At 18.6% G+C, this 72,089-nt stretch overlaps 3 protein-coding genes across 8 annotated transcripts in view; 1 reads left to right on the top strand and 2 right to left on the bottom strand.

The window, feature by feature from the left end:
* The window catches only part of 5-ht7 (serotonin receptor 7), a 398,906-nt gene extending 371,876 nt beyond the window's left edge, over positions 1-27,030 (top strand). For 3 of the 6 annotated variants that reach the window (XM_026441115.1, XM_026441116.1, XM_026441117.1), the window contains exons 6-7: positions 6,925-6,969; positions 24,769-25,894. In XM_026441115.1, coding sequence (XP_026296900.1) covers positions 6,925-6,969; positions 24,769-25,401 — 678 coding nt within the window. In that variant the 3' untranslated portion in view covers positions 25,402-25,894. 6 annotated transcript variants of the gene reach the window in all.
* A 25,314-nt stretch (positions 27,031-52,344) lies between these two features.
* Positions 52,345-55,245, bottom strand: LOC726620 (transcription factor BTF3 homolog 4). Its single transcript, XM_026441313.1, has 4 exons — positions 54,972-55,245; positions 53,991-54,362; positions 53,142-53,261; positions 52,345-53,059 (listed from the first exon to the last, which is right to left on the bottom strand). The coding sequence occupies exons 1-3, from the start codon at positions 55,047-55,049 to the stop codon at positions 53,151-53,153; spliced, it is 561 nt and encodes a 186-aa protein (XP_026297098.1). The 5' UTR covers positions 55,050-55,245; the 3' UTR covers positions 52,345-53,059; positions 53,142-53,150.
* A 2,525-nt stretch (positions 55,246-57,770) lies between these two features.
* On the bottom strand, positions 57,771-61,069 carry LOC413154 (uncharacterized protein C2orf42). The gene is made up of 7 exons (XM_006571763.3): positions 60,915-61,069; positions 60,030-60,418; positions 59,601-59,924; positions 59,308-59,527; positions 59,049-59,251; positions 58,059-58,977; positions 57,771-57,966 (listed from the first exon to the last, which is right to left on the bottom strand). The coding sequence occupies exons 2-7, from the start codon at positions 60,414-60,416 to the stop codon at positions 57,797-57,799; spliced, it is 2,223 nt and encodes a 740-aa protein (XP_006571826.2). The 5' UTR covers positions 60,417-60,418; positions 60,915-61,069; the 3' UTR covers positions 57,771-57,796.
* Positions 61,070-72,089: the final 11,020 nt, after the last annotated feature.

Below are 72,089 nucleotides of genomic sequence, written 5' to 3'. Positions count from 1 at the left end.
TATTTTATTTTTGCTTAAAGAATTATTCTTCAAATTTTTTGATATTTTTTAATTAAATATTTTAAAGTTAAATTATTTTTTTATACTAATATAATATACATAAATAAATACTTTATATAATATGATATAATTTGTAATATATTTAATATTTGCAATTATACAATATATTAATTTTTTTAATGTTAAATGAAAGTAATTTTAATAATAATAATAAATAGGTGGATGGAAAATGATGAAATATATAAAAATTTATATTGTTTTAAGCAATCAATTCTAACTTCAATGACAAATCATCATTTGAATTACATAGTGAGAAACGAACAATGACCGAACAATTTCACATTAATCCTTTGTTTCGACCCGCATTTCATGAATCGCCGCCTTTTGCCTTTGTTAGTCAAAGGATAGCCACGCAAACAGAAAGCTTCTGTTAGGTAATTATACACTTAATGATTGCGAATCGAGATTAAACGATATATCTCGACCGAATAACTGTTTGGGCTGTGGGTTAACTGAAACACGCATGTTACGTTTGTAAGATGATGAATTTCCAATAACAACGCAATCGTAATTATTCGAATAGCCTTATTGAAAATGAATATATTGAATATAACCGTTTAATGATTTAATTAATACATTTTTGAATTAAATTGTGAAATGAATTTTGATTATTTCGAATTTTATTGTAATTAAATTTATAATTTAAAATATTTAAATTTTGATTTTAAAATAATATAAAAAATTTAAGAAAAATAAAATAATAGAAAATAATATCAACTTAATATAAATTTCAATAAAATGGTACCTATTTACTAAATTTCAAAGAAAAACAAAAATTAATAAACAAAAAATAATCCTAAATATAAAATAAAAAAATAAAGAAATAACATTTGAAAATTTCAAATATATGAATAAAAATATTAATAAATAAAAATATTAAATAAAAAATGCGATTTATATATTTTTATTAACTTCTTTTCCAATATATTTTTTTATATATTTCTAGAATAAATATATCATAAATAATAGTCTATATATACTATAATTTGTCATTTGTTAAATAAAATAGAAAACAGAAATAATTATTTTAAAATAAAAAAAGCATCATTAATGCATCAAAAGCGCCTTTCCATACATTTTGGCCTGCTTCTATTTTACCATATTTTAATATTTTTTCATCATATTTCATGTTAAAGAATAAATTCATTAATATACAATTTTTCTTCTTCTAACTTCATTATTAAATAATCCATTAATATAAACATTAATTCTAATTAGTATCTAGCTAATTATACAATTTTAATAAATAAAAATAAAAATTAAATTAATAAGAAAATTAAAATTCTCTTATCTCAATTTTTTATTTCCTTAATTAATTCGGATAATAAAGATTGTTAAGCATGTTTAAAGATTAATGATTTATAATTTATATTAAAATTAATATTTAAAATTCTTTAAATAAATCTAAAAACTCGAAATCTCTAAAGATTCTTTTAAACTACTATATGATATATGTTTACTATGTATAAAAATATCTAATAATTGAAAGAATAAATTTGAAATTATAAATATTGTCAAATTGTCAAATATATAAATCAAGGATCAGATCTAATTGTCAATAGATAATAGAAAGTAGATAATAGTAGAAACGGAGAAAAATATGAATTTAGTCGAAAATTCAATGGTTATAATAAAAAAAAAATTTTAATTCTAATATAAACGATCATCTAATCAACGATAATTAGATTTTTATATACCCTAAATAAGAAAAAAATTAATATATTTTAATTTAGATTAGATTTTCTTGATTTATTATTGTTTAATATTAACAATATTCTTATGATTAAACTAATAAAACAAAATTAATGAGTTAATAAGTTAACATAGATTAAGAATTAATTTTCATCAATTTATAAGTTTTAATAGCAAACGTATTCCTATATTCCAATCTAAATAATAAAAGATAAAAATTAAAATGGATTATAGATTAAGTTATGTTTCATTGATTTATTAAAATTTATAATTCATCATGGCGTGAATTATTTTTTGTTTGATTAAAAATTATATATTATTCTAACTATTACATATATTTAAAAATTCATAATTTCATACTATTTTAACGATTTTATCATTTTTTTAATATATATGTATATCATTATTATTATTAATAAAATGTTATTTAGGAAGAATATCAAATATCTAAATAAATAATAATATATTTATTATAAAAAACGGTATATGATATATTAGCAATTATAAATCTAAAAATTTATCAAAAATTTTTTATAAATATTTTAAAAATTATATACACACATATACATATGTATTACTGTCGATCAGCTTTAATTTTTAAAATATTTACAAAAAATTTTTGATAAATTTTTTAGTAAATTTTTAGATTTATAATTGCTAATATATCATATTATTTATATATATATAGAAAAGTTGTTCGGAATCAATATCCCTAATAATATACATTAAGATCAAAGGAATATAAATAAGAAGAATATAAATAATTGCCTAAATTTTTATAATAATATTCAAAAATTTGATAATAACAAATTTCATTTGAACTAGATATAATATTCATGGCAACAAAAGATATGAATGTAAAAACTTATAAATTATAAATTCTTCATAGTTTGCAAATAAAAATATAAAAAGTTTATACACTATCATGTAAGTCAAATTCAATATGCAGCGACATAAAAAAAAAATCGAAAAAAATTTACATCAATTTTGTAACATTGTAACATTATACTATCCAATCTTATATATCAATATGAATTAATATAAATATATCCATATCAAAACACTCTAAAAGTACAATTACACACAGAATAACGATGTTAGTGTTTTACATAAGAATCCTCATGCTGCATAATTTCACTTTAATAAAAGAGGATGTGACGCGGCTAAGTAATTTGAATGAAAACGGATGTACTGTGGAAAAGTTGCACAGTTCACATAGTCAGAATTTGGTCTGTGTAAAAATGAGGGCGAGGCCAAGTTATAATGAATGTATTCCGTTTAAAGTAAAAAGGGAAATATAATTTCTCTTTCTTTTACCCTTTTCTACGAGATTTTAATTTCACGAGAACCTCTGGTGTTTGGAGTTAAACAATTGAAGTTAATGGTCCATGCATCCTTAAATATTGCAAGAAAGATTTTTTTAATAGAGTTTTACTCGCAAGATATTATTTAGAATTTGATTTATGAAAATTAAATTATTCTTACAATTAATATTTTTATTTAAAATTTAATATATCAAAATTTACAAATTCTAAAATTTTGTAAATTATTTAAAATATAAAATTTACAATTATATTCTTTTTTAAAATTTTACATCAAATTAAGATTAAAATAAATTAATGAATTTGTAAATTTTCTTATAAGAATTTGTTACTTTTATATAAATATATTATACAGTATCTATGAATATTAATAATTTGTAATTTTGAATTTGTAAAATTTTATAGTAATAATAGTGTAAAATAATATTATATTAACCATGTTCCACAATATTGAGATTTATCTATATTCAGTGCTCAGTTATTACTTTAAATTATTATTTAATTTATTATTTTCGATATTTATATTTTCACCTATACATAATATTTAAAATCAGAAATTTTAAGTTGTTTATAATAAATTTTATTATTATCAATTTTCACAAAGCATATTATTACATATAGATTCTAATTTTTGAATTAAAACTATTTAAAATATTCAATATTATTTTTTTAGATTCGATAATTGAAGCTTTAATAAATTTTAAAATTTAAATTTTAAGATTTATCAAATTTATTAATCTAGTAGCTTTTTAGAAGAAATGATGACGAATCTTCTTTTTTGATAAACAAAATTCTTTATTTTCTTATTTCTTTACTTTTCTTTTCTTATTTCTTCTCTACTTTCTTTATTTCTTTAATTTCAATTCCTCTTTTTTTTTTTTTCATTATTTTTAAAATATTTAAAATGTTAGAGTAATTAAAATTGTCAATAATAATTTATTAAACTTATCATTTTATAAACAATCACATATAAATTATTAAATAATTATCTAACCTTGTAAATCCTTAAAGAAACGATTAATTTATAATTTCATATATATAATCCTTCGACCGATTCTAATATATTTTAAGTAAAAAATTTTATAATCGATGTTTTTATAATTCAAATTATATTAAAAAGTCAAAATTATATAAATTTCAATCAGATTTCAAGTCTTATCTTCTTGCATCATGCATTATGATTCATATCAATGTAACATATTGTCTTGAAAGAATTTCCGATTGAAATCTTCCTGTTGCGCTGGAATCTTGCATTGGAATTCTTCCATAAGATATAAATTACATTCGAATTCTTATAACGATTCGTTGATAAGATTCTTAGACTAAACAGATAATTCAAAATTATAGTATAGTATTTTCGCACTATCGATAATCACAATCTTTTAGCTAGAAAAGCTACTTCAATTCACATCAAGATTTTGACCAGATAATTTTCAATGGCAAATGGATTTTGCGTGTAACGAGAGCTCTCTTTTATGAGTACTTTCTAAGAAACTCGTTGACCCTCATGGGAAATTTATATATCATTGGATTGTATGATATTTTTTTTTCTTTTCTTTTCTTTTCTTTTTTTTTTTTTTTTTGCTACTTTCATTTTTTCATAAAAGAGATTCTTTCTGGATATTTTTACTTTAATATAATATAGTATATAATTTTTATCATTATTATTTTTAAAATATTTATTAAAATGGAACGAAAAAATAAAATATATTTTTAATCATTTATTATTGCAATTTGTAATAGACAAACAAAGACTAAGTCGAAGGATTAGATTTACAATATGGATGGATTTTAGAATTTTAATAAATATAAAACATTCACAAATTCGAAGTAATATTTTAAAAATTTTTTAGTTTAATTAATTATTGACATAAATTGCCTCAGTAATAATAGATGTATCATAAACTTTATCATTAAAATTCGAACTTTTATAATCAAAATTCTTGCTAAAATCCTTATAGTATATTTTCTTCCTAATCATTTATTCATTTTTTTCCTTATCAGATAAAAAGATAAATTTTCAGAAAAGAATATCCAATTAGAAAGATTCAATGATTCAAAATGATGCTTATTTTAACAAAAAAGATTTTATAGATATTTTCAAAATGTAAACAAATTTAAAAAATATTCGTTATATAAAACATTAAACCACATGAATCATTATATCTATCTATGTATTGTATTTCACTTTATATTCTAATTATATCTATTTATTTATATCTATTTATCAAAAAAATCTTGAATCAATTTGTTAATCAATAATTCTATAATAATCTTTTTAAAATATAATCAATAATCAATCTTTCAATTTCTATTAAAAATTATATTATATATTATATAAAAAAATTATATAATTATTTTTTAATAAAAAATTTATATCTAATCTTCTTTTGATAATATCTAAATTAAAAATTAAAATTAATTTTTAAGATTTTATTGTAAGAATTTTAATGATCCAATTTTTATTTCTTTTTAGAATATATTTGTAAACATATTTGTAAAAATAATTTTTACAAATTTTACATATCTTTTAATTTTGGTATTATAATATTTTGTTCCTTAATTTTATATATTATAAATTTTTTATTTTCATATTCGTTATTATGTTTATAATAAATAAATAAAATTAAAAATTTTCTTAGAAATGATAATTTTTTTAAAATTTATTTTAAATCTAACTTAAATTTTCTCATTTAAAATTATTTTTATATAAAAAATATTATTTGCTAAAAATAAAAATAAAATTAGTTTAAATTGAATAAAAATTTATAACATTAATGAAAATAATATTTAATTTTACGATTTGAAATTGAGAATCAAATTTCAGCAATTTAAATATTAATTGTAAAAGGAAAATGTTTGATATTAGTTGTGAAAAGGAGTAGAAAAAATTTTAGTAGAAAAAAATTTTATCTATATATTTCATTTCTTTGATATATTTACGATAAAATGTTTCTACGTTCAAAAAAATAAAAATTGTAAAGATAACATAATTGTTATAATATATATACACGCAATCATCATTACATTACAAAAATTAATTATAAAAATATAATGGAATCATTTTTTTATTGATCTTCAAAAATTTCGCAAAAATTTATCATAAATCATACAAATATAAATTTTAATGAATATTAACAATATTTTAGAAAATTTTTTTCACTATTAAAAATCCATAAAATAGATTTTGATTTTTATAACATATAATAATAAGAAATCATTTTAATATTATAATTTATTTTGTTTATTTTATTTATTTTTACAACAATAAAAAAATAAAATAATCGGAAATATAATTAAATAATTTTAGATTCTATATATTTAACAATAAACTTAAAAATTTTATAAATTTATCTAATGTACTTATGTAATAGATTTATTGTAATCTTTTAATATATTTTTTGTAATCCAATATAACAATATGTGAATTATTCTACTTATGTTTCTTAATGTTGCTATTTTTGTTTAGTGCTTATTAAATTGAAATTGAAATTATTAAAATATAATATTTCTTTATAATATAAATAATTAATTAATGTCTATATCATACTATAATATATAATCTATTATATAACCTATAATCTTCATTTATCTACATGTTTAAATATTTTAATAATTTATGGATGGAAATATATGTTTAAATTCTTATTATTTTAAAAATTTTATTTTATAAAATAAATTTTTTTATTTTTTTTTTCATTGTTAATTTCTTAATTTTTTTTTAATTTTTAATGTTAAGCAAAAATTGTCAGAAATTTTCGTTCCATTTTGTCGCGAATTCACATTTTGTAACACGATGTTTTATTATACGGCTATAAGTCTGAAAGTATTCGTAAAACGTTTGTTGTAGATACGATCGAACCCTCGTGGCGATACGCAGGATAATATGAGATCGGTAAGACAATCCTTAATATCAATCATTCCTTAGTCGATTGTTAAACGATTTTTTATTGAATCATTTTCTTTGATATTTTCTTATTGGTGCAAAGGCATGAATTTTATATAAAAGAAATGCCTACATATATAAACATTAGAATATAATTTCTAAATTACTATAATAATCTATAATAATAAGTTAAGGAATATCTATAATAATAATAATTAATGAAATCAATGAAAAATATTAATAAATATTTGTAATTATTCTTCAAAATTAAACAAAATTACTTCAAAAATTAATTAACTCATTAAGATTAAACATAATATATTTACTAATATAATTTGCAATTTTTTCTTATTGAATTTAAATTATTAAATTGTATTTATACATATATATATATTTGTACATCTATTTTATTTAATATCTATTATTATAATATTCAATTTATTCATATAAAATATTTTTAAAAATTCTATTGTCCAAGTGAAATATCTTGAAAATTTAAAATAATAAATAATATAAATATATATTTATATTGTAATAAAATTATTAGAAATTATTTTATTATACATATTTATATTTTCTCTTATACATATACTAAATCAATTATGTTAAATCATTAATCAATAAACATAAAATAAACATAAGAAATGAATTTCAATATTGTAAATCCCTGTCTAATTAGAGATTTATAATTACAATTTCTGTCGATTACTTTTTAAACCTAACTAAACCTAAATAAATATATCATAAATTGAACCAAACGAAATCAACGATTGCTAAGTTGAATTTGTTCTGAATATACAATATATATGCACGTGTAATATCGATCGTTTATAGAAACTTCTTTGGTTTATGTTAAATATTTAACTAACTACGTACAATCCCTTTGCGCCCGGCTTCGACTTCTAAACAAGATTGCAACTGGTTTCATAATGACAATCCTTTTATCATGGAGTTCGACTTCTATGTTGAAGTTTCATTTAAGACTTGGAACTGAGTTTAAGGCGATTATGAAACTGATAAACAGGAATTTTGCAAGATAACGTAATAAAATAGTTAGCAACTGTTCCGTTTCATTAGAGGATTGATGACAGTCGGAATGATAAATAATTGAAAAATGTGAATATTTCTCATCATTTATTTTTCTTTATTTCTTAATTTATTAGAAAAAAGAAATTGTAATACTCAATCTCAGAAAAATGAAATTTTATAAAAAATATATATAACAAAATCTTAATTAAATCAAAATTAAATGTTTGAAAAAATTATTAGTAATAATCATTTCGTTCATATAGCAGTTTTCTTTTTGAGAATAATTCATATATAACTAATTATGAAATTCATTTATGAGGAAAATGATGTATAACTATATATTACAAACTTTTCTACGTATTCTTAGTATTTAATTAATTTATAATTTTGTTTAGTAACAAAGTTTAAGATTAATTAATTAATCAATATTTAAATTAATTTAAATAATTAATCATTCAATTTTTGTATCCAATATTAACTCCAATTATTTGTTTTCCAAATAATATTAAAAAAAAAATACATGAAAAATAATAAATTAATAATATTCTCAAATTAATTTCACAATTTTTGAATCATTTTATAATGATTTAGAAAATTTTAATAATTTTAATAATGAGTTAGAAAATTTTGTAATAAAAGAATTAATTACTTTTGCTCAATTTTTCAATTAATTTTTCATAGATTTTAATGAGCTATTTCTTGTATAATTTATAATTTAAAATAATCTTTTTTTTAATACATAATGCTAATATTTAATAATTATTTCTTATAGATTTAATAGTTGAATATGAATTTGCAAACTATTTTTTTTTAGAATTTATGATTTATGATTTTGGAAGAAATAAATTTAAAAAAAAAATTGCCATTTTCCAATTTTAAAATTATTTTATACTTTTATATTTCTATATATTATACTTTGCATATTATACTTTTTATACTTCCATTATAATTACTCTTTAATTATTTAATTACTCTTGATATGAAATGATTGTGGATTCTCCTAACAATATAATATAAATAGTTATTAGATTATAAATATCTAAATATTTTTTAAATAATAATCAAATAATAACTAAATAATAAAAACTCGCTCATTTTTCTTAATATTTTTCATCTTTATTTTAAAAACTAAAGGAAAAAAATCTAACCATATACAATAAAGTATCTTTCTATTAAATACCAAATATTATAAAATTTATTTATATATAAAAATATGAAACCATAAAATCATTTTTATTTTCAATATAGAAATGAAATAATTCAATAAAATGTGCAGCAATGACAATAGTATTCAATAACGGTATCCATTTTATCGCAATTTCGATTTTGTGTAACAGATCACACAATTGCTATTATTAAATATCATTATCAGTATCGTGTTTTGCCAAACTTCGCTTTTATATTAAAAATAAAAATGATTTATTTATTAATTTTTTTTGATGTTTTCCTTAGCAAAAAATTGCTAATATATAACATGGTTAGATTTTCTTTTAGATTTATTTTTTGAAATAAATTTAGAAATATCAGCAAAAATAACTATATTTTAAACATTCGTTTAAGATTGATTTACAAAATAAATCTTATTTAAATATTTATTTCATTATTTAAATTAATAATTGTTTATACAATTTTATTCGAGAAAGAGCATTAAAATAATTATTTTGTATTAAAAACAATATGAAAAAAATATTTACAAAATTGAAAAATTGTAATCTTTTTTTAAAATTGATTTTTTCAAAAAATTAATTTTGGCAAAAAAATTTGTAGATTTCTATATTATGCAATCTTTATAGACATATTGCTCTTATTCGAACAAATTAGAAAAACATTTGTAAAAAATATATGAATTATATTTGTGTTGCCAAATTTAACTTATTACTTATGATCGTCATCTTTATGCAAATATATAATTCTGGATAATATGACCAAACCAAATGATATTCTAATAATTTGCCAAATACGCTTAAAATCAATAATTTTACATATAAATAATTTTTGAAGAAGTAAATTTTTAAATTTAAAAGAGCTATTAAAAGAAATAAAAAATTAACAATTTTTGATACTTTAAAATAAAATTTAACTGAAATTATATTACGATTCATCAAGAGACAGATTGTAATATGCATTTGAATCAAAAGATGACTAATATAACAAATCTAAGATGCCCTATATTGAGTAACTGCTTATATAAGAACTATATAGAAAATATATAAAAAATATATTTATGAAAAATATATTTGTAAAAAATATATTTTGAATAATTTGAAAAGTAAAATCGATTACACTTCTGTATATATATATATACACTATATATATATAAACGAACAAATTATTTAAAACTTAATTAAATACGTTGCTTAAACAACGTATTTTTAATTCATAAAAATCGGATAGAATTTATCGGCAAATTTACAAGTAATACGTTAAGTTAAACTAGTTTTAAATATATTAAAAACAATATATAATGCAGAATTTAATAAATATATAAAAATTCTATTTTTCATCTTTTTGTGAATTGAAAATTTATTTATTATCATAATAAATATTGAAATATTGAAAGTATATTATATAACAAAATAATAATTTTATTTATATTGAAACTATACAAGGTTAACAAAAAAAAATTAAAATATCATTAAATAGAATCTATGAAAAAAATATAGAAGATATATACATAAATATATAAATATATAATATATAATATATGATATATACACATATATGTAATTAATATATATATATATATATATATATATATATATATATATAAATAATTATTAAATAAATAATTATATATATAGTAATTATATATAATATATATATATAATTACTATATATATAATTATTTATTTAATTATCCGCAATTATAATACAAATACTATATGATTTCTGCGAATTCAACTGAAAGAAAGAGAAAAAATAAATGTAAGTGAGATATTAATATTCATAGAATTCAAATCACAAGCATCAAAATTTTGATATACTCTTTTTGATATACTTTTGATTGTAAAATTTTAAATATTAATGGGGATATCAATGATTATTTAAATAGATAAAAATGTTTAAATATAAAACTTTACAGTTTGTCCCAAAAATGTAAAAATATTTAAATAGTTTAATTAAAGATTTTTTTTTAAATAATTTCAAATAGCTTTTTTTCTTAAAAAAAAATTTTTTTGTTTCAACTTTTTTCATAAAAATTTTTGTCTTAGCTTTGATAATGAGTTATTAACAAAAGATACTAATCAAACATATACATATAATGTCAATTGAGTTCGAATAAATATATTATGTATCGAAGCAAAGTCATTGAATATTTATTAAATAAAATTATATCGAATTACACTTTATTCACAAATAATAAATGAATGAATTAATTATTATTCGTGTAAAATTAATAAATTGAATTTATTTGTCATTTAAAATAAATAATATAAAATTATGATAGGAAATTTTTTTAACGATTTTTTAAATGAACACATAATACATATTTGAAATAAAAAAATGTATAATTAAATGTTACGATGAATTATTGAAATAAAAATATATATAATTTGTCGGAATAATCATTATATTATGTAAATATAATATACCATATTATATAGTATATAAATATAGTATATCATATATAGTATATCATACTATAAATATAATATATCATATCATAAATCACTTCTTTATAATTATATTGTTAGATGCAAGAATCTCAAAACATTCAGATCCTTTTTGAATTAAATTTTACATTCTTTTTTTACAGATAATATCTGTAAATTTTATTGTTATATTTTTAAAATTAACTAAGTTTATATATGTTTTGCAAATCAATATTGACTAACTATTTATTTTTTTAAAGATATAAAAACTAACAATTTCTCACATCTAATAATATAATTTATCTATCAATATCGAAAATATCGTTTGATATGGACATGAATTGCAATCTGTATTTAATTATGACGAATAGAATATAAACGATCAGACAAATGCAAGATGCAATAACGAAACATATGTAGAAAATCTTAGGATTATAAATATAATTATTTATTTAATAGTTTAATCGATTTTTTTATTAATATGACTTTTAATTCTGTGTCAACTTCTATTTGATAAAAAATTATTTATCATATAAAAATTTTTTTTTAAATAATGTCACATAATTTAATGTTAAGCTCATATTCTTTATATATCCTATATTCATAGTTAATTATATTTAAAAGCAAGATGATTCGAAAAAGTATTTGTAAAAATTGATTTATTAGGAATAGAAATTTTTATAATCTGAATATGTTGTGGGATTTTATTCTATAATTATATATTATAATAATGAGGATTCATTTACTCTTTTAAGATATTAAAATTTGGACGAAATTTTTTATTATTCTTAACAAAATCTATGTATGAGATCTTTTTTATGTTTATTTATTGAATCAGATATAATTAATCATAATCCAATTGAGATCTTATGAAATTTTTTTATGTATCTTGTAATATGTAATATTCTCGCAGTTATTCAGTTTTCTAATTATTTTTAAGAAATTTAAATATCAATTATATTCGTTCTTAAATTTAAAAATCATACTACATTAGTTTATAATCAAATTTCATGTTTAAATTTTTGATTGAGGCTTTTTTTATTTGAATATTGATTTATTTGAATCAATTAACAATTTAATTGTAAATGAAAAATATAATCAGGATATATATTTATGTCATTTTATATATTTATGTCATTTTTAATTTTAAAAATTTGAAGTCAATTTTATTTGTTTAATTTGATTGAAATTTATTAAAAATGATTTAAAATATATTTTATGTGATTTTAGCTTAATTCCTTTTGTGTAAAATGGTTAAATCATCTATAAAAAATTAACTATAAAAATTATCTATAAAAATTTAATTATTATATATTTAATTTTTACAAATTTTTTAATAAATGTAAAAATATTGATATAGAAATCCTATTTATTTAAAATATCTAATATTTTATTCTTGTATTATATTTTATTATATTATATTACTATATATTTATGTTTTATTATTATATATTTATGTGTTATTATGATTTTTTTAATATTTATAGAAATTAAAACTATAAATTTTTATTTAAAAAAGTCTTATATTTGAATATTAATGTTAATTAAATAGTTTATGGTTGAATGAAAATTTTAAAAGCCATTTTGGATTAAGATAATTATTTTGTTATTTTATAAATAATATTTAATATAATCGATTAATTTTTTTTTCAGTATTGGTGATTCATCGATAGTTTTACGGTAAAAGTTTAGAAAAAATCGGAAACGCGATTCGCTCCAATCAATCAAGAAATATATTTTCCATATAGCTATATGTATATATATTTGCTTATATATTTATATAAATATATAGCTTATATAGCTTTATATAGCTTTATATAGCTTATATATAGCTTATTTATATAGCTTATATATTTTTAATAAATAATTGAATTTAATCAATTAATTAGAAATTTATCATGGATATTATTTAACAGAATATTATATATTTTTTGTTTATTAGAATATATATTTTTATATTTATCAAAAAATCTGATTAATTTTTTAATTTTTTTAATCAAAAGATTTGAAATTCTTCATTGATTCTAGAAGAAAATTGAAGATTTTAATTTCAAATGTTAATTCTATTTCAAAATTAATTCAATTATCTTTATATATAAGAAATTTATAGTCGTAATTTAAATCAATATAATTCGAATATTTTTGAAAAAAATTAGTATGTTAACAATTTCTTAATAATTAATAATAGTAGAATTAAGAGAGAATCAGAATTAATATTAATATTAACATTGATATATTTTTTGAAAAAAAGTTAAATTGTTTTAAGTTTATTCTATATTGTTTTAATAAAAATAAATTTATTAATTGATGTCAATTTAACTATAATGAAACTTAATCATTTGCATTTTTCATTGCTTCATCATTTTTCTATGTTTTTTCAACTATATAAGTTTGTTTTATATTTCTCTTTTCTGTAAAAATATGTTTGAAATTTTTAATTGTTGTTTCATACTAATTATTTTATATTATATTGCTTTATATTTTATGGCATTTTGTTATATTTCCTATCTGATTTAGTTTTTAATTTTGGGAATAAAATACTTGCAACAATTATTATGATAATAAATTTTTTGATTACTTTGTTTATTTAGAGACTGGAATTAAGGTTGAAATACATATAGAAGTTTGAATTTCCATCGAGATATAAATTCAATAGGATGGAGACTGATTGGAATAGATTTATTATAATGAAAAACTGTTATAAAAATCCAAATTTAAAATGATCATCATACAATTTTTCAGGCTATATTGGATTATATAGACTTAAAGCTAAGTATATATTTCACGTATAGATTCCATTGATTGAGCTAAAGTAAATTAAATTAAAATCGCTTAAAATAAATATATTTAATGTTTTTATTATTTTTCATCTTGAGTCAGTTTTTTCTGAATTCCAAAATTTATTATGATTATTGAAATCTTTTAAATTGAATTGAAATAATTATGTAAGACTTCTGTATTGAAAAAATTATATAGCTCAATTTAATGTAATAATTGATTTTTAAATAAATAAATCTTATAAATATCGATGTTTGACATTAAATATATTTTAATGGATATTATTTTCAGATTTGATGAAATTTAGATTTTTTCATTAAAGGAATTTAATAAAAATTTCTAAATTACAGATATTAGTTATAGTATGTTTGAAATGTATGATTTATAATTAGGTAGTTTTGAATATATAATTTGATTTTCTTCATTCATAAACTTTTGAAACTCGTTTTTATTCATATAATGTCTATACTTGTTTATGTCTATATTAGAAAGCGTTTATTAAATCGATAAATCACTTATGAGATAAACGTACCAAGTATAAATAAATCGCTTTATTATCATTATCAAATAATTACTTTACATTAAATAGATAGATATGTCTATATCATAAATATATATATATCTATATCATAAAAAACGGATTAATAATTTTTCTTAGAAACACTTATTAAACATTTAAATGTATCTAAAGCTTTTTACAGATTACATGAATTGTTAAAATCATTTATTCAAAATATACTTATTTTGAGAACAATATGTTTTAAGCAATTAAATAAATAATAGGAATTAAGAACATTTTGATTATAATTAATTTATAATCCTTAAATAAAAAAATTAAAAATTATTATTTTTTTTCAATTCATTTTTATAAATAATAAATCATTATCTAGGCGCTTGTATCATGATTTCAGAAATATATTTAAATATAGATACTTATTTTTTATCTTTATCCTATAAAATAAAATCATCATGGAAATTTCTAAGAGAGAGAAAAAGAATTATTGATACTTATGTTTTCATTATTCATGTAACTATATTTCATCATCAAGATTTTAATTTGCATAAAAAGAGGATGCGCTTATCCGCGTGATACTGCATGATCCGGATTTAAACATCAGCAAAATTGAAATCTTTCGTAAAACTGAGATATGATAAAAAGTTAGAAAGGCGATAAAAATAATCAGATGAGAATAAGATAATTTTCTTAAAAGTTAACTAGAGATTACAAATTCAGTGAATTTCTTTTTTCTGAAGCTTCTGAGTCTTAAACCATCCAACTTTCTTGCTTTTCTCAATTATCCCAAATATCATCTGCATTCCTGATTTGCAATTTGGATCACATTTATCTTGATTTCTGTTCATTTGTTTAATAGTTTTCTTGATCAACTTATTTATAATTTTATGTCTTATTGGTGTTTATGCTCTTCTATGAATATATCATAAATGAGATTATTTCACAAATCGAAAAAAACATTAATAAAAATTCAATTATTTTTTTTTTTAATATTAATATTTTTTTAAATATTATTATATTACTAATTTAACATTTCTCTATTTGTTTTATATATCTATAAAAAATTATATATTTTTAATAAATTTCGTATTATAATTCGATAGAAAATTTCTTCCTAGAGATAATATAATTTTATTTGTTATATTATTAATAAATTAGTAATATAACATTATAATAAAGTTAATTATAATTTACAATTAGTAAAAAAGTTGAAAAAAGTAAAAAAAAGTTGGTTATTATACAAAAAGGATATCTAAACTAAATATCTTAAAAGACTATCCATTATGAAATTGTATAACTATTTATATTATGAATCTTTAGTAAATTTAGTGATTTCTAACTATTTTCTGCGATTGATTGATGATTAATTGAATTTTTTAACAACTGATTGTATTTTGATTTCTAACAGATTTCTAATTAGATTTTCAACAATTGATTGAATTCTAACTGATTTTGCGATTTCTAATTGTGATTTGAATGAATTCATTGATGACTGATTAAATTTTAATTGAATTTCAATTTCTCAATGAAATCTAAATTCTAACTTTTGGAAACTGTCGTGGACATTTTTTTCAGTAATTGTTAACGAAAAATATATCTAAGAGGCGATGAAAACTAATAATCGCATTAGGAGCATCCTTTCTAAAAAATATGGGAATCAAGATTCTTCGATTAATCACAAAGCACAAGGCATGTAAAGGTGACTTATGAAGTGGCTATTGTTATTTCAATTTTTTTAATAAATGCTACTAAAAATCTAAAACAATATATTTTTTCATAAATCACTATTAAAAAATTGGAAATTTAAACTGTTAAAAATGTTAAAGCTATTAAAAAAATGAAATTTAAGCTATTGTAGTCTCTTTTGTTCTTAATAAAAATAACAGATAAAAATTCTTGATGTAATGATGTTATGTTATGCATGCGACGAATATAAAGAAATGTAATAAAAAAGTAAGAGTGAAAATGCCAAAAGAATAAAAAATGTAGAAAAGACAAAAATATAGAAAAAGAGCTTATTATTTTAATTTTAAATGATGCAATTATTGCATTTCCTCTTGCTTATTTAGCGGAATTATTTTTTTTATTATTAGATAATTAATTGATTAATTAAATAATCAAAAATTAATTAATTATAATATTCTTTTATATTAGTTTAATAATTAAAGTAAAATAAATTTTTGTCGATATTTTTATAAATATATTAATTAGGTAAAATATTATAGTAATTATAGTAATTAGGTAAAATAATATAAAATAATAAATTTATAATAAATCTTTTTCATTATCAGAAAAATCTATAATAACACAGAATTCTCAAGAAATCTGATTTAACGAACTCCTTAATATCTTTTAATCTACTCTCCTGCATTTAAAATATCTCTAAGGCTTTATTAATGAGTTATTAATAGATCTCACTATTTCTTTCCTTCTTTTTTTCTTCCATAGAAATTTCATACTTTCATTTTTTTTTCCTTTTTTTTATCATATAGAAAAACTATTTTAACATATATCATTTTGAATAAAAGCTCAAACAAAATCATATTTAAGTAAGCATTAATTCTTTTAAGTGTTTTGCAAAAAAAAAATGATTTCATATTATATCTTTTTTTTTATTCAATATTTTATAAATTAAAAAAAATTAATGTTTCTATATACATATTTTTAATTTTTTTCTAAAAACCTTTTTTTTGCTATACAGAGTTTTATATATAAATTAATCAGTATAAATTAATTATTTTTGATCAATATATATATTATGGATATAAACACTATATTTTAATTATTTTTTTATTTTTTAAATAAAATTATTTTTTTAATTGAATATAATTTTTATTGTAATAAGCAATGAAATTTGTTATTTTTTACAAAACAAATACTACATTATATGTTCTGAAAAATTTTCTTATTTTAATTCGAAGTTTATAAAACTTACAAAATATTAGAAACAAAAAAAGCATGAGTACTAGAGATATTTCATGTGTTCCTTGTTTGTTCCTTTTTTCATATATATAATAAATTTTAAAATTCAAAATATGTTTTAAATTTATGATTTTTTAATATAAATCCTGTTTTTTTTAAATAATAAATTGCATCGATTGCGTTAAAAATTATATAGTTTAAAAAATGAAGATAAGCTTAATATGATCTTTATAGAATCAATTTATGAAAAAATTATTAATATCTCTAATGTATTTCTTTATATCAAAATTAAAATATTTTTTCATATTTACTATTATACAATGAAACTATTAATATTATATGATATATTTCTCAAGCTATTTTTACAAGTTTTTTTTTTATATATATTTCTTTTTTCATGATATTCTTTTCTTCAAAAATTTCACTATATTTAAATAAAACAGATATCTTGTATAATTATCTTTTAATTTAATTATAATTATCGTCTTATAATAATTTCTCACTAATTTCATACAATTTATTGAGACAATATTATTGATATCGTGAGTATTGATATACTTAATATTGGGGATCGCATTTATAGATGTAAAACCCAGATTATTCTGATAATCTCAATAATTATTCAATGGTCATTTTACCGTATGTCATAAATCCCACAGAACAGAATCCCTCTATGCAATTTATGATAATAGAGAGTTTTTTCAAACAAGCTATTTGAAATAAATACATTTAATACAATTTAAATACGATGGATTTGATCATTTCCATCCATTCTACCAAAATTCTTCTAATAGTATCATATGTATAATTTTCTTTTCCTAATAGAAAAAATATTTATATATATATTTATATATTTATATATATTATATAAAATATTATATACATATACATATGTATAATGTAAATATATATGTATAAAATTGCTATAAATGAAATTATAATTAATTTAAGACAAACAAAACATAATGACTTAATTAATTTAAGATGTCAAATTTATTAATCATCTAAGAATTTTCACTCGATAATTGTCAAGCGTAGAGTAAAATGACTTTGCAATCAAGCTCGTTGGAATTTTTTGGACTAATTCAATGGACTAATCTATTTATCTTCGTAAAGCAGAATAGATTTCTGTTTGTTCATGCGAATCGCGATTTAGCCAATTAAGTTTTTAGGCGAATGAACCGAGCTCAAATCAACTGAAAAGTCGAACTCTTCAAATCACAGAATTATGATACGATCTTATACTTTATTAAATCTGATCGCTGAAGTATTAAATTGATCGAAAATATTCATTGCTAGATTTTATGTTTACAATTTCATTTAAAGATTTTAGTTTTTAAAAGTAATTCAAGTATATGTACATTTTAATTATAAATCATGAAAAAAAGATAATAAGATGATTTTCTTAAAATTATACGCTTAATGAATATTTAATAAAAAATTCATAAAATAGACGAGTCATCTAATATCAGTTTATAATATCAACTGATTTTTACTTCTTCCTAAAATCAAATATTAACATTTTTTTTAAATAATAAATGAATATAATATGTTATATTATGTTATGTTAAAAAAAATGTTAATTTCTCTATAAAATTTCAATAAATATGGAATCCAGGAAATCCATTTTCGATGATCTTATATATTTATACACTGTCAAAATCACTCTTTTGAGAAATGAGAAATTTGAGAAATTAAGATTTTTTTTAATCTTCAAGAGATTTCAGCTATTCCTTAAAATATTATTAACTCTTTACGCTCGAGCCGAATCAACAATTCGAGATGATTTTCCGTATGTTCGGTGAATTTCTTACATCTAACTCAAGATGATTTCACATTTTGACACATATTTAACATTAAAACTTTTATATTTTAATATTTTATGTATCTTTGCATATAAAGAAAGAAAATTTATTGAGCTATTTGATATTATATTAAACTCTATATTGTTTTGTGTGATATTTTATAAAGTAATCGCTAAGATGCATTCTCGGTTTGTCAAAGCAAATATCAGTAAAATATCGTTGAATATTTTTCATTTTTCTTATTTTGTTGACAGTAAATTTAATTATTTATCGTCTTTTTACATCTCTTACTTCATTTCTATCTTCATCAGTGCTTTCTTTCTTTCTATCGTCAATTTCTTTATAAATACAAATAATTTCGACATTCAATAACAAAAAACTCATCTTCATTTAAACTAATCATTATCATATTGTATGCTTAAAAAACTTAAAATAAATCCAAAACTTTGAAAATAATATTCCTAGTACTACGATTATCAAATTCAGACTAATACTAAAAATGCAGTCTGATCTGCGATCACGATTTAATTTGATGAGAAAATCTAAATCTATTTAACATTATATTATTCTACATTATATTTTTCTTCATAAGATTATACGTAAAGATCTTAGAAAAGTTATTCACGAAGCGATATTCTAAAAAAAATCAATCATAAATAAATATTGTTGCCATTTGAATCCTGAAAATCACCATTCGAATACAAAGAATTAACAAATAAAATTGAAATATTAATGTATGTTTAATTTTATATATATATATATATATATATATATAAAATATATATATATTTTATATATATATATAAAATATATATATATATATTTTATATATATATATATATATATATATATATATATATACATATATAAAATTGAAAATATATATGTATATTTTTAATGTTTGAAAAGTATTCGTGTCTGATAATGTTGGATAGATAGAAGCTCATGTATGCATGTTGAATGTTCTTTTGCGACTAATGAATTATATATGTAAAAACTAATGCTTGTATTTTTTTAATGACAAGAAAATTGTATTACGGTATTATGAATCTCTCATAATATCAATTTAGGTCCGATAGTCAGAGTACAATGTGTACTTATAAGAAAGTTATCTATTTGTTATATTCGGCGCTTAGAGTATAGATGTGTTTTCCATATTAATTCACAATCATATTTAATAGTTATAGCACGACGCATATTCCTGTTATAAGAAAAATTATCTATTGATAATCAAAATATGATATTTTCACAATGAAGTATTAATTATACTCTCTTATATTTTTTGGTGAGGACTTATATCTTCAGAAATCTCTTTCAAATTCAATTAGGAGAGTCATAGACAGGCACGATAATAATCAATTAGATTGCATCCTAACTTGTGATATAAATTAAGAAAATTTCTCAGATTAAACTCCTAATCTGCATCATATTAAGTTAATAGAAAGTGTATTTATTATAGATTTCAAACTGGGATTATGTTAGTAGCAGTTGAATTAAGTCTATTTAAAATTATTTTTGAGATCGTGTTATATTCCAACTAGACTAAAATATATCAAAAATATATAATTGAAAGTGATCTAAATTCTTTTCAAAAACAGCAATCTCGTCGAATAATTTTAATGATGATAATAATGGAAAAATGTTTCCATGTAAGAAACTTTTCCGAATAAGTTAATCATAAATCTCGCAAGTAATAAGTACTCGCAAATAGAATAATTGAATTTAACTTGATTTATGTTAAATTATAATTCGATCACTATGAAACAATCAGGCAGTATATTATTACAACAATAAAACTTAAATATCAAATTTAAATTCATTTAATTATAAATTAGTTTTAATAGTCATAAGTTATAAATTGAAAATGAAAGTGCTAAATGTTCTATATTAAATTAATACGGAAAAATTTATTAAGAAACGCAATAAAATATTAATAATTAATTATAAGTAATTAAATTAATTACTTATTTATTAAATTAAATTAAATTATTTTAAATTACTTATTTATTAAATTTGTTTGAAGTTTTTTAAAATAATTTAATAATAAAACTTTTATTATTAAAAAGAAATTAATTATTATTAAAAAAAAACTCGATAATAAAAGAATAAAAATTCATAATTGTATAGAAAATAATAATAAATATTTAAGTAATAAAGTAATAAGTAAAAATGTAATAATATAGCAATTAATATTCATATGAAATATATATATAATATATTCGATGAAAATTTTATCTTTTTCATTTCAATTATAATATATAGTTTATATATTTAATTTTAAATAATATGATTCAATTATCTTAAGTATTATGTTAAGTAGTATTTTTGTTTAACTAAAGAGGTTTAAATAATTTTAACATCAAGCACAATATATTGTATTGTATGCACCAACTTCCCATCCAAATCGCATGTAATCCGATTATCTCGACACTCCTTCGAAACGAAGTCAAAACGCAAACTAAACTCTAAGTATTTACACATATTTGAAAAAGAAAAAAATAAACTTTTAAAGTTATCGAAGATTTTGAAATTATTAAATCATAATAGATTAATTTATTAAAATATCAAATATTAAATGAATGAATTATCATCTCAAATAACTAAAATTTCTTAAAATTTTAACAAAAATATAGATATAGTTATCCACACTATTATATAATAACAATTAATCTACAAATTTTTATGCAATTAATATATAAAAAATATATTATCATATTTTAGAATCATTAAAGAATCATTTTTTTAAATTTTATTCTCAAACCTATATTTCGTTTGTATAAAATATACAATAATTTGCACAAAAATCCGTATCCATATGTTATTAATAATACTATTATTTGTTTAAAAAATTTTATATTTTTTTTATATATTGATAATATCTTTTTAATTTTATCTTTTTATATTCAATTAAATTATTTTTAATATACACAATATATTTATATATTACGTTAATAATAGATAGTGTATAAACACGTATAATGAAGATTTTATATATATACATATAATTCTTAGATTTTATATAAATATACGATATATTACGAATTTTATACAATTTTGTATATAAAAATCGTTTAGATCTAATTAAAATTCATACTCTAATATATAATTCCAAATAAAAAAAAACACAAAAAATAATTGCAAAATAAAAAATAACTAGATTTTACGTTTTATAAGAAGCTTTTTTTAATTTTTTACTGTTCTAGTTTTTCTTATTAAATATTACAGTTTATTAAATAAAAATAAAATTAAAAAACGAAAAGAAAAATATAAATTTTTAAAATATAAATAAAAAGAACGAAATAAATGACAATAATACTGATAAAATTAATTTAATCTTTTTTTTTACTTTCAGTTAAATTCAATTGATAAAAATTTAAGTAAAGAAAAAATTTTGTATGATAAATTATATATATTTTTTCCATATTTCAATTAATAATATATACAATAATATATATAATGTACAATAATTTTAACTAATAATAGTTAAACTTGTCGTTAAATTTAATTATTTACAATTAACGATATCAAAATATGAAATACTATATTTATTGTATTTATTAGTATCAGTATCTTGTTGCAATGCTCTATATACGAGAAATTTGTTTCACCGGAAAAATCGAAAACCATAATAATATTATTATCACATCCAAGATTCAATTCGAGAACATGGTATAATTCATAAACATGTTATGAATTTCGATGAATATGTTCTTTATCATTTGATCATATCTATTATATATATATATATATATATATATATATACACACACATATATATATACACATATATTTATTAATATTGTCTATTATTGATAAATGATATTGAGTATTTTTTTCAATTTATATTTGATTATTTGAAAAAGATTATTTTAATTATATAACATATAAAATATCGGATAAAATTTATTTTATTTATTGAATCCAATAGAAACCTATTGGATAAATAAAAATATCATAAAATCATTATATAATTATCATATAATGTCATAAATTAGATTTTTTAAAACAAATTTCAATCAATTATAAAAATCAATCAATTTTTATATCTATATATATATTAAACACTTAAAACTTATCATTTTATTGGAAACATTATTTCTCAATATATATTATAAATTCAATAATAAATATATAAATAATATTTATAACAAATTTATGAATAAATTTAATTGTTTTCAATAAAAATTTTTTTATGGAAAATTTACAATTAATGAATCTTATTCATTTATTCAATATATTTCAATATATCTCTTAGAATTCAAATAATTGAAAATTATAAAATGAATAAAATTCTTCAAATATTAAATTCAATTAATAAATATTGTCATCTCTATTTATCTCTACTATGTTACATATATCACAAAATACAATGTTGATTTATTTGTTTATTACATCTTAAACAATTGTATCAATTCAATCTCGAATGTAAATACAAACTATGGATATTTTATCCATCTGTTCCATTTAAAATTCCAATCACAAAATTTGAAACCACAATATGAACATCGCATGCATACCAATGAGACGAACTGTACGCCATCTTGAAAGCTGTAAAAGTACGTATTCAGAAATTCTCATTGAAAAACCGAACATTCAAAGAACTCCAAACTCCATCGAGCAAATGCATCGATAATAATATATCGATAATAAAAATTCAAGTTCAGTGGAACTTCACTGAATGAATTAAATTTTAAAAGTGTTTATTTGATTATTTGAATCTTAATCAAATTTCTATTATCTAAATTATCGTATCATTCTATATACCAATCTATAAATATTTTTATAATATAATAGAAATGGAAATATATTTTGTATGTTTAATATAAAATAAGTGAAAAAATAAATCATTAAATATAAAAAATTAATTTTTTATATTTACAAATAATTTCCAAATTTATAACATTTGTCACAGTATTATTATATATTTTAGAGAAAATATTTCGTAAAATCTTCTCATAAAAATATCAACTCATATTGAACAAAAATAGTGTAAAATCGTGATAAATATTAAATAAATTTTTATGAAAAATCTAATTATATGAACTTATTTCTTTCGACATATAAGCAAACTTTTATTATATTTTAATGAAATAATAAATTATAAACTAAAAAACAAAAAAAAAAGAAAGGATAAAAATTCAACGATTTTTCAATTTTCTTGTTACAGTGTAGTGGTCATACAGTACGGTGTTTTACCGGTGGTCCTCGCAAAAGTCATGAATCGCAATGTCCAATGCTTCAGAAGCTCGAGAAGCCCGTCCTCTCTTCATCCACGACAACGACATCGCCGATGACATCGACCAAGTCGACGATTGTGAGAAACCATTTGAACAGCACCTGTAGTGTAACAAATTCGCCGCATCAGAAGAAATTAAGGTTCCATCTGGCAAAAGAAAGAAAAGCCAGCACTACATTAGGAATCATAATGAGCGCTTTCATAGTTTGTTGGTTACCGTTCTTTGTATTAGCCTTGGTCAGGCCATTCCTTAAGAATCCAGATGCTATCCCAGCATTTTTATCCAGTCTATTTCTTTGGCTTGGTTATTGCAACAGTCTATTGAATCCTATCATCTATGCGACTCTGAACAGGGATTTTCGAAAACCATTTCGCGAGATCCTTTACTTCCGTTGCAGTAACTTGAACCATATGATGAGAGAAGAATTTTATCAGAGCCAATACGGCGATCCTATTAATAATTGTGAGATCAAGGCTGGCGAAATAGACGCTGAACGTCTCAATAATCAAGGTATCGAATCAATCGACATTGCTGCAAACGCTCCTAATGAGAGCTTCCTGTGATCCGGGAATAATCTCGATCATCGAGTCAATCGCAAAAGTCTTGAAACAAATTTGAATCCACCATAATTGATTTTCATTTCGATTTCACGAACAAAACACTGATTGTAGAGTATTCTATTGATTCGAATGTTATAAATTTTTTAAATTTGATTTTCACTATATAACTGTGATGTGATAGTTCATTGCGTTACACATTTAACATGAGAAATTGAAAGAATATGAATTGAATCAAGCTATATTTTAATTATAAAAAATTCAAGATCTAATTAAAAATAAAATAAAAAATTTTTCCTGAATTAATTAAGTATTGTTAAAAATCATAATTCCACATTTAATAATCATATATATTAACACGTTCAATCCGGATAATGACTTAACACACAAAATACTTTATACAAAATAGAGAAGTAATTGTAATGAAATAAATCTTTTATATAATCCTTATAAAACCAAATTTTGTTCAAAATATATAGGTAATATAACATAGTTAGAAAACTTATTAAAATAATAATTGAAATAATTTTCTTTATTTTATTTTAATAATAAAAGTTTATTAATATTTGCGATTGTTTTATTTGTAATACAAGTTTTTTGTTTGAAATATAAGTTAATATTGATTAATCAAATTAAATTTTATTATTATTGAGAATTCTAAAACAAAATTAATAGTATTAATATATAAAAATAATATAATACATATAATAGAATACAATTTTAAATGAGTTCAATCTCTTAAAAATTCTTACTGTAAATAATATTATGACAACAATTAATTATTTGTTTGATATATAAATTAAAAAATGAATCAAACTTCTATACTTTTAGCTTATTGAAGATCCGGGTTGAATATGTTAAAATACTGAATATGTTAAATAATTAATTAATTATATTAAAAATAGATCACTTGAACAGTGGTCGAAGAATCTGTTCCAGAGATATATAGCTATTGGCTCGATTCAATTTTTCACATGATCAGATGTCCAAACAAAACCTCGTTAAATCTTTTCCGTTTCATGACAAGGGAAAAAGTGATCTCTGTACTATCTTTGCGAAGTAATAGAAAAAGAAAGATCTAACAAATCGGAACAGACACTTTTTCGACTAAACTAGATCATGTGAAGAGTGCGATATCAAGAAGAAGAATTGTTGAAGAAATTCTCTAAGGGTTTAAACGTGATTATCTCGATTTGGATAATCGAAAATGAAACATTCGAAAAATAGAATGATTAGAAAAGATCGATATTAATATACATTCGCTTAAGGTGTGATATACGAATAAAGCAAAGTTCATGTTTCGAAAAATTATGTTATATTATGTACATAGAACATATGATAAACTAATTTATGTAGTGTCGTATCAATAATCCTGAAATATGTAATTAAAAAAAAAAACGAAACATGTCTCGAAAATAAGGATTCTTCCGATTTAAATAACATGGAAACGTGTCTACCAGTGCATTCGGTTTTTCGGATAATTTTGATGATTCGATTGAAAATGAAATAGTCAAAGACATGCGTTTTTGAATGGTTCAATTAACAATCGTTGATATTAATTCATAGAAGATACAGAATGTATATTTTAAAGTTTAAGAATAATTTATAAAAAAAAATTTTATTAGATATTGTTCTTTATATTATTTCTGCAATGGAATATTTATTAATTATAATTAAATAATATAATTGAATTACATTGTTTAAGAAAATTTGATATGAAAAATCTTAAAAATAATTATATTTGATAAAGGGATTTTGGCTTAATACGACTTATAAAAAAAGGAATATGATATTTCAATTCAATTTTCAACGAATTATTAAAATATAGAAAATTAATAATTTAATTTTCAATATGAATGAAATATTCTATAATTCTATTTTTAAAAATACTGTATAAAAATACTGTATAAAATTGTAGAAAGAAACAAAAATATAGAAGAAAAAATAACAAAGAATATATTAATAATTGTAAGCAAAATTTAATATGAAAAAAAATGAAAGAAATAAATACTGATGGAAGTATGAATTGAAAAAACGAATTACTAATTGAAAAATTATCCGTGATATACAGCAAAAATTATCGAGAATTATTGTATTTCTTATATTTTTGGAATGCGATTATAAAATATGTTTTCTATTTGAATCGTTAATACAATGATAAAAATTATTTCGAAAAATGATGAAAAATAATTGAAATAATAAAATAATTGAAGATTAAACAAAATATTATTTTTATGAAAAATAATATAAAACTATAATATATAAAATAAAATAATTATGTATTTCCAAAATTTAAAGATATAAAATAAGAGGATTAAATATAGATAAGATAAACATAGAAAAAAACATAGATCAAGTTTTGAATAGAATTGAAACAAACGTGAGAATATTTAGAAGAGAAGGTGATAGTACATCGAGGAATTTCAGGTATATCTTCGGGCTAGAGACCACAATCGATCGGAAGCGGATGAAATTGAATTTTCAGCATTGCCAACGGGCTTCTCGGCACGGATGTGCAGAGAATCTTTGAATTTTCATGGCGTTCGAAAATGAAAAATTTATATCGCGCTACTAGATATATCCTATCTGAATAGACAAACAAAAATTAAAGAAAAAAAACAATAATAGGAAATCTATAATCCTTTTAAAAAAAACAATGATCGATTTTGAAAAATGAAAATTGAAAACTTGAATAATAATTTTAAAGATTTATTATGATTAATAATATGAAAAAAAGGAAATCTAAAGGTCATTATAATAAATAAAATTTATAAATATTAGTTAATTTGTATTTCTTTTTTAAATTATTTTTTTTATAAAATTAAAAACAAAATAAATCATGTATATATATTGTATATCTGTAATATGTAGAAATAATTGATTATAATACAAAAACAGAAAAATATTATTAAAATATATTTTAAAAAAGCAAAATAAATTAGATGAAAAAAAAGTAAATGAAAAAAATATACACACAATTGATTGAAATTGACAGAAATAAAAAAAAGAAAGCTATATTTAATTTAAATCAACTAGACAGAATTCGAATTGTAACCAAATTAAACCCGCAAGGTTTACCAACACATATTTACTAGCAAAGTATAAACATCAAAATCTTTCACAAAAAAAAACAAAAAGAATGATTTTCCAATAAATATACTTTCACGATTGCTCTGAGAAATCTGTGATTTTTATAAAACATTCCTGTTATGACAATCTTTCAAAATCATAAAATAGAAATAAACAAAAAATAATGCTATTTTAAAATTATTTGATAAAATCAATATTAAAAATCTTAATTGCGTAAAAAAAAAAAGAATCGAAAAAAACATATGCATATATCTAAATCATCCTATAAAATTGTTTTAAGAACTCAATTTTAATTATAAAGAATTATTTATCATAAAACTTTAAAACGAAATCAATTAATGTTTATTATATTATTAATTAACAATTAATATTGTTCGACCAGTTAAAATAACAATAGCAAATATTGAATAATATAATCAATAAATAACATAGATATTTAATATAGATATTATCTCCATATGTTATTTTAAACTAACAATAATAATTTTCAAATATATTTTATTTATAATAGAATCTTTTGAACAACTTTTAAAATTTTTGAAAATGTAAATTACATAAATTATCATTAATAGTTTTTCAATTCATAAGACAAACAATTATTTAAAAAAAGAAAATCTAAAATTAACTTATTTAATAAATTTTTAAAATATCTTATCTAGCTTATCTTATTTTTTTATTTTTCAAAATATATTGAAATATTTTAAGTTCTTTACGTCCTTTAAATAAAATTAGAAAATATGTTTTGTAAACATTCAACATATGAATTAGATCTAATTTATTTCTTCTCTCTCTTTATAATAAAAATATTATGAAAAAAATAATAAAAAAAAATTTCAATCTTCATGTAAATATATATGTTTTGAAATATTAAATAAAATATTTTAACTAAAAGACAAATGATAATTCTTGTGAATACTTTAATATATTAATAATTAAAAATAAATACAATTTTTTTATTATTATTATTTTTTGAAAATAAGCTTTTAAAATTATGATATATTATATTATTTATGAGATAATTTAATACACTTTATTATTATTACACTTCATAATTTATTCAAAATGTACTAATGTATAATAAAATCAATAAAGAAACTTCTCTCAAATACATTATGTAGTTATATCGATTAAGGTTCGAGTTTCTGAAGTCATGTGGCCAGTTTGCCTAGACAAGTAATGGCATATAGAAACGCAGCAATGAAATTTGCAAGACATTAAGAATAATTGGGATCGGTTTAATTCCGATCGAGACGAACACAATGGCAAAATCCAATCCGAAAATTCGGTTGTGAGCGAATGACGTAAATATTTGGTTCATAAGTATGGCATACACAAATCTTTTCGAAATATTCGCCAATCGAAAGATATGCGGACAAATGATAATAATTTTCTTAAGTTGTTGAATAACGAAATTATCATTTCAGTGATTTATCAAAATTATAATTTTACTAATTTAATAAGATAAAATAATTTTTATTGAATCTAATTTTGCTATGTTTGAAAATATTTCGCATTCAATTTATTTGATTATTATATATGTAATGTACAATATTATTACATTTAATTTTTAATTACAATATTTAATTTTAAATTATGAATTTAATTTACAAATTCAATGCAAAGACAATCGCAACTTATTAAAAAAAATTTAAATCATCTTAAAAAATTTTAAAAACTATAACTTGAAATTTTTATTTAAATGTTTGAATATTATTTTACATATAAATTAAATATTTTTATCAATAAATAAAAATGTAAAACTTTATTTTTATTTTGTATCGATAAATATGTCTCAAGTTTATTGACTTTTTATCACTTACATAGATAAAAATAAATTTATACTATTGCGAGGAATAATTTAAAATCATTTAGTTAATTTATTACATCATTTATTTTTATAATATTTATATAATTTTAATTTTATTTATATTTATATAATTTTATAATTTTATGCTTTTGAAATATTATATATGTATATAATGTTTTGTTATTTGTTCTTTATTTATTTTTTATTATTTAAATTTTGAAAAATAATAATTAGTTTATATTATAGTTTATATTATAATAATTCATATTATAATATTTATGATATTAATGCATTAAAAATTATTTTAAAAATAATTTTAAAAATAATTTAATTTTAAAACAAAAATAATATCTCATTTAAAATAAAAATAAAAATTATAAATTTTATATTTTTTTATCTGTTATTTTTGAAGTCATAAAAAAATTTTTTTTTAAAATCAATACTTCTTTTTAGATATGCTTTTGAATATAAATTTGTATCTTTTTTTTAAAAATTAATGCATTATTATATATACTTACATAACTTATTACTTACATTACTTACATTACTTACAAATTATATAAATTATAAAAATATCAGGATTAAATCGTTCTCATTTTTTAAGCAATTCATTCTTGAGATTTTTTTCTTATTAATATTACCTAATTTATTTAATACAAAATTGTGATAGTTTTGTTTTACATTCAAAAAACATAACGATTAATACGAATTCAACTGACTGAAAGTGAATTCGCCAAAATCCGTGAAAACAACAGGGAAATGTTAAGCATAAACGTGATTGACTTCCACGAAACAGACGATGAATCTTCTGATCTTTTTTGATTTGAATCTTTTCACATTCATAAGAAAGATTTCGTAAATATATATTAAAATCTGATACTATACTACAAATCTATTACCAGCTGGAAAAGTAAAGTATACAGTATTTGGTCACATGTAAAATAAAACAAATATAATCAATCTATGATCATGATATTAAATCTACATTAAATTTTTCCTTTTTTTTTTTTATAATATTGAAAATAATTGGAATTGATTAGAAAAAATAAAAATACAACTATACATCTTGTAATAAAATGATTTTAGAAAGTGAATATATTAGATTTTTAATGATAAGAAGATTGAAAATATTCTATTGAGAGAGATAATATGCAATTTTTAATTAAATTTGTTTTCATTATTTTTTCGAAAGTAATTTATTTTTTTTTAATGAATATTAAAAAAAAAGCAAATTATTATTATCTTTTATTTTTGTTTTTCATAAAATAATAAATTTTTTACAAAAATTAATTATTTCTTAAAATCTAATAAATTCCGATTAAGTTTTATAATTTAATCAATTAATTCAAATCAATTTTCAAAATAATCATATCAATGTTAATAATTTTGGAAAAGTATTTTCTTTTGAAGTTTTATTTCAATAGAATATGATAAATTTAATTTATATTATTATGATAAATTTTTTATAATTTTAAAAAGTTCTATATGTATGTAAAGTGCTTCATTTAAATAAATTATAATAAATATTTTTTATATAAAAAATGAAAGAAATTTAAACGCATGTTAAATATTATTATATGATTCAAGAAATTTGTTCAAACTATTATTAATATATGACAAATGTACAAACCATCACTGGTAAACACGTTACTAAAAAATATATAAATACATTAGATAACTATATAGATATAATTATGCATGGTGCTAATAAAAAGAATCATTCCAACAAACGGCGATAATTCATAACAAAAATAATTTGATGATAAAATCAAATTTAAACAAGATCGGGTCGAAACTTTGTAGAAATGTTTAACAGTATTATAAAAGGATATTTTTATATTCAATCGTATTGTTATGTTTTCTTTGAACATTTTATCGTACCAAAACATTTATTATACTAATAGTATTATAATATTTATTACGTATACTTATGTATAACGAATATAATAAGAATAATAATACATGTCGTATCATGTATTAAAAGAATTAAACAATTATTATAGAAATAAATTATTATATAAATTGTGGTATTGTAATATATATCAAAATTTAAAATTATTTTATTTAGGATTACATTATATAAAATTATTATATTTTTATTTATTTTTTATTTATATAATAATTATTTTCTCATCTATAAAATATAAATTTATTATATCATATTTAAAATATATCTATGATTAAAAATTGAAAATTAATAATGCAATTAAATTATAAATATTAATTATTATAATTATTAAAAATAAAAATGAATAATTAACAATAAAATTTGGGATTAGTTACGATTATATCTGATAATCATTGTTAATTAGAAAACTGATTATTAATAAATAAAAATTTGCAAGTACAAGTCTTAAGCTACTATTAGTAGCTAATAGTCTGAAATTTACTTATAAATATTGCATCTTTAATATTTAGTATAACATAGATGAAAGAAAGATCTAATGATGTTGTAATTATTAATGTTTACTTGTAAATATTTACTGAGTGGCTAATCTTCGATAATTTTAAATATATACCTATATCTTTTTGATATTCAATTTAAGTACAAAAATCAATTGCAAAGAAATATACTTTAAATTAAAAAAAAGAAATAAAAATATTGAAGTGATATTCTCAAATCTAATAAATAAAAAAAAAGAACTTCATATTAAATGAAAAACATAAGAAAAAAAATTAAATTTAAGTTATGTTTTTTATCTTTTTTTTATTAAGTTTAATTTATCAAACTATTTCTTAGTATTATAATTATAATGAAGTTTTTTTTTCATTTTTTTATGATATATTAAAGCAATTTTTATCTAAAATATCTTAAATGACTGAAAATCAATAAAAATAGATTTTTTTCCTATGAATTTTTATATTTATTTATATCATTAAACACTTATTTAACAAAAATTTGAATTTTTATAATCAATAATACGTATTCCGCATTAATATTTCATAAAATGAACTTAATATATTTGAAAGCTATATATTCAGGAATATATTTACACAATTTTTTACGAGTATAGTAAAAATTTTAAGTGTAATTATTTATGATATAGTGATATTTTTTTGAAGTTGCGATCCGATGAAAATTTAAACTTAGCATAAATTAATACGATAATTGCCACAAACGTTGTATGATTCTATAAAATATAAAAATTCCTATAAGGATACCTATGAATCTAGGAAACAATGTAAAATCATCAATTGAATAGATTTTAATAAACTATTGCCAGAAAATTTATCACAATTTACAAGTGATAATTGCCATGTCATTTATTTAATTCTTCGTTTCAAGTTATTAATTGAAAGGCAAAAAATGCATTTTATTGATTCTAAAAGTTTTACTATATATATATATATACATAGTTCACATATAATAAATATATAAATAATAAGTATAAATGTATTTTTAATAAAATTTTAATAAAATTAATTAAAAAAAAGAAATTAATAAAAATCATCAAAATAAACCAATAGAAATTTTACAAATTAAGTATTTAATTTAATATTTAATATTTTATTGAAAATGATTGTTTAAATTTTATTATTGAAAATCCATGATAAAATAAATAAAAATAATATTAAATATAATTTATAAGTTATAAATTCATAATTTGTTCTAATCCTAAAAAAATTTATATAATATATATAATATATATGTATATTTATTATTATATATAATGTATATTTATTTAATGTAATGTATATTTATTATTTCTTATTATTATTTAATATAATGTATGTAATGTATAATTTAATTTCTCAATTTTATATCATTATTAGATAATGTAAATTCTTTTCTTTTATTTATAATAGATAGACTTCTTCAGACTTTCAATGTTATCTTTCATAATTTTTTAGATTAATGAAGTTATGTTTCCATTATTTTTAATTTGAATTTTTTTTTCACATTTTCAACTTTTAAGTTAATTAATTTTGTTGCAGTTTAAAATAATTTAAATTTTTAGTTATTTTATATTTTCTAAGAAACTTTTCTGTATTTTTATTTTCATTAATTTAAATTTTTATTATCATAACTTATAGATTATTATTAATTTGCATTTTTAATTATTTTAAATTATTTTAAATTGATATCATTTTATTTTAACTTGATATTTTTTATTTCGAATTTTGTTATATATTTTCATGTCATATATTTTTTTAAAATATTATAATTGCATTATAATTTAATTTTTTTAATTTAAATTTAATTATTTATTTAATTTAAATTTATTATAAATTCATTCTCTTTTATATTTTCATTTATCGAATCAACAATTTCTTATTTTCTTTAATTTCATACATCTTCATTTTTCAATAAAGTTCTAATATATTTTAATTTTTTTTTAAATTTAAAAAATTATCATTAAATCTTTTTTAAATTAATAAAAATGTAATATGATATTATTTAAACTTTTCGCTTCAATTACATCAAGTTTGAAAATATTTATCATCATTTTCATTCATCTTCAATCACATTAAATTAGAAAATTCTTATATTTTAATTAATTTAGTCATATTTTTCATTATTTTTTTCATAATAATTTTTAAAAGAAAAAAAAAATTTCAGATTAATTTGCAAAAAAAGAAAACGATTCAAATTAATTTACAAAAAAAAAATTCATAAAAATTATCAAGATTAAAATTTTAAAAGAAAACAAAATTTAAAAAGAATAAATATATAACAAAAAATAAATATAAAATAATAAATAATAAATACATCAATTAAATGCTTGAAACGATGAATTAAATTATTAAAGGATAATATATTATTAAAATCATTCGAAATTCAACATTATCAAACTCATTGTTCATTAAATCTTTCGACGAACTGGACTTTCGAACCAAGGATGGAAAACGTATCACTAGCTAGACAATCTTAAACGTTTCTTATGCGAGATGTTTGTATATAACATAAATCAAAAATATATTAAAATAATGGTATGTGTTTGTTGGTAATATATTGAAATATATAATGAAATCAAAATCTCTTCTTTGATAAAGAAAATTTCGTTTCGTTATTTGCAGAAATTTCCAAACAGTTTGAAAAAAAAATAATATTTAAAAAAGAAAATTAAAAGTCAATGAAATAGAAAAATAATTATATGAAACAATAGATGAATGTTTGGAAATCGCTATGTTAAATGTATGTATAATTGAATATAAAAATTTAGATAAAGAAAATGAATGAGAATTTTAATTCATATAGATAAAATCGTTTGTTAAAATAGCAAATCATTAGATACAACCTTTAAAAGCATAAATATCGAATCGATTTAAAATGTTATAAAATTTAATAAATATGTTCAAGGGCAAAATTATTCATTATATTACTTATATAAAATATTTGATTATAAAATAAATAAGAATAAAATATAAAAATTTTACTTTTTGATTAGATTTAATATTAGATTTCATTGCAATTTATACAAGATTTATGCAGAATAAGAGAACAATAATATTAATATCATAGTATTAACGATGAAATTTAAGAATAATGTTTGGAATTTTTTATATCACACGTAATCATAAATGAAAATAAAAAAAAAAGATTCTATAGAAGAATATAAGATTTACAGTTTCAATCAGAATATAGTCTTAATAGATACTATTAAAAAGAAATATCTTTTTACTTTCGACTCAGAAGATCGATAAAAATAAGATAGATGAAAATAAAATCATAGAATAACATAAAAATGAGAGATTATAAAACATAAGGTTAAGTATAGATTTTTAAGAAGCTTAAAAAAAAACTTTAAAAATGCTTTAAAGGTTGATATCTTGTAATCTATGAATTACAAAAATAAACCATTTATATTGAATTTTTCGAGACATTCTTATTTGAACCTGATAGAAATTGTTATCTTTAAATGATATTTTTATTGCTTGAAATCGAATTGCTATAAAATCTCTATCGATAAGTACAATATTTATGGGTAAATAATTAAATAATTAAATTTTCTTTTTTTTCATCTCATCGGAACAATAACGATTTTTGAGGAACAATTATCTAAGTTTGATTTTCTTCTTCGAAATTATTAATAAAAACGAAATAATAAGAACGACAAAAAAAATTAATAATAAAGGAATAAAAAAATATGCAAAAGATTTAATAAAAAAAATGTATGAATTCATACTATAATCAAACGATAAACGAAAATACATACATGATCGATGTCGTATAGTTAAAATGATGTCTTAGAAAATAAAAAATTAGAAAATAATACGTAACAATTTTAGGACACCGTCTCCTAGGAATTCGAACATAAATCTCTATTGAATTTCTGCTTTCGAACAAATCAATATGCGCGAAAATTAGCCGAAGATAATCGAAGAAATAATAAAAAAATAATCATAAATCGATGTTATATATGATTATATGATTATGATTATTTTATAAATATTTACGTATTATATCATTTCATATTATCGTGTCGCTCGCAAAATCGGACAATTAAATGAATATCTAAGATAATAAAAATTAAACAAAAATATTAATATAAATTTAACATGTAATGTTATTGGTTAAAAATGTTTTAATATTATTAATATATTAATATTTTAATAATATTAATAATATTAATAATAATTAATAATTAAAATTAATAATATTAATAATATTATTATTAATATTTTAATATATTAATAATATTATTTTAAAATTATTAAAAATTAAAAATTAATTTATTAATATTAATTTACTAATATAAATTAAAACTATAATTTACTAATAATTTACTACATAAATTAAAATTAATTTATAATATATATAATAATATTCACTATAATAAAAAATATTTAAATAAAAATATTTTGATTAAAAAAATTACTGAATTTTACAATTAAAATCAATCATTAACATAAATAATAAAATATTTAATTTCTCGATGTTATATTAATTAATTTCTCGATTAATATACTCCTAAATATAAAGTAATAAAAATATATAATTTCAGAAAAATATATATTATATAAAAATATCAGAAAAATTAATATTTTTAATTTATTTTTATTTTAATTTAATTTATTTATAAAATACCATTAAATTAAAAAAAATACATTAATTTCTTGAAAAATATTTCTTAATTTCAAAAAATATAAATAAATTATTAAGAATAAATAATTCTAATTAATATGTAAAAATCTATTCATAAATTAATAACTTTGATCTACTGCCATATGTTATGTATATATTATATATAATATAAAAAGAAAAATAATTTTGATTTTTTAATTAAATTTATCTTTTGAAAGATTAAAATATTATATTATTTTTTCGCATATTTTATATTATGCGAAAAACTTGTTTTCACATAATTCAATGAAACAAGTATAACATACATTATAAATAAAAATTTATAAATAAAATTGTAAATAAAATAACAAAAAAGAAGATATGTCTGAAATGAAATTTTATATATATAAGTACTCTGATTCAAGAGTTATAGAGAATATCTGATTTATATAGAAAAGACAATCTGATACATATAAAAATATGCAACCCGAATTTAAAAATAACAGAGCATATATCTCCAATATTTCATATAATAGCAAAAATGATTTGAAAATTTTGACCGATATTACGAGCGATTAAAACGATATTACAATAGAAAAAATGCAAAGGTATAATTTTGTCCATAAGTATTTTTGATACTACACAAATTAATAACTTCATTATTACGTTTACATCGTAAAGCGTAATTATATGATTTTATCATGATGCGATTTCAGTTTTTCTAATGTTCTTCGGAAAAGTCACCATTTGAAAGACAAATGGTGTACTTCGCGCGATAAAAATTAAAATCGGTTTATTTTAGCCGGCAGTCACTAAACATTCTTATATGAATGTAATAACATTCAAAACACATGATTGTTCTTTGTACATAGAATACAGCACAAAACTTTTTATGTATGATCTTGTATTCGAATCGCGACAACGTATATAGCGAATCGATGCGGGAGACTACGAATATTCTAAAATAAATATTGTGATGACTGAAAGAAATTGATAATTCTGTCATATAACCTAACCTTTTTTTCTTTTATTGATATAATACTTTTTCTTAATTTTTTCAAATTTTTTTATCAAATATATTGAAATAATACATATAATTCAAACATATAGAATTTTATTTATGTTCGTTTAATTATTTAATTAATTTATTCGTTTTATAATTTATATTTAATATTATATATAATTTATATTTAAATTTTATATTGTTGCGCATAAATAGTTAATAGTAGTATTGTAATGATGATGAACATAAGCTAATAATTGGATATTTGTAAAATACTCTTCGACATATCGTAACAAGTGGTATATTTATAAAAAATGAATGGATTGTATTATTGATTATAATTGTATTATTAATATATGTGTATTATTAGTATACGTGTCTATAAAAGCTCACAATCTTATAGTAAGTAATCGTGTCTGACAGACAGATTCTATTTTAAGTAAAGTGTCCTCAGAAAATCATTTCTCAATTAAATTACGAGAATCACAATTTCTTGATGGGGCATACCAACAACTAATTCTCGTGACATCCCCAAATTAGAAAAAAATTCCTTGCTTGAGATGACATGATCTATATATAAAAATGTTTGTATACAAAGATAAGTAGAAACAGAACAACGTACTTTTCTTATAGATTTCTTCGAATGGGTGCTAATTGTCGCCGAGTCAACCATATCTAAAATATATTGCCTTTAGAATCCAGATTGGATTATGTCAAAATATATAATTACAGGGTTGACTAAACTTTTAAAAATGATAAATCTTTCAGCTAACATCATCCCTTATTCAGCTCCAAGAAAGATCTGCCTAATAACAAAAAACGATTTCTATTTATATAATAGAAAGAAATATATCTCCGAATAAGCTGTTTATATATGATCTCTAAATATCTGAATATCTGAATAATGTTCGCGAACATATTTATTTTAAAGCAACCATATCCAAGATATCTAACATACATTTTGCAGTCTAAGTATATATTTATATTTTGTTAAATGATATAAATTATTTAAGTTTCAATAATGCCAGTTTTAAAATCATAAGATTTTAAATTATTAGAACTTTATTAATCAAAATTCTATGGCCATGTTTGAATATTTAAAAATTTCAAGCTCCTTTAAAAATTAATCCTTTAAAGTTTTATGTTTTTAAAATTATCAAAGTATTTTATTTTTGGGATGATGTCATATGAAATCTCTTAATCTCACAGTGAGTTGATGCTGTTTCCATGCTTTTATACTTATTGATCGACTTATTGATAGACTTCATTGACATATCAGGGCTTCATAATCATGCCAAATATTCTAAAATTCTATCAAGTCGAATAATATCTTTATGACAATGCATCTTAAGGCATATTAAATACAATTCTTCAGGTATTAAGTATTATCATTACTGTTGTTTTCTTATATATTTACTTTATCTCAATTACTTATTTTTATTTCATACTATTTTTTTTCATTTATATTTAAATAAATAAATAATCTTTATTTTCATATTCTTATTTTTCCTTATTATTTATGATTTTTAATTTTATTCATATTATTTATATTCATGCCCGCTACAATATTATTATAATAATAATGTATGAATATTTGTTAACTACATGTGTACATGTGTCAAATGCTCTTTTGACTAAGATGTATATGTGTGTGTGAAGAAATTGATGCTGATGACTATTCATATTATTTATATTCATGCCCGCTACAATATTATTATAATAATAATGTATGAATATTTGTTAACTACATGTGTACATGTGTCAAATGCTCTTTTGACTAAGATGTATATGTGTGTGTGAAGAAATTGATGCTGATGACTATTAATATATTTCTTAAAAATAAGTGGATTGTATAAGTGCTTACATGGAGCACGTAGTATAAGAGAGCAGGATCTCTTATAATGTCACAGCAGATAATTATGTCCGACGATCAAAGTACGATGTGTTAGAAAAAAACTACGTAATTGTCGTCCAACGGTTAAACTACAGTCGAATTACAACATGTCTATCATGAAACTTTCTTAACCAAAGTTCATGCTTTCAGAAAATCTCTTCCTAGTTCAATTGGGAGAATCTCAGTTTCTCAGTGGGTATGTTAATAATCAATAGCATCGCAATTAGTGTCTAATACCTCCACTCGCGATATTTTCAAGTTAGAGGAAAATTAAAATGATGATGATTGCTGTTGAATCAATCATGTCTGAAATATCATCTTTGCGATCACATATCAAAAATATATAATTAAACTCTTAAAAACGATGCTTTTCTCAAATAATATCATTCTTTATTTAGGCTTAATAGAGGTCTGCGAGCGATAATTACAGAAAAGGAAGAGGAATTTCTATGAGAAATTTTTCTAAATAAGTTGTTTATAAATTTCGCAAGCAATAATAATGCGAATAATTTGCGTATGATTTTTTTAATAACGAATCATTCAAATGTATATTTTATATACATATAATATCACATCAATCATTAAAAGTGTAATTATGCATTATATATTTATTTGAATTTACATATATATATCTGGTATAAAATTTCAAAAGTCCGATTGACAATTAAAAAGATTTAGAAAAAGGAATAAACTTCAAATATAAAATTTTAGCTTGAGATATTTATTAGTTTTTGATATATTAAAAAAAAATTTTAATATTATTTAATACTTATACAGATGTGAATACAATTATTTTTACTATAAAATCATTATTAAATAGCACTTTAATATTTATGTAATGTTCTGTATAGTTTTCAATTGCTTTTATCAAAAATCGCAAATATTGGCAATCTCTTCATGCTTTTAAATTTTAACTTAACCATTACTTATTATGAGTTCGTTTCTATTTAAAGTATGCTCAAAATAATAGCAATTACCATATTTTTTTTCTATTGCCCAAGAACATCGTACTTGATATTTGATAAGTTGAACATACTTTCTCTTCAAATTTCGTAAAAATGAATAATCAAATTTAGTAAATTATAAATAATATAATAATAATAAAAATAAATAAAACATTACACGGATATGAAGTTAGATGTCATTGATTATTCGATTACAATAAAGATTATTACATTAGTAATATTTGGATAAGCAATATAAGTAACATCGAATGTATTAATAATATATCCTATATAATATATATATATATATATATATATATATGTATGTATATATATATATATGTATATATATACATATATAATTTTCAATATATAATATATATATATACATATATAATTTTTAATATATAATATATATATATACATATATAATTTTCAATATATAATATTGAAAATTTTTTATTAATATTTTATATATATTATTCAAAAACTAATAATTATCTAATGTTAAAATTTTAAATTTGTAATTCATTTTTTTATTATTTCCTAAATTTTATGATGACTCTAGTTTTTCAAAACTACAGTCATATTTAATTTAAAATATATATATTAATAATATATATATTAAAAAATTTATTTTAATAAAAATAGCTATTTAAGCATTTATTGTCATAATTTTCAAAAATTCATTGATTAAGTTTTCTGATATAAAAGCAACATAAAGAATACTATAAAAGTTTAATATCGTCTTAATCGATTTCTCAAAAATCATTACAAATACTTTGTTAAAAAAAAAACTTTATTAAACATGAAAAAAAAATAATATGATTTAAATAAATAAAAAAATTTTATTAGATAAAATATAATATTATAATATAATATAATATATAATATTTTTAAGAAATCAAACACCATTGGAAGCATATTAAAAAATTAACAATAGCAAGAAAAATTTCATTGAGTGAAGTAGAAAATCTCTTTCAATATTTACATGATCATTTATTTCGTGAATAATGAACTTTCATAGTTACCGATGAAAAAATAATCGAAATGCGCAATTTTCAGATTTGAAACATTGAATGTCGAGAATATTATTTTGATGGATATTGTTTAAAATTGAATTTAATAAGGATTATATACATAAAAAAAAAATTATTTATAATTCTTTTATTACATTTTCTATTTTTAATTTTATCTCTTTATAATAATTTTATATTTTCTATTTTATTCTATTTTACTTTTACAAAAAAATATCAATCTTTTCCTTTGGATTTTTTTTACCTATTTTTATCATTTTTAAATTTTTTTTTTTAAATAGTACTTCTTTTTCGATTTTCAAAATATTATGAAATATTATAAAATATTTTCTAAAAAAATTTATAAAAATATTTATTTTATGATGTTTATTATATAAAAATAACTTAGTTAAAATATTTTAAAATTATTAGGATCAATGAAACAAGTAACAAAAGTATTACATATTTGTTCCATTTTTTTACTACATAAAGTACAATATATTTTCAATGATATTTTTCATTGGTATTTTGAACTCGTGATAGACAATATAATAATTAATTTTTATAATTATAACTTAATATAGTTCTACAATTAAATAATAAGAAAATCATTAGAAAATTGAATACATTATGGTATTGCACTTAAAATTTCATTGCTAATAGTTTAAATTATTTTAAGTTCTTGGAGATGTAATTTTTATGTAAACACAAAAACTTATGTATATATTTTTTTTATTATTTAAAATGTTTAAATCTAAAAAATTATATATATATTTCTTTACGTTAAGTTAAAAATAATTAATAATAATATTTTTATTTTTAATTTTTAAAAATTTTATAATATCTAATATCATTTCAATATTTTGAATCTTATTTATTAATAAATTAAACTCAATTAAAAGTTTAAATAATTTTTTAAAAAAATAATTTATAAGCAAGTTTTTTTAATATTTTGTTTATTTTATTTATTAATAAACAAAATTTCTGCTTAAAAATATACATATTTTTCAAAAATTTTAAATTCAGTTTATTTTTTTCTTATATATTTATATACATGTAGTTATAAAATGTTCTTTCGATAAAATAAATTTTAATTTCATTTAAAATTGCAATAGCTTCATTCTGAAATAAATTCTATATCAAACAAAAAAACATTTAATTTTCTTTCATCATTTCTAGAAATTTCAATACATCAATATTTAATTTATATATAGCCAAAAACCAAGATATTCTGAATAAATAAACAATAAGTTCTCGAAATATAATAAAAATGTTAGTTAAAGTAAATAAAGAAAATCACAAAAAGGAAAAGCTTTTATCAAAAATTTGGAATGGTATACATACATTAGTTTTTTATATTTCTAATATTTTTCAAGAAATGAAAATAATTTTCAGTTTTTTTTTAATAAAAAATAGAAAAATTTTTTTTCTTTAATTAATTTTTCTTATTATTTATTGTTTACAAGAAAAATATAATAATATAATATAATAATATAATATTATAAATAATATAATAATATATATATCTTTAACTTTAAAGTAATTTAAATTATATTACAATGATTTCTTTTCGTATTTTTCAATCATCTATTTTAATTGTCATAAAATATTTTGCTCTTATTAAAAGGTTTATAGCTATTATTTTTCATTCTTTTATTATATTAAATTATGAAAGTTCTAATAAACAATTATATTTTATTATATTCTTTAAAATATCACTCAATTTACTAATTATAATATCTTTTTAATATTTCTAATATATTCCTAATATTCCATTTCTTCAATTTTATACTTACGCTTATATTATTTATATTATAGATGAAAATATTAATAATTAATAATAATTAATAAAAATAATTTAAAATATTGAAATAAAATTAATGAAATTAATATAATAATACGTTATTATAAAAAATTAATTTATTTTAATAATAAATAATATTTTAATTAATAAAAAATTGTTTTTATAAAAATTTTAATTTTAATATATATACAGACACTTTCATATCTAAGTAAGTAAAATGTAGATACAAGATGAATTAATAATAACTATGTATTAAAATTAAATATAACTTATTATTAAAAATAACTTATTTCTTATTGATTATATCAAAAACATTTTAAATATTATATAATATTTTAGAAGATGCATCAAATAGATGAAATCTTATTTTTTATATCCTATTTTTTTTGTAATTGTGTTTTCTCTAAATTATGTATCTTTTTAATATCTCATCGTTGTCAAAAATAAATTTAACAAGTTATAATAATAACTTTGAATTAATTTTAATAATCCTTAATTCTCATTTAAACGAAATTTCATAATAATAGCCGAACTAATCTAAATATATTTAATAGTTTTGCAACATTTCTTTTGAAGATTTATCTCTTTAATAGATAATAATAAAAAAAATAAGATAATGATAAAAAAACAATTTATACAATATACAAACATTTATTATAATTCATATCTTGTGTTTACAGATATCCCTATTTATGTATAAATATTAAATTGAAATTATAATAATATTATTTTAATTATATTATTTTAATATCCGTGAAATAATGATATAATAAAAAAAATGTGAAAAATGATCAAAAAATATATAAGAAAATCACATCGAATGTATTTATAATCAGAACAATTTATGAATCTTTGTGATATCGTTCCGAAAAATGTAAATAATTCCGATAATTCGATTATAACGAACATATTAAAAAAAAAGATATATTGATTTTGATAAAATATAAAATATAAATTTACTTTAATATAAAAAAAATATTATTATTTCTCGAAAAATGTATTTAAACATATTTAATTATTTAGGTAATTGAAATAAGAGAATAAATATTAAAAAGAATTATATATTCAATTAAAATAATTATTATTATTATTATTAAATTATTAAAATATTATAAAGAAAAATAATAAAGAAATCTCCTTAATTCGCCATACTTATTTTGTTCGTTGTTTTATTTATACGTATATTTATTGTGCAAAAATATACATATTAAATAAATAAAATTTATGTTTTCACTAACTAATAAATATTTTAATATATTAAAAAACAATCAATTTAATTAAATTATAATAAACAAATATAAAGCAATAATCTCTTATACATCTATAACTTTATCTCATATATTATGTATCGAGTCAAAATAAAATGATATTTTTTAATGAATTTTTAGTTAACTTTGTTAATTGAGTTAGATAAGAATATTATAAGACGATTAAAAAAGATTAGAAAATCTTTTTAATTTGATATTTCTTATTAATATCAAAATATTTTTATATATGAAGCCAGAAATGAAGAATACATATATAGAAAAATATTATTCAAAATAAGAATCTTTAATTTTAAAATCAATGAAATCGATGAGAAAAAGATATCTCAAAAAATTAATAATTTCAAAATTATTAAATGAAATTTACTTAAAATTAAAATTAATTAATTAATAAGTATTAATAATAATTAATAATATAGTTGTGATAAAACAATTTTTAAATAATTAACAAATTTAAAATAATGATAAAAAGAATTTTAATGAAAATCTAGATAACATAATGTAAAAGTTATTATAGACACATTAATACTTATTACATATATAAATAGTAATTCGTTTTAAATGACCATTAAACAAATAATGACATAATAATTTAATAATAATTTAATTGAAAATATAATAAATTTCAATATTTTCAAGAATTTTTTAGAAAATCGTTGCAAAACAATTTGATATAGCAAATTTTTATTATTCGAATTATATGTGAAAACAGAGACAATTGTATTTATAACATATTTAATTTATAACATAATTTATAACATATTAAACATAAATTCACAATAATTATGTTAAAAAATTATTAAAATATCATATATTACCAATAATATAAAAAATAAAAGAAAATATGGACAGAAAAAAGAAAAACAAAACGGAAATCAAAAATGCCATAAATGTCTGATTTAACATCTTAATGAAAAAAATGCAAATAGATGGTTTTAAAGAAAAAAAATCCAGAGCTTTTTTGTTCGAAAAGTAAATTCTTCTTTTTTAATAGATATTGTTTAGATATTATTATATTTTAATACTTAAATAACAATGATATTCTTATATATCAAAGACTGATAATATATATTATCTTTCGTATATCAATTTTTTTTACTCAAAATAAAGAAAAATATTAAAAAAAAAATGCATTTATTATAATATATTTTCGATAAAGTTCATTAAAATTGTAATTTTTTGTTCAAGTATCCATGATAAATTAATATAATAAATCTTATTTAATGTAATAGTTATTCAATTAAATAATTGCGTGAATTAAGAAAAAATAAAAAAATTCAATCAATTTATAAAATAGTATTATGTATCAGTATTATGTATCATATTTAATTATAAAAATATTATTTGTAATTTAATCAATCTATTGATACATTCATTGATTATGATGAGTTTGAAATATGTTTATAAAGAACATATTATTTTAAGCAACTTTCTCATATCTTTTATGATATATTGCAAAATTAATATGATGAAAAGGAAATGTATTGATAGAAATGTTCATTCTTTTATCTTTAAAAACAGTATGAAAAATTTATTTTCAAATATATTGTTAGAATGCAGAAAAAGGTCAATACAATGATTTACATATATTATTTAATGTATGGATTATAATAATTCTATAAAAAAATTTTTAATAAACTGACTATTCATCAATTTTCCAACTTTTTGCACAGTTTTTAGAATTAAATTTTTTCTTTTTTTTCTTGTATAATTTGATTTATACATGAATATAGTATTAAATGTATGCGTGCGTCGTACGTGCATCGTGTGTGCGTGTATGTATATGTGTATTCAAGTGCTAAAAATATGGATAGTTGCCATATATAAACATAATTAATCAATAAATAATAGATGGATTCAATCCTACTAATTAATTAACTTAACGTACGTACTTCGTTTATCGAATTCTTCGATCAAGATTACTCAACACATGCAATGAGTTACCCAAAAATTGAAATTGAGCATTCAACAATATTTTAAATTAATAACATCACATATTTAGTTAATATTAATACAATATTAATGCATAATAGATTATATTTTTAAATTAATTAATTATATATTAATTATATATTATATTATAGAAAATTATTGATTGAATTTATTAAAAATTTTGATATGAACAAATTAAAATACAATTAATAATAATTTTGATTAAAATATCATTAACAATAAAGTTTAAAAATACAATTAACAATAAGTTTAAAAATTAAAAACTTATCATTTATGGAAATATTAAATAATTTATTATTTTAAAATAAAATATTAAAAATATTAAAAATGTCATTTTTAAATTAATTTTTTAAATTATATTATTCCGTAAAATTACAAAAGAATATATTGTTAATATTTCTAACAAATTTTTAGAAAGAAAAATTATTTAAAAAACGATATGAAAAACAAACAAAAGATAAAATATAGAAGAAATTTATCTATAAATAAAATTCTTTTCACTGTTGAAACAATTCAATATGATATTAAAGAATATAATTAATTTTCTACATTATCAATTTATTTATTAAAAATAAAAAGATTAAAAATTAATATAAAGACAATAATTTTTTCTTAGGAAATAATAATAGTATATAAATTAATAAATGATCAAATATTTATTCATAATATTTTTAAAATATTTTTTTCAAATATCTATTTATAATATTTTTAATATTTTTTTTAAATACAACTATTTAAATTTATTTATTATAAAAAAATATAACTATCTGGATTTATTTATGATAAAACTAAAATAACACAAATAAATTGAAAATCTTTAAAAAATCTCAAATTTGATATTAATAATTTATTTTTTTAATTATATTGTATTTATTTAAATTAATTTTTGGAAAAAATGAATGTTCAATTTATCTTTGACTGAATCATTGACCATGTATTTTGAGTAACTCTAATATTATTCAAAGTAGAATTTTGTCCACAAGATTTAATAAGTGAAATACACAATTAGTCGGCAAGACAGTATTTATTCACATACTATTTAGGACATTTATTCATATTTCCTCTTCTTGCAGATATATATAAATGTTCAAAACAAATTCAATATTTAAATAATAGAAAAATAGTAGAAAGTGAAAAAAAGGAAAATAGAAAAGGAGAAATTCTTCAAACTATTGGAAAATTAATTAATCCGCAATTTATATCCACAATTATAATCATTCTATTATATATTTTTTTTATTATTGTAATCCACAAATTGTTAAATACACATAGAATATTGTACTGATCTCTTTCCGCCCGGATTCCAAACAAACAACAAGAAAAATTTTAAATTAAAATTAAATTTTTTTTTTAAATTTAATGAAAATGAGAAATTTAATACTCATTAAAATAAAAAAATATGGAAGAAACAATTCATATCGCAGTCTTAATAGAATTCAAATAAAAATCTCGAAGTAAATATTTTAATTGTAATAATAGAAATCATATGTATATATATATATATATATATATATATATATATATATATATATATATATATATATATATATATATATATTTAAATATAAATTTTTACATAAATATATATATTTATACACATAATATTACAAAAATATTACAAAATAATCAGAAAATAAATTGATTTTAAAAATATTTTAAGTATTAATATTATTAGCATTATCAATAGTTATCAATCGATATTACTTAAATTATTTAAAATAATTAAAATTTTATCAATAAAATTCAATTTTACTATCTAAGTATATATATAATGATTCAAGTAAAAAAATCAGCACAAAATCATCAATTGACTTTATCGAACAACATTTCAATAAAATCCTTAAATCTTATTACGTCACTACGACAGACCAATATGCTCTAGTGCAATACATAAAGGGACTTCATAAATAGTAAAAACAAGTTCTTTGAAGAATATCTTCAAGAAATGTCTCATAAAAAAACAGATAAAGATAAACGAGCTAAACAAAATAATCAAAAAAATACGAAATGTTTGTTCGTTATTGTTTATCATAGGTTCTTATCAGGATACATATTTTTTATTAACCAACAAAACAAATTAAAATATAAGATAAATAAAGAAAAAATAATAAAAGTTTTTCTTTGATAATACATAAATTTTAAAAAATTTTTGAAAAAAAAAATTCATTAAACGATATTACGATATCGATGCAACGTAATTAAAATATATTTTCAAATTTTAAATGATATTTTTACGATAATCAATGTTATTATTTGAAAAAAAAAATAGAAAAATGAAAAATGAAAAAAGCAATGTACAATCATTCTACATTATTATTTACTGAAAATCTCAATATTATATTATTTTCAAATAATTATTTATATTTAAAAAATATTAAAAAAATTTTTTATACTATGAAAAAAAGCGTATCTAAATAATTTCAAATTTAAAAAAAAATACATATATGCATACAGATGTACAACATATGTTATAATTAAAAATATATCTGAAAGTTGATAAGAAATATTTAAATTTGTTAATATACCAAGTTGATACATAAGATCTCTTTGAAACTATGGATAGATTTTAGAGATAAATATATATAAAATATATATAAAAATGTCGATTAAGATTTATTTCTTAAGTTGTAATAAGGAAAAACGAGACAAAATAGAAATAAATGAAGAAAGCTCACTTTTTTTAACAAAAACTTGCTTATAATTTCATAAATTCAACCAATATTTCTGTATATCAATTTTTTTGTTTTGGCTTCTAAAATCAATCTCTAAAAATACGAATATCTTATATACAGAATATATCTTATATACAGAATATTCATGATGGTACAATTAGATATAAGGATTCAATTCTACAAAAAAAAAAAATAAAAAATTTCATTTCGTTTTCGAGAAAAATCAAGTCTAAAATTTTACTTAATATTATAGAATAAATAAACTTTGAGTTCATGAATCTTATTTCCCAATAAACCACATTATTATTAATGTTTATGTTTATAAATTAATATTACGAAATGCGTTGCGATAGTTATACGTCTAAATTTTTCGTAACGAATATTTATTTATATCTAGTTTATCGTTATAACAACAAATAATAATAATTATTATTATTAATTATTAAGTGATATGATTTTTATACATATTATATATATATAATAGCGGAAATACATCAAAAAAGAATTGTCTAGAGTAAATTAATGTGAACAAACAAGAACACATAGTAAAAAATGTAATGAACAATAATAACATAATGAAACAAATATAAGGAATTGTACAATTTATTACAAACATTGCATAGGAATGAAATGTATTTTTATCGTAGTTACTAAAATTAAAGCATTTAAATAAAGATTACTTTTCACGAAAGATATTTTATTATTGATTAAACTTATTAATGATACAAAATTTTTATAAAAAAATTTTATGAATCGATGAAACTAAAGTTACGAGATGCTATGTTAAATATTCATAATATGCATAGATGGAATTCTAAAAATCTTCATTTTAAAAAATATTCAAGTTTTTGAATATTTATTCAAGATTTTGAATGTTTGGATAGGAATAATTGATAATTACATTATAATTCTTTTTTTTTATAAAAAATATTATATTTATATAGTATTTAAATTTCTCTTCTATAATATTTTTCAATTGTTCAAGTTATTACACCATATATCGCTTAGTAATAAGAAGTAAAATTTTACATCAAATAATATGATCAATAATGATTCATTTCAATCGTCAAATCAGAAAGTTTTTTTAAATAAACACTTTTAAATACTTACATTTGAATTGTAGCAATGCTAATCTACTATCTTTTGATTTCCTTTCTATTTTTAAATATATATATATATGAAATCCTTTCTATTTTTATATATAGAATCATATCAAATCAATTGTATATGGAAATAAAACCATAAACCACTGATCAATTAAAAGAAAAGATTTGTATTTATTATATAATGAAGCACCAAAATTTGGTATAATATTTATAGAAATTTAATAAAAAAAAAACACAACTACATTCAACATGAAATAGTTTTAACAATTTTTAAAATAATAAAAAAAATTTCAATGCATCATGATAGTCGATATCTCTCATTATATTATTATACTGCTATATTAATAATGATATTAGTAATATATAAACACAAGTATTCAACAATATAATTTTTTAAAAAATAATATTTATAAAATTAAATCTTACTTATGTCTTATTTAGTTATATTATATTAGATAAAACTTTAAAATTGATTTTTTTGAAAATATTGAATAAAAAAATTTTTTTTTGATTTGTTTTTTCTTATAAAATCGTTCTCAATTGTAATAAAATATCATTTATAAACCACTTTATATATTTTTCAATTGAATGTTAAAATTGATTATATCATTGATTATATCAATATATTGATTATATCAATAATAAGTTACAAAAAAAAAAAGAATAATAAACTAAAATTAGAAAAAATTATTTAAAATTTAGTTTTATTATTTAAATGGATTCAAGTAGATAAAAATTATTTGATCAAAATAACTATACAATCAGTTATCTTGTAATTGTTCTTGTATTATAATTTAATAGATTTTTTGTTTTGAAAACAATTTAATTATGTAGTTAACTATATTAACTATATTAACTTTTAATTATAGTTATTAGTATATATTAATTATAGTAGTAAATTATATATATAACTTTTAAGATAACATCAAAAACAATATATAATTATATATAGAAGATATAACAAATAAATAAATAAAATTTTAAAATATAAATAATTTTGAATGATAAATAATTTAATAACCAAAAAATACTATATTTATTTTATAATAGATTATATTCATTGCAAGATTTATATACTGCTAAATAAATAATATTCTTGCTAAAATATAATAAATAATAATATAAAAATTAAATAAAAAAAATTAAACATTTTATATTGAAAATTTGAATAATTTTAGTTAATTTTTTTTTATTTATTTTCTCTTGTATGATTGATGATATATAAACAGAAATGGAAAATATTAAGAAAAAAATATATACTATACAGAAAGTACTTATATTTTCATAATTATAGTTATTACAGATCTATTCTATGAATGAAGATATAAATATCGGCAAAGTACTATTATAATTATTTAAAGAACATGAATTTTTAAATAGAAAACCGCATTTCCAGCAAATAAATTTATTCCATAGATTACATTACAAAATATTACACCTCATTTTTCACGCTGGAACGCTGTTACGATAAACTATTCTTATCCATATATCAATATAATATAATTTCGATTAAAATAGAGGTGCCTCAGTACTTCGCGCATTTTTTTCTTTTTCTACAATGCATATAAATTTCTTTCCCCTATATTGCAAATAGGCGGAAAACTATTATCTCTTGCCGGAATTTCATTTCGCTTCACTAATTATATCTCTATAAATTCTTTATTGTTTGTTCTTGATACGTAAAAACAGATACGAACACAATATGTAACAATGAGAAAAATATGATCTTATTATAAATATGATCGTAATAAAAATTATAGATGAATATCGCGTTTCATATGAATGAACATTTGAATTAAAAATGTTTAAAATTCAAATGCTATTCATCATATGTAATATTACAAAATATTAATTTAGGAAGTGTAAGATCATTTTAGCTGTTTCAAAGTAAAGTCTACCTTACAGATGCAACAAAATAAACTTGTTTATAGAAACTTTTGATTTCTGTAACAGCCTTTTTTTTATTTCTTATTAACTGTTACTCATATAGCATTATTATAAGGTATGTCAAATATTTATAATGTATGTATAGTGATACTTCGCATTGCTTTTGCAACTTGTATTACTTAACTTGTCAATTAGAACTGTTAGTTGTATGAAATAGCTGTAAAAAAAAAGGAAAAAGACAATTTTATATTTTTCTTATGATGCAGTTTAATTCAAGTGGATTCACACTAGAAAATTACCTTGTAACTTTAAGCCTCAGGTGTAGCTAAGGGAGCTTCTTTCATTTCATTGATTGTAATAGCTTCTTTTTTATCACCAGCTGCTTTATCATTTTCATCCACTTCCTTTTTTGGAGCAACCTTAAATGTATTATATACATTCAACGAGATTACTAAAAACTCCAAGAAAACAAACTTATAATCTTTTTTAGCTAAAATGATCTTACAAATAGCATGGTACAAATATGTTAATAAAAACATCTATAGAAACACTGTTAATGAAATATTTGGTTGTATTTTCACATTTTTTAATTACATGTTCTTAAAAAAAAAATTAAATTATTATACTGCATATACATTATTTTTATACTACATATACATTATATCCATGTATCTACATATAAGTCAAAATATTATACAACTGCAATATGTTTTGTGAATTGTTGATAATAATTATAGAATAACTTATACAACTTATATAACTTATATGCAATATCTTAAAAAAACTACAAGATATTAAAAATAAGTTTAATAAATGTTAATAACACAAACTAATTCCTATAACTAAAGTTTAAGATGAAATTATTATAAAATATTTTTATAAACTTGCTCTATATATATATATATATATATATATATATATATATTTATAATTTTTACGTGTGTGTGTGCGCGTGCGCGCGCGCGTGTGTTTTCATATTTCTTAACCCATTGAAAACAATTATAGTCACAAAAAGAAAAAATTATATTCCTAATGATAACACACATGCATTATATTAACTCTTTTTCCTGTAGTTTTTCTATACATAATATATAAAATTTAAATTATCATTCATATAACAATTATTGTTATTTAGGCTGATTCATTACCTCCTCTTTACTAGCTTCATCAAAATTCTCCACTAAATCTGGCACTTCATCATCCTCTTCCAATGTTGATTTACCAACTGTACTTCCAGAAACTGTACTTGCTAGTCGTTTCAATTGTGTAACACCTTCAGGACCCAATTGACTTATTATTCCCGGTAACATATCAGTTATTTGTTTATTTTCTCCATGACCAGTAATGGCAAATGTGTTAGCAGATAAACTAGCTTGAGCTTTTGGATTATTAAAATGAATGACAGTACCATCATCTTTAATCATATTAACCTCTTCTATACCAGGAATTGTATTCACAGATAATTTTTTTAAACAACTTTGTAATTTTTTATCATCCGTAGCAGCAGTAGCATGTACAACCTAAAAAAATATTAGATAAAACTAACTATTAATTAATAATATTACAAGTAAATATATTGTTCATTTAAAAAGATTTCATTGAATAAGAAAAAAATAAAATAAATAAAATAATTTAAATAAAATCTACTTCTATTTAATTTTTATATATTATAATATTAATAATCTTAAATTATTTAAGTTTAATACGATTTAAGTTAGATATAAGAATTTTAATATAAAAAGTTAATTCTTAAGTTTGATATAAGAAGAATAAAATCAAATTCTAACTTATATTTTTCTAACTTATATTTTATTACATAAAAAAGCAACATAATTAAATATTGTTTGACATATTAAAAATAAAAGACAAAACCCACAAAGACAGCAATATAATAATAAACACATGAAAATAATTTATTCGAACAATTGAAATATGTTACACAGATTATAAAACTTTGATATTGTAAAATAGTAATTAGTGGTCGTGAATCAAGCAACACTTTTCAAAAGTAGATAAATCATAAATTTGTTCAAATGACACTTGAATATATACACATTCATAAACTCACGACACACCAACAGTCTTGAAAATTGTAAACTTATATTAACTTTTAAAATAAACCTATATACCTTCTTCTTGCGTCGGGGTGTTCCCTTACCGCCGATTCGTACTTGAGCTTGAAGCTTCTTCAATTTTTCGGGATTCATATTAACCTATCTATATAATGATCAGAATTTTTCAACCCTTAGTTACCAAACTTGGACAGGCAGCAAATGTGATGCAAAGTTTTGTACGATAAAATGAGCTGAATGCAACCGGCGAGCAAACACGTGCTCTCTATTCGCCGAAAGGGTCGAGAAAATGGAAGTGTACGCTTCTTTAGCTCTCTACGTCAGAGATAGCTTCCGGCAGGGCAATACTTCCGTTTGAAAATTAACTCAAAACACTGCACCAATCAATTATGAATAATATTGTTCATACATAAAACAGATACAAGTTGATTCTATAAATCATAATTTCTTACAAAATATTTTGTTAAATTAAAGAATCATTTTACCTACAAATTACTATTTTATACAATAGTTCATCTGAACATGGAGGTTATGGAGACCATCATGTTACAACATACGACTTTGAAGAAAAAAAATTAATAAATATTTTTATAATTTGAAAATGTTATATTATGAAATCTAAAAAATATCTTTATCAACTTCATTAACAAGAATAAATTTTTTAATAAGTATAATAATAAAAATTTGTGCAAGTTACCTGAAAATTGATTAAATTTGTTGTAAAGTAGGGCGCGAATATGAAATTTAAAATTAAAATAATAATAATTATATTTGATATAATAATTACATATATTTTTAAATAATTGAAAATTAATATCTGTTTTGCAAATATAAAAATGAATAAAATTAGAGTTCATAATAAATTAACTATTTATATATAATTCTTTATATATAATTAATTGAAATGTTATTCATTATTAAAATATTTTTAAATTATAAAATTTCTAATAATTATTCAGAAAGAAAAGATGTCTATAATACATTAGAAAATAATACATTAAAAAAATTCAAAATAACAATATTAACAAATATTAACAAATAACTATATTAATTAAGCTTTTTGTTTTATAATCATATAAATTAAAATCACTGCGTTATATAAATACTTTAATTTCACAAATTTTAAAAGAATATTAATAAAAAAAATCACAATTAAAATTACATTTTATATAATTTATTTTAAGATACAGAAAACAAAATTTTATTAAATAATGTAAATATATTTAGTTCTTATAATAGCATTCAATTTAAAATATATATTTACAATATATTACATTGTTATAAATTAATAATTTAGCACATCTGTTAATAACATTATTTTAACATAATTTGTTATGTATTCAGTTATATATTATTTATTATATAATATAATAAATGTTAATATAATAAATTAATTAACAAATATATAGTATCATTAATTTATTTATTGAACAGAAAATATTAATATTGCCAGATAATATCATTTTTCATAAAAATATAAATTATTTAATTTCAGAAATCTTTATTTTTTTTTAATTTTCACCTTTATAAAAGGATATTTATATTTATATGTATGTATACATACATAAAATTAGATCAGTCTTTAATTCTTTCAAATAAATTTAGATACTATGTTCAAACAAAATATTTCTTTTAATTTAAATATTATAATCCACTTTATGTAAAATTTATTTATATTTTCATTAACTTGTTAATAAGAATTTCATATATACAATTAGGTTTTTTTCACTTTACACAAATTCAATTAAATTTATGTTATCAAAACAATAATTGTTCTATATGAAATCAATTTTTCAAGTTTATTATATATATTATTTTTATTTCTTTAAATAATTTCATCTCATAATGATTCATAGAGCATTCATAAAGCAAACTTTTAAATTATAAAATATTTAATATTCTATTATCAGATAATAAAAAATATTTTGAGAAGAAATTGTGTAATACAAAAAAATAAGAGTTGATTTCATATACTCAAAGAAATTTTTTATCGAAAAATAAATTATTCTATGTATAATCCATTATATATAAATTTTCATTAAAATTAAATTTCTTATAATAATTGAATTTTTTTATAAAATAGTATATAAAAATTTTTGTGACTGATTATATATTAAATTACAAGTAAGACCTCGATTAATGAAATTAATAATAATAATATCAGTAATCTATGTATATAATATAATTTTAAATAATTGAATAATTTATATTATTGCATTTCATATGAAATATAACAGTTTTACCATATATTACTCATTATTATATATATATTTATTTCAATCAGTTTTTTTAGTTTTTTAATCTTTTTTCTTTCTGAGCTATCAAATTATTTTTCAAATTACTAATTCTATATTTTTTTCTTTTAAATTTAATTAACATTTAAAGATTATTATTCTTATTGAATGCTTCTATATGCATAGAATACTATTTATAAAAACACCATCAGATTTATTTTTATTTTCGTAATATATTCATAAATTTATTTTTAAATTTTTTTTTATTTATTTATTCAATTATGTCATTTATTATATCATTTTTTATAATATTAGTAGCAATAGCAATCTGTATAACCTATCATTGAAATATAGTAAATATATTAAAATATATTAAATAGATATGTATTTGATTTTTATCACTAATATTATACAAATAATTGAATTTTCGAATAATAGGTATTCAAACAATTAGATAACATGATAATAAAATTCGAATAATGGAGGTCCTACTGTATTTAATACTTACAAAACATGCTAAATTATTCATGAAATTATATTTTGTCTTTTGTTAAAACTTTCAAAAGATATTTTAACTTATTTAATCAATAATAAATGATAGGAAAATGAAAATCTGGTAATGTAAATATAAATATTACAGTATGAAATTTAATAGTTTTTTAATAGAGCTATTTTTCTCCATCTATGACTTGTTTCATTTTTTACATGACCAAATTCGAATCTAATTCTGAGCTCACCAATTTTTGATATTGGCAAAATATCTGGTATCCATTCTATTAAAAATGGCGTTGGTTCAACTTGGTTCGGAGAAGTATTTCCTGAAATAAAATAAAATTTTCTGTATTTATATTTAATTCTTGTTATATATATATTAATTTATATTGTACTATTAAATTTAAGTATTTCTTACCAACTTTTAAATATGTTTTTAATTCTAAAGGTTTAATTAATGCATTATTATTAGTTTTTTTATATCGATCTATTTCTGTTTCCTCTCTTTTATACAATTCATAAGTACCATCTGCATTTTGCACAAAACTTCTCGTAATTTCCAAAGGTATAAGAGGTGTTTCGAAAATACTTTTAACATGTAAAATATTAGTAATTTGCCACGTATATTTAGTAAAAGTACCTAATGGTACACCGTCTTTTCGAACAAATGCCGTTGTTGAATTTGGCAAACGTTTTTTTTTACCTCCACAAGATATTCTCTCTCGTAAACAATCAAAAAATATTTGCGGTACATGAAATACTAAAGGATCCGGCTTTCCATCAAATTGAAAATGCATAGTTTGATTTATTCTTTCTGTTATTGATGCAAGCCATTTAATGAAAGGTAAATTTATGTTTGTTTCATCCAAATCTTCACAAGGATTTTGATATTTCTTAACAATATGTAACTTTGTTTTAGCTTTCCTTGGTTCTATTGAATTTAAATTATTCAAACTTGTGATATTTGTACTTGTTGATTTATCATCTCTTTTTCGTTTTGTCGAAATTGGTTGTTGTATATTATTACTTTCTGTATTTGATATACTTCCAGTATCATATTGTATTAATATGTTTTTATCTATTATTTTTACATTATTTGTATTTGAAACAGTATTAGCATCAATTAATTTCATGTTATTCATATCTAAAATTGCATTTGTATCAAGAATTTTTAAAGTTCCAGTATTTACTATCTTTATATTATTATCATTTAATATATATTGACTATTATTAAGCACATTATATTTAGAATCTATACTTGTTTGATCATCTATTATCTTAACTGTGTCTTCACTAAGGTGCACATTATCTTGATTAATTACTTCTAAATTATTCACCTAAATTTTAAAAAAATGTAAATTTATTATTTTAATAAAAGACTTAAACAAATATATAGTACATTTTTTACCTGAGATATCATATTATCTTCTAATAGAGTACGATCACATTCTACTTCAATATTTTCAACAATACTATGTGGTAAAATTGTAGATTCTAAATTCATTGAATCCAAATCTAATCTATTTCCATCTAAGCTTTGAACTGTTAAAGTATCATCTCGAAATATTAAGAGATGTGTATCTGTATCATCCGTAGTTAGACTATCAAGATCTAAAATTTTAATATAAAATAAATATTTCATAAAAAATTAATATGAATCTTCTTACCAATGCCTACTATTTTATCTTGTTCATCATTATGTAATACTGTTGTTAATGGTTTTGATATGCTTAAATCATTTTGATCTAAATTAATATAATAACTAAACTCTTCTGACAATTTTGTATCACTAGCAAATGCACAAATGCAAGCATAAAAATGTACACAACGTTTAGTTTGAGAAGATTGTGCTATATCTGGTTTATCCCCTGATGTTTTTCCTATACCCTAAATTAATTTTTAACGTTGTAAATAATATTTTTAATTATAAATAAATTTTGTTTTTTTTATTAATGCTTACTTTAAATGTAGAGCAAGAACAAAAATAACGATGTTCGATTCTGTCTTTTAATTTTGTAACAAAAAGAGAAAAATGAAGGTAACCTAATGGATGTTTAGGTGAAGCCTTGCATTTTACTGCCATTATATTTTTAGATACACGTTGTACTAAAGGACCAGAAGTTTCTGTAGCTAATAACCAAATTTCTTGCTTTGTTTCATTATTTACATTTAAAGATGATAAAATAGAATTCCTTAAAGTTAATGGCTGTGCTTCTGCATAACATCTTAAGGCTGCCTGTATATGTTGACATGCAGTAACAGGCACATCGGATGAATTTTTTTCCTATAAAAAAGCATATTAAAAGTTTTATAACATAAAAGTCATTAATATTAATATTTATCTTATTCCAATAATATAAAGATTAATTTTTAATTTTATAAAACTTACATGACATTTAAGGACACTAGTGTCAAAACTTCTTTCACAACTATCAACAAAACACAATGCAGTGGATTGTGAAATGAGTGTTGTCATTTCATTAGAAATTGTGGCATTTATTAATGGCAATTGAACAAATCCACGATAATCTGGACCTTTATCTCGAACTCTTACAGAAAAAACTTGAGCAGTTGTGCCCGTAATAAGTTTACATGCTTCAGTTGACAATTTTCTTTTTTCACCAGGTTCTTTAAATACTGCATCACAGTATTTGTTTTTACAACACAAACCACGAGATCCATTATAAGTTCCACATTTTGGACATTTACGAATTCCACGTAATGTAGCTTTACCTAAGTCAGAGAGTAGCTTCCTCAAACGCTCCTCATTAGACATAGCTAAATAATATTATTTTTAATTAGTAATATAGAGAATTAAATCTTTTTATATTTAAAATAGAAAATATATTTAAAATAGATTATTATTATGAATATATTATGAATATTTAGATATTTAATCATAAAAATTATTATGAATTTAAATATTTCTATATTATTATAATTCCTAATTATCATATAATTTTAAAAAGAATATTCAAAACTATGAAAATTATTTTATAATATTATTATATTATAAAATATAGATTGAAACTATGTGAAATTTATATTTATTTGTATTCTAAAACTATTATATAAACAATTGTTAATTTATAATATAAATTTGTAAAAATATTAAAGAAAAAATTAAATAACATTTACACTTTCAAATTAAAGAAATAATACATAAAAAAATATTTTCACTAAACATTCAAATATTGTTTTTCATGACATATTTTTCAAATTCTAATTTTTTCGATATACGAATTAGAAATATAAAGATTTTATTTGTTCTTACTTTTCAATACAAAATTAATAATTATAAGAAGAAGTAAAAGTTATATGATTTTCACTGATGATTATATTATAACAAAGTTTATTTCGATAGTAAATAAATAAAGCTCATCTCAATATTAATACAAGATTCTTAGTATTTGCGACAGAGGGCATTTCTCTCTGCACGATGTTAACTTAAATTCACAGAATTAAATTGTTTAATTATTTTTATTTTATAACATTATTATAAAATAATGATTATAATCTTTTAATTTTTGTAATTCATTTTTTTTTATAATTTTAAAATAATTGTAAAATATTATTATTTTCTTAATATTTATGATATTTTCACGATATTTCTATTCCATTATTTAATTGAATATATATATATATATTCAAGCAAATAAAATAAAAATATTTTTTAAAAAATATATTATGAATTATATATATATAAAAATATTTTTATAATTATATATTCCATTAAAAATCTAAAAATTTTTTTATTTTTTACTTATTTAAGTAAAACTAATTAACTGTCTAATATTAATTAAAATAAATTATTTTTTTCAATTTAATTGTAATATTTAATAAGTTTTTAATAAAAAAAATAGAAATCTAAAATTAGATACACTAAATCTTAAATGTCAAAACTTCACTTATGTTTATCTGTATCGATATCAAATCACATAGTTATATTTTACAAAGTTTGATATCAAATGTAGAATATCTTTAACAATCAAATTAATAAAAAAATAAGATTAATAATGAATATTTCTTTATAAAGAGTTTTTCATAAAGAATGATAAAAAAATAATCAAAAAGTAATAAATATAACGATATAGTAAAAATAAAAATGCGATTCGTTTAACCTCTAAATATGAAATCACTTTCGATAATAACGAAAATAATTTAACGAACTTTTAAAAGAATAATTTATGTGTAATAATTGAACGATGTCTATTAAAATATTTATTTCAAATGATTGATATCTTCGTTTTATTTTTAATATCAGATTTTGAATGTTATAATTATTAAATTTACGTATTATTTATTCATAACAATTTTCGAAATTACGCATTAAATTTGTTTATATTTTAATTATATTTATAAATTATTATATGAATTATTATATTAATATGATTTACAAAAAAATAAATTTATGGAAATTGTATTAGAAAAACAAAATAAACATAAAGACAGAAAACGAAATTTTATTAAATAATGTAAATATATTTTAGTTCTTATAATAATATTAGATTTAAAATATTATATATTTATAATATATTACATTATTATAAATTAATAATTAGCACAACAATATTATTTTAATATAATTTGCTATATATTCAGTTCTAATAAATTAATTAAATATATGATATCATGAATTCATTTATTGAACAGAAAATATTAATATTGCTAGATGATATATATGATCATTTTTCATAAAAATATAAATTATTTAATTTCAGAAATCTTTATTTTTTTTTAATTTTCACTTTTATAAAAGGATATTTATATTTATATGTATGTATACATATATAAAATTAGATCTTTAATTCTTTAAAATAAATTTAAATATTATGTCCAAGTGAAATACTTCTTTTAATTTAAATATTATAATCCACTTTATGTAAAATTTATTTATATTTTCATTAACTTGTTAATAAGAATTTCATATATACAATTAGGTTTTTTCACTTTATTCAATTAAATTTATGTTATTAAAACAATAATTGTTCTATATGAAATCAATTTTTCAAGTTTATTATATATATTATTTTTATTTCTTTAAATAATTTCATCTCATAATGATTCATAGAGCATTCATAAAGCAAACTTTTAAATTATAAAATATTTAATATTCTATTATCAAATAATAAAAAATATTTTGAGAAGAAATTGTGTAATACAAAAAAATAAGAATTGATTTCATATACTCAAAGAAATTTTTTATCATAAAATAAATTATTCTATGTATCTATCTAACCATTATATATAAATTTTCATTAAAATTAAATTTCTCATAATAATTGAATTTCTTTATAAAATAGTATATAAAAAAAAATTTATAATATATAAAAATTTTTGTAACTGATTATATATTAAATAACAAGTAAGACCTCGATTAATAAAATTAATAATATCAGTAATCTATGTATATAATATAATTTTAAATAATTGAATAATTTATATTATTGCATTTCATATGAAATATGACAGTTTTACCATATATTACTCATTATTACATATATTTGTTGTGACTTAAATTTTATATCTACTTTTCAATAAGTTTTTTTAGTCTTTTAATCTTTTTTTCTTCTGAACTATCAAATTATTTTTCAAATTGTTAGTTCTACATTACATTTTCTTTTTTTTTTTTAATACTTCTAAATGCATAGAATATTTAAGAAAATATCATCAAATTTATTTTCACTCATAAATTTATCTTCCATTTTTTTCTATGACTTATTTGTTCAATTACATATTATATTTATCATTTTCAAATTTCTATTTAATATCACTATATCAATCTCTATAGCTTATCATTGAAATATAAATATATTAAATATATTAGATATCATATTATTCTCTAATAAGATATGATTATATTGTATTTCAATATTTTTAATGATACTATGTGGTAAAATTATAAATTCTAAATTCATTCTAATCATTCAAATTGAAATCTAATCTATTTCCATTTAAACTTTAAACTGTTAAAGTATTATCTCAAAATATTTAGTATAATAAGTATTTATTTGTATCATCTGTAGTTAGACTATTAAGATCTAAAATTTTAATATAAAATGAATATTTCATAAAAAATTAATATCAACTCTTTCTAATGCCTATTACTTTATCTTGTTTATTATTATATAATACTATTAATATTTTGATATGTTTAAATCATTCTGAATTAATATAATAACTAAATTCTTTTGACTTAAATTTTATATCTACTAGTAAATGTACAAATAAAAATATATATTTACTTTGAAGTTTACTAGAAGATTATTCTAAATCTGGTTTGTCTCCTGCTGTTTTTTTTATATGTTAAATTAATTTTTAACTTTATAAATAATATTTTTAATTATAAATTTAATTTTGTTTTTTTATTTATGCTTTAAATATAAAACAGAAACAAAAATAACGATGTTTGATTCTATCTTTTAATTTTATAACAAAAAGATAAAAATGAAGGTAACCTAATGGATGTTTAGGTGAAGCATTTTACTACCATTATATTTTTTACACGTTGTAAAGGATCAGAAGCTAATAATCAAATTTCATTTTATTATTTACATTAAAGATGATAGAAATTCCTTAAAGTTAATGGCTGTGCTTTTGCATAACAGTTTAAACCTGTCTGTATATATTGACAGTTATACTGACAATTACAGATATCTTGTGAGTGCTCAATGTTGGATGAAATCGTCAACACTTTTGAGTAATTTATATGCAGATATTTGTCTAAGATCAATGCTAAAACTAAAAAATAAACTTCAATTTATAATATAATAAGCTAACGATTACGTAAATATGGAATTTATCTTGAAATAATCCGATGTTCGAGCTTTCGAACTTGTTTTGTTAACTTGACGTCGATTTTGTCTTTATACTTAGTGATTGTATGAATTATATATTATATTATATAAATGTTTTTTTTATATTTTTTCTTTTTTGGTTACATATAAGCGTTATAACGTGTTATTTTAAAACATTAAGTATTTGAAAAAAATTTTTCAAATTAATTGTTATCGATCAATCGTAATTGGTGTTAATTATTGTATTATTGTATTCATAATTATATGGTAAAAATAAGAAGAATTAATTATGGAATTTAATTATCGTTATCTTCAGACTCAATAAATAAGTTAATTCTTTATTTCACATCATATTTTACATTGACGATTCGAGATTTAATAAATATATTAATTTTCGATTGTAATTTATAAAAGTAATTTGATTTAAATAAGGATTAATTCTGAAACGGTGATAAAATTAATACATAAATATATTATAAAAATAAATATATTAATTTTTAATTCCAGATTGTAAAAATAATTGATTTGAGCTCTTTAATGGACATAAATTTTCGACTCCAATATATAATTGTTAATTACGTGCAGGATGATAAAGTTTCTGTTGGTAGAAGATGCCATCATCGTTTATAACGTCATTGTGGATATTGTATGATGCTTCCTGCAATTGTAGCAGAATGCACGAAAAAATCTAATGCCTTCTAGATAGTACTGATCAAAAAGGAAAGCTGCGACCTATTCTCTATTTTAGTTAGTTTTAATAATTTAGTTTCTCTATTTTTTCCTCGGATCTAACGATCGTTCGCGAAGAACGTTCGCGAAAACGATAAATCTAAGATCTAAAAAACGCAAATGGATCCATAGTAGATATTGAAAGAAAAATAAGATCGTTTTTCTGGCCACTATTTTTTCAGGATCAAAGATGAGGAAATTTTAAAAATTATACGAAATATAATTGTAATTTAATCATCTGCTCTTTTCTTTACATTATTTTTGATTAGTTATAGTTCTGTAATATGAATAAATTATTTAAATTAAAAGAACAAAATTCAATCATATAAATATAATTTTAAATTATGTGTAAACTTTTTATTAATTTTTATTATATTAATATTTTGGTTTTAAATTTTATATTAAAAAATCAAAATTTATATATTTCAATAATTAAAAATGTATAATTGTAAAATTTATTTATGTTTTTGGTAAAATTTATATTTCGATCAATCAGATAACATGTATTTAATTATTTTTATTTTATTTCTATTTTTCTATTTATCTATAATACATATCATAAATCATATATATATCTATTTTCAAAATAAGCGATATATTGCGATATATATATATATAAAACATATATTTTTGTTCCTTTCAAATCATTCGAATATTTACATGTGAAATATTGACACATCTTTCGTGACAAATAATTTTTTATTAATCCAAAAATCTAGAGATTTTTCGCCTATCAATGTTATTTCTAGTTACAGAGATTTAATGTGGATGATCGAAAGCAATTTTCAAAATTACATAGATAACGGTATCAGCTGTTCCGGGACACGGATCACTAACTGTTCTGCAATAATACTAAAAAATCAGAATTAATATCATTCCACGTTATATATTTCTCATTAATTACTTATTAGCCTTTTAAGTGTTGCAGGATATTAAAAATCAACATTTTAATTTCTATTCAGAAATTGTAAATAATAAACGTGCAATTGATTAAAATCTAAAACAATAAAAAATTATCGTGTAGACAAATAAAAAATTAACTATAGTTGATGCTTGAATGATTAATCTAATTATTCTAATCTAATTATTCTAATTAATCTAATATTTTAATTAATTAATCTAATCATGAAAGAAATTCTTTTGAGCAATTTGCTCAAAATATATAATTAAATTGTTTTTTGAGAGGTCGCAGTTGGATAAATATTAAATATAATATTAATGTCGAAAATTTCAAAACCATTTTCTGAATAGCCGATTAAAACGAAGCAAACCTTACTGTAAAGAAATAATGAGTTGCAAAAGGAATGCAGAAAGAATAAATATATCTTTTTAAATACGAGTGTATTTTTCAACTAAATTTTCATAATATTTTTTCTTTTAGGAAAATCTAAATTTTTTATTTAAATTATATTATAAATATTTTAAATATCATTAAAATCGAAAAAAATTATATATTTATCACAAAGATGATATATAGTGACTATATAATATTATAATATTTATATGCTAATTAGTTAAGTTCTAATATGACAAATTTTAAAAAAAAAAAGTAAAAAAAAGTATAAAATTAATAAAAAAAGTAAAGTATAAAATTTGATAAAAAAAAATTTTTCTTAAAAAATAAAGATATTATATCTTTAAAAATAAATATTTTTAATAATTACTAAATAAATAGTACTTTTTTTTTTACATTGAAACATATATAAATATTAAGAAAAATTTAATATTATATAATAAAATGAAATTTAAAATTTAATAAAAAAAAATGTAAATAAAATATTATTTTAGCCATTTTATAGATAACTTTCTTTAATTCAGACATCCTTATATATATATATATATATATATAAATAATTATTATCTTCTAATATGCAATTCTGATGATTAATTTAATTTAATAAGGAATTAATTTTATGAATAATTGACGCTAATCTTAAACAGATAATAAGTATATCAATGCTTTCAGCAAGAATTTTAACATATCTATTTGATATTAATCATTAAATATGAATTTATTATTATATATTATATATAATTATTCCAATTCTTTTTTTTTTTTTTTTGCATTAAGACTTTTAATTTCTATATATGCTATCTAGTTTAATTGACTTTGCCATAACGTGTAATTTTCGCATTCATTTACATTTTTAAAACATTGTATCTTATTTATAATTTCAATTTTGATTATTATAATTATTATAATTTTATTTTATGCTGAATCGATGCTAAGAGTGATACTAAAATGATAATTCAAGTTTCAATTTTATATTTGCTTTAGATTCTAAAAAATTTAGAATACAAAAATAGCTTGCTTTATTATAATTTTAGTATGATATATCTTACTCTCAACGTTATTAATTTAGCACAGAATAAAATTAAACGAGATTATAGACGAAAAAAAGAATAGATATGTCATCTTGCAGTATTTTATATTGCAAATATAAAAGTTATTTTCAAGTAGTTTTGTAATTTTCTTTCATTAAGATTATTATAGAATTACAATATTTCTAGCATGTTAAAAACTATGTATATCAAGTATATTTTTTTGAGTTTCCTTTACTGATTTCTTTTTTTCATAATAAAATAAAGCTTTTAAAAAAATAGAATCAAATAATAAAAATTAAAATTACTTCCTAAACTGTAGAATAAGTATAAGAATATTTTATTTTTATAAATCTTTTAATTATATGAAAAGATAATCGTAGGAATCATAGTATTTGAATATATTATATAATTTACAATTATATCACAAATATTAACTATATATAATTATTATAAATTATATTAAATAATAATGATCTATTCGTTCTTTTTATATTTAAATTTGATAAATTTTTTAGTATATATTTGAAAAACGATTAATATATTGATTGTAATGTATAAAATAACAATAAAAAAAAAGAAAAAAAAAATAAGCAAGATAAACATTCCATAAAATACTATGCTACTTTATAGATATTAATTATCTACTTATATAAATTATTTTAAATACTTAATTACTATCAATAATTATTTATCAAAACATCATACTATTCTTAATTAATGCAGATTATTATTTTAAGATTATATTATTTTTATCTATTTAATTAATTACACTTAAATTATTTTATTTAATCAATTTTTATCTTTCATCAATCTTTATCAATTATTACTTATATATTAATATTCAATTTAAATAACTTATTTAATCAAAAATTAACTTTATTATAAGTTTATATATTTGCCTATTAAAAATCTAATGATTCTCATTATTTCTTCTATTTGAATCTTTCATCAATTTTACGACATAATTGAATGACTGGAAAAATCAAAATATATGCAATTCAGCATTATATATAAAGAGTCTGTATTACATTAATATTACATGCAAAATTAACGGATAACTATAAAAAAATAAAATATTTTAATTTAAAAAGATTACACATATATTAATTATTTGAATATATATTAATATTATTTGAAGTAAGGAAAGAAAAATTTTTGTTTCTCTTTAATATAACAAACAAAGATAATTACTTCTTTAAATGATGTTAATCATCTTGTTGATAAAATTAAATTTTTTTTTATTTTTAATTATCTTAAAGAATTTAAAAAAAAATTTCATAAAAACATTAATTTAAACACTACTGATCGTATTGCACATGATCATCAAAATTTTTTGAAAATAAAGTATTAGACGAAATAAAAAAAAATAGTAATAATATACGTAATGGTATAGAAAATAGTCAATCAAAAATATTAAATTTTTGATTGATAGTATTATCGTAAGAAAATATGTTGGTATCTATATTAAAACTTTTTCTAACTTCAAAGCTAATCTTAACCAATTAATAATCTGCACAAAAAAAAACCAAATAAAATAATATTAAATATATAAAGTAACCAAATGTATTAAAATAAAATAATATTCAACAAATTTCATTTTAAAAAATCAAAATGTAAAATACCTAATTATAATTTATAATGGTAAAATATAAAAAAAAAAAATAAAATAATTTAATCATATAATTTAAGAATTTTTAATTATGATAAGAAACACGTATTACTAACACAGGATAATAAAAAACAATTATGGAAAAAGTGTTAGATAGCAGTAAGATAGATCGCAGCAGATAAATCATATAGAAGTTCTATTTTTGTAGAAACATGATGCATATAATTATCGATTAACAGTGACATTTCGTATTGCAATTTCGATTATCGAAATATATGAATTCGACAACAAATCCAAATTTGTTGAGCATAGCACGAACGAATTTTTAAAAAAAATTTTTTAAAAAAATGATATAAAAAATGTTTCCAGTTTTAAATATGATATAAACAAAAGAAAAAAATACATATATAAACAATATAATTAGATCCTTACAAATTGATGTGTTGCTAAAATTTGATAAAATAAAATTTATTATGTATATAGTTTATCATAGTATAAAAAAAAAAAAAAATAAAAAAAAATTTATCTCAAATACATCTATCTTTACGAAAAAAATAAAATGTAATTATTTAATATAGAAGAAAATTATCACATATAAATCATCATGCTATGTGCATGCTATAAACTATTTTTTCCAACAAAAACAAATAATAATCTATATAAATCAAAACTAAAATCAAATGTATATCATTAAAATCATATTAAAATAAACAATAATGATTAAAATTTTCTTGACTGAAAAGCTAATAATATGTGCTATATGAGTAATGCTAGTAATTTCAACAATAAAATTGTTAATCGAAGAAAAAAATATAAAAAAAACTCGAAGATTAATTAATTTTGTTGTCACAATATATAATAGAGTATATAAATTTCACAATAAAATAGGAATAGATAGAATTAAATATAATATTTACTACTAATATTTATAAATTGGAAGATCACTTGCACTAATAATATATCCTATGATTTTCAACAAAAAAAAAATAACGCCATGCACTATAGATTTTTTTCTTTGTGATTTTTTGATTAGCAAATGATGCAAATTTAATTTACTTAACCACGAAAATTAAAATATTATATAATATTAATTTTTATATATTATTATTTATTATAGTTTCCTATACAATTTAAAATCCTATGAATATCCGTTTATGAAAAAATATAATAAGAATTAAGGTAAAAATTAATCAAATTAGAGAGAATTAAAAGCGCAAAATAATTTAACATAAAAAAAAAATAATTTAAGACAAAATAATATATGAAAATTGTAATACAAAAAAGAAAGGAAATACAAAAGATCATTAAATTAAGGAAAACTAGAATGTAGAAAAATGGATTAAAATGTAATTCTTAGCTTGGCATCTTTTTCAAAAAAATAAATTACTAATGAAAATTATTAAATCTTTTAATAAAATATTTTTCATATACTTTTTTTAAGAAAAAATTTTGAAAAAAACAATTTTGAAAAATGATGCCAATTATCAGATTTTACGACGAGAAGATGATTACACATCGAAACCCACTTAAATTTAAAAAATTAAATGCAACAAAAATTAAATAAATTAAGAACACATAAATAAAGTACGAAAGATTAAAATTAATAATTAATATAAATGAATTAGAAAAATGTAAAATATTGATAAATTAATAATTGATAAATAAATTATAATTAATAATTAATGTTAAATAAATTACAGAAAAAACAAAAGAAGAAAAAATAAAAAATAAAAATTAAATATATCTAAAAAGTCTAAAAAGAAAAATTAATTCGGAATGAAATGATTATTTAAATTATATATTATTATTTAAATTATATAATGTATAATTGTTTTTACAATGATTTTTTACAATAATTAATCGCTCGCAAATAATCGTATGTAGTCCAACAATAAGACTTAAGTTTAACTTAATTTATATCTTAATACTATTTACATTTATCTTAATATATATATATACTATTTTAATAATAAATCTTAAATTTATAAAAAAATAACAACAAAAACTTTCATTTAACTTAAAGTGAAAAAAAATTATAATTAATTTATATCAAAAAATTGCTTAGTAAGAGAAAACTCAAAATATTGTACAAATTTTGCATGCAGACTAGTCTAATAATTGAGAAAAATAATTAATAATGCAAGTTTTAAATTGGAGTGCATATCTGCGTAATTCTTGGTTTACCATCGGTTTTCATATATAATAAATAATTCATAATAAATGATGAAATATTTTAAATTTAAAATATTTCAGCAACTTTTTAATGAAATATTTTTTTTTACAGACAAAATTTGGAAAAAATTATTGGAATGCTAATTACCAGATTTCACTAACGAAGAGGTAACTCGAGACCTATACTATAAATTAAAAAATAAATCAAGAAATATGGAATAGATAAATAAATAAGTGAAACTATAAATTAAAAAATAAATCAAGAAATAAATTTAGAAATGAATAAAGAATAAATGAATATATAAACAAATGAAAATATAAATTAAAAAAAGGAACAAATAAATATCGAAATAAATAGATAGAAGAATAAGTAAATAAATAAATGAATGAAAATCATAAATTAAAAAATACATTATAAAATAAATGTTTAAATAAAGGTATATAACAGTAATGTTAAATAAATTTTATAACAATAAATGATTATATAAACAATTAATTTTTTTTGTAACAAAAAATGATATTATAAAAATTTAGTTAAAATATCATCGATCTTCTCGATACCTAAGTTCATTAAGTCATTAAGAAATGACCGCTTTATCGCATCATGTATAGGATGGATGGATGTATTGGAGACTGCTATCACTATCACGAAGTTCGATGAAAACTGTATGTTTTCTACCGATTAGGCCAAATCTGATTTTTCGAGATTTTACAATATTTTACAATAACATATAATTCACCATCTTTTTAACTGTTATTATTAATTATATTATAACATTGTTATTATTTATTACGATAAAAAATTGATATATTTTTA

The sequence above is a fragment of the Apis mellifera genome, linkage group LG6 (assembly GCF_003254395.2).
Source record: "Apis mellifera strain DH4 linkage group LG6, Amel_HAv3.1, whole genome shotgun sequence".
Lineage (NCBI taxonomy): Eukaryota > Metazoa > Arthropoda > Insecta > Hymenoptera > Apidae > Apis > Apis mellifera.
Note: the sequence above shows the minus strand (reverse complement) of the source record. Positions and strands in the feature narration are given on the sequence as shown.

Bases quoted from the DNA above. Each gene is read 5' to 3' on its own strand.
- LOC726620 (XM_026441313.1), bottom strand. From the start codon at position 55,049: ATGAATCCCGAAAAATTGAAGAAGCTTCAAGCTCAAGTACGAATCGGC. The intron at 54,363-54,971 runs GTATATAGGTTT...ATATTTTTTTAG, and splicing joins CACCCCGACGCAAGAAGAAG to GTTGTACATGCTACTGCTGC. The intron at 53,262-53,990 runs GTAATGAATCAG...AATACATTTAAG, and splicing joins ATGAAGCTAGTAAAGAGGAG to GTTGCTCCAAAAAAGGAAGT.
- LOC413154 (XM_006571763.3), bottom strand. From the start codon at position 60,416: ATGTCTAATGAGGAGCGTTTGAGGAAGCTACTCTCTGACTTAGGTAAA. The intron at 59,925-60,029 runs GTAAGTTTTATA...GCTTTTTTATAG, and splicing joins CTAGTGTCCTTAAATGTCAT to GAAAAAAATTCATCCGATGT. The intron at 57,967-58,058 runs GTAAGAAATACT...ATTTTATTTCAG, and splicing joins AAAAACATATTTAAAAGTTG to GAAATACTTCTCCGAACCAA.